Below are 63,952 nucleotides of genomic sequence, written 5' to 3'. Positions count from 1 at the left end.
ACATCAGCTCAAAATTGTGACATCATGCAGGACAGATTTCTTAGTATTAAGTGCAAAAAAAGGGATAAGGATGTGCTCTGACCACCATTTAGCTTATAGTGCAGTCTGGGTGCAAGCTGTTAATGTTTTTGGAAATTTGAGTTCAAAAGGGTAAAAGAAAAAGTTAAATCAGTTGTGAAAAAACAGCATTTATCACTAGTTAGCACAGTAATGCTATTCCACCAATGCTCAGTTATTGTATCATTATCATTAGCTTTTAAATAAGTGCTGCTCAGGGTTTCTAAATACATGTTTGTAATGTTTTAATGCTAGATATACCCAAATGAAAAACCTTGAGAAAAGACAGCAAATTGATGATATGAAAACATTGAGAAGAGACATCATAACCAGCATGGTCAACATAGAAGCTGATCTCTGATATACAGCTGTAAAATTAACATTTTTACTTTGAGAGTGCAGACAGATAATTATAAGTACAGATTATCAATAATTTTGTTTATTTGACTTTAAGGTAAAATGAGTTTCATGGTGTGTACAGTATCTGTATGACAATATTTTGAAAGGCACTGCAAATCATTGCTTATCAGCAAAGTTGTCAAAAATCTACACAATAATTTTAATATATTGTTCACAAGGAGTCCTCCTTGCTGATTTTCAACACCTCTATTGATAGGATTAAGGGAAAGTGATGGGAACAACTTGATCCTAACCTTTGGGGATCATCAGCTGTACAGATTTATTGCATAAAAACTGGACCAGGGCGTCACTGAACGGGCAGATGGGCCAAGACTTGAGGTCTTATAGCTCCAATTAACAAAAGTGAAGCTGTCCTCTGTCTGAAAACAGGGATCTATTAAGTAAACATCTGCCTGTGCCACTCCACAGATTGGATGCAAGGGATATCTGTGTCAATAGGATTAATGGAAACATTTTCAGCTGCCCTGTAAATAACTGTGACTTTCTGTGTATGAGAAGTAAGAGTAATAATGATGAAGAGAGTTCCTTTTTTCAGTGCTTTAATATTGAAATAGTTTGTTTGAAGATAGGGTCCAATTTAAAATGGGGGGTGCCATGCACAGACAGGCTAAGCAGCCCAAAGGAAGAATCAGATTATGTAATGCTCTCGGCCTGGCCTTTGCCCTGATCCTGCCCTGATCCCTCTCACATCCAGCATCGACCTTTATTGCACAAATCCACATTAATCTCTCTCTCTCCATCGCTCTCTGACTCAGTGCCAAGGTAGAAAGTCTGCCTAGCATCTTGCTGTCAAAGTGCACTTAATGAAAAACTACGCTTTTAACAATTTGCAATCGTCCAAAAACACTGATAGTCCTCACCCTCTGCTCTGTGTTTGTTTATGAGTGCAGCTTTTATTTCTTTAGTCCCAGTAATCCTACTGAGAAGTATAGCAGATCCACCTTCTGGTTGTTCCTGTCTGACAACCTGGCCTGTGAAAGTTAATACAGCCTGTCAGAGTCATCATGTTTTTTTCCTGTTCACATTAATCAGTGAATAAGTTTTATAACATTGCATATGCACATTACTACATACCAAAAAACTGATCTAAAATCTTTGCTTCTGGTTTATTTATTTAGTTATTTATTTATTTATTTTTGACAAATGAGCTGAATTCAAAATTGGCTCTACTGGTTGCAGGAACCTTTTCCATTTAAAACAGAATTTTGATCAGTAGTAACTTTTTGAAAAATTGACCATCATGAGACACATTTGGTCATTTTAGTGGATAACTCAGCCTGATAACCAAACAATGCTCGACTCAAGTAAGGTTGGTTGTTTTCCCAGCATAAGGGTTTGTAAAATCAGAAAGTAAAGTAGGACTACAATTAACTATGAATTTGTCCCTTTACTTTTGTGCTGGTGTGCTGCAGAGTATAAATTCTTTGAAGATATATTTTGCTGATATTGAATCAGTCACTCTTTTGGCAAAACCATAAGCACTTTTCACCTGTTAGACGACTTGCAAACACATTCTCACTCACTAAAACACATTTTGCACAGCTGGCAAAAGTTAAACACATTTGAAGCACAGGTGGCACAGCTTAAACACAACCACTCAAAACTGATCACACTTGTGTCTAATGATGTGAGGAAACCAATATAAGCCAGTTCAGAGAGCACTGGTTGTTGAAGGTTGTACAATGGACATAAATAATCTGAGAGGCAGAGGAAGAGTGCGAGTAAGAGGTGGTCGAGGAGGAAGGGGAGGGGAGCAAAATCAAGAAAGACAAAGAACAGTAACTTCTGATGAAATCCGAGCTACTGTGCTAGACCATGTTCTTCTCATTTATGTTTGATACTTTATTTTTACTGTATACAGGTGCTACATTCAAATAGTTTTTTTTTGCAAAATCCATTTAGTCTCCTGTGAACAATAAACATTATTTCTACAGCTTCGTGTCCTGAGCATTGTGTTTTCAGTTTTTTGATGCAGTGTGTAAGGACTGCTCAGTATTGTATTTCATTTTGACTGACTCAGGGTATGATCTGACAACATTGTTTGGTTTTGCAGGAAGAGTCAGAGGTTTGGTGAATGTAGTTTGAAAATTGGGTTTTGTGCTTATAGTGTTGAGAAAAGCGTGGTTTATGTCAAGAAATGTGTTTCAGCAAATGAGAAATACTGTAAAAAGTACATGATATAGTCTCACAGTTTGTGCCTGTGTCGTGTTCGTACGCCTGTATCGTATCCTGTAATCATCCTACAAGCCTTTGAAACCCTGGACTCTTCTGCAAGCTCCTGCACGGGTAAAGAAAAAAAAAAGTGTTAAAATAATTTAAATATTACAATGTATTGAATTGCTTTCCTTTTTTTCATTTCTGTTATATGTCCTTATTGTCCAACCTTTTAGTGATCTTGGCTTTACATACAGGACAGTTTGTGGTGTTCTGTTTGGTGTTGTCCAAAAGTTTCATAATACAAAATCTCAAATATATTTGTGTTTATTTTATTTTTACTGTAAACAGGTGCGAAATTCAAAGAGGATTTTTTTTTTTTTTTTTTTTGCAAAATTCATTTAGCCTCCTGTGAACAACAAACATTATTTCTACAGCTTCATGTCCTGAGCATTGTGTTTTTCAGATGTTTGATGTAGTGTGTAATGACTGCTCAGTATTGTTTTTAAAGGTGACATATTACGCTCTTTTTCATCAAAATATATTGTTCTAAGAGGTCCCCAAAACATGTCTTTAAAGTTTATACTAAAAAAAAAACACTTTGAAATCAGATTTTGGCATGCCTGAAAAACTCTCTTTTTCAGCCCTGCTCCGAACGGTCTGTTTTCTCTCTGACCACGCCCCCTCAGGAAGTGGATGTGGCCTCGGCCGTCCAGCACGTTGATCTAATGTTTACATGTTGGCTGAATATACACAGCTGCTCACAGACCCGCGTTACTTCAACCCTCTGAATCTGATCCAGAATCTGATCCTGACGGAGAGGCGCCTGCAGCAGGACCTTTCTGAACGATTGGTCACAGATTTTGTGTTTCTTGTTGTTTTATTTGTCAGTATGTCGACGTGTGTCTTGGTACACAGCTACGAACATGTAGCTATGTGGCTATGCTAACTAGCGCTAGCACTTATCAATGATAAATAAAAAACATCCACTAGATCTTCAAATCTGCAGACGTGGGGAGTAAAACCGACCTTTGCGGTTATTAAGACAGCCTACAACTAGCATGCCTCCCTCCTAAGCTCCTTGTTAGCACACGTGTGCAGGTAATGAAAACGGAGGAGGAGTTGAGTTGTATTTTATACAGTCTATGGGCTAAACAAGCTCCGAGCTCTGACTTTCGTTACAGACCGGATGGCGTTGTGACGTAAGAAAAACACTGAAAACTGAAACAGCTTGTTTCAGCACACATTTACAGAAAGGTGGAGAAATCAGAACAGGGGCAGAATGGATTTTTTTCATTTTCGGGGGGGTTTGTTGACCTGTCAGGGACACATATTTCAGGTAGAGAACCATTAGAAAGTCGATTTTGCATGATATGTCACCTTTAATTTTGATTGACTTGGGGTTTGATCTGACAACCTTGTTTGGTTTTGCAGGAAGAGTCAGAGGTTTGATGAATGTAGTTGTAAAATTGTTTTTTGTGCTTATAGTGTTGAGTAAAGCGTGGTGGATGTCAAGAAATGTGTTTTAGCAAATGAGAAATACTGTAAGTATAATAAAACCTCTCATAATGTGTCATACAAAAATGTGCTCCTGATGACGTGTCAACCGGTTTCAACCACTAACCAATCAAAGCGCTGCATCTGAAACGGAAGCCGGAGAGGGACATTCTGCAGCTTCCCCGGTGCAACGCAAACTCTGCAGGAGAAATGTGTTCAGCAACAACAGACCCCTAGAAGTCTGTCCGAAGTAAAAGGCAAGCGAAAGTGCGAACAACTCACTCATATTCAAGCTGATGTTGCGTTTTTAGGAGTTGCAGCGTCGTTTTATGTATTTAATGTCTGTTGCTAAATGTCAATAGCTAACTAGCCTTTTCTGTTGTTAGCAGCATGCCTCCACTGCCTGTCACAGCCATATATGACCATCTCAGATTAGGAGGCTTCAAATAATTTTACAACACATTTCTCTTATAAAACAGATTATTCGAATATATACTGATAAATAAATCTTGATTGTGTATCGCTGTGGAAGGTATTTGGCAATATTTGAAAAGTCCAAGTTTACATCTGTTGCTTTTTTTGTTACACGTGTATTTGCATTCAGTTGAAGAGATTGTCTGCCCATTTTTTTGAGTGATGTCAAGGAGTCTCGTTTTGTGAAATTTATCAGATTGAACCGAATAGAGTTACTAGACCGTCTTGAAGATCTCTTTGTATGCGCAGGCAGAAGTCGTCCTCTGATTGGTTGGTTTGCTTCAATAAGGTTGTCTTTTTAGGAGGAAGTGTAGCGACCCTCCACAGGGAATATATTGCTCTTTTTTTGATTGATATATTGTTGTCAAATTTAAAGAAACCATGTTATAATAGAGAAGTCATGCAATAAATGTTGTTGGATTGTTTGCTTTGTCCAAACAAACATCCTGAAATCCAAGTAATACAAATAATAACACATACAAATACCATTTAATGGTTGGTAAAAAGGGACAGACTTACAGACTTAATCTGCACTTGTTGTACTGATGTTAGAGAAATCTGATAGTTGCATGTCTTCAAAACAAGGCTGTCATAGTAAGGGTTATCTATTGTGTGCCACTTTAAAGATAAGAATTCACTGGTGTTCTTTTCTTGTGTCCACGCAGGGCCCCACTGATGTTGACTGCATGCAGAAACCTTTCTCGGACATTTTTTCCCCTCACATTTAAAAGGCTTTGTACCAGAGGAAGCAGGATCCACCAGGCTGCTTTCGCCTCCTCCTCTACATCCACAGCTCTATCCATCCCTTTGTCTGTCCCCTCAGTGACCCAGAGTCACAGCTTCTTGCAAACCAAGCCAATCTCAGCCTGCCTACACTCATCTGTCTGCTCCTCCTTCGTCCGCTGCCTCTCTCACTCTGCTCACAGTTCAGGTGTGATGGAGTTAAAAGAAGTTCTGCAGGTGATGGAGCAGCTCGCTCCTCTGTCTCTGGCTGAGTCCTGGGACAATGTAGGCCTGCTTGTAGAGCCTAGCAAACCTCGACCTGTAAAAACTATCCTGCTAACAAATGACCTCACAGATGCTGTCATGGAGGAGGCAGAGGCCATGAGCTGTGACCTCATTATCTCATATCACCCTCCGTTGTTTCGGCCAGTCAAGCGTCTGGCCCAGAAAGACTGGAAGCAGCGGTTAGCCATCCGAGCTGTGGAGGCGGGGATAGCCATCTTCTCCCCTCATACATCATGGGACAGTGTTAAAGGAGGCGTGAATGACTGGCTGGTTGGAGGGCTCGGTAAGACGTCAGTCTGAGTGGAAAATGTGTCACACATGTTTACAGTGCCTGCATATTTCAAGAAGGGTTAGATGAAAATGTTATGGCACGTGACACTGACCCACAGCTCCTCTTTCTTGACCAACTTGAATGTGCTTTTTTCCCATCTCTGCTGTGTCTTAGGTAGCGGACAGGTTTCAGTGCTGAGTCAGGCCCTAGGCGGGGCCTCCCACAGTCACAAACTGGAGTTCATGGTAAAAAGTGCAGAGGAAGTAAAGAATATCACTGAGGAACTGAAGGCATGTGACAGTGGAACAACGCTTCAGCATGCAGTCAACAGGTCCTGTTCTTTATACCGCTTGTCAATGAAATAACAAAAAGTACATTTAACTCATAACTGCAGACAGTTTTTGAAACAAACAAGTGTTCCTACAAACGTCCTGCTCAATGATGTCTTTCATTTCAGCAAAGCAGGAAATCAACTTTTAAGCACCCCAAATAGCCACAGATAATCCAACACAGTTAGATTTTAGTCCGGTAATGTAATGAAAGCTTTAAAAACTGTTGTACAAAATTTGAGCATCAATTTAACCAACAAAGAAAATGGTGTATACTTCTGTATTCCCAACGTCAATGTTCTTTATGGAGGCTTTTAAGCCACTCTCAGCTGGAGAATACAATTCACTCTGGGTGTGAACTTTCACACCTTTTGATATCAAAGCTTTCAAGCAAATGCCTGACAAACATAGAGCTTAATTACCACAACCTGGTGGTGCAGCTGTGACAAAGTGAAGGTTTAAAATCACAGACTCTGATTGATTACCAGTTTTTAGAAGGGTTGCAAATCTGAATGTTGACTTTGAGAACATTTTGAACAGAATAGAAACAACCTTTCAGTAAAATGAAACAGACAGTGGTAATGTAGAACTTGTTGTTGTCCTCAATTATGTGTTATGCGTAAGTGAATAATTGTTTATTTGCTTCAATGACAGGCCAGAGGGCAGTGGGATCCATGTCAGTGTAACCTGCTGTGACTCAGCGCTGACCCCCAGTGTTCAGACTCTGTTACGACACAACAGTCCAAGCCTGTCCCTCTGCATCTCAAAGTTGGAGAAGGTGAAACACAAACACCTCTATGTCAAATTGAGAACCTTGAAATATTAGGAAAATGCTTTGTTGTTGAGATGTTTACTGATTTTTAAGAATTGAAAAATGTGAGACCATTTGTGTTATTCTAGGTATGTACAGGGACCCAATCAGGGCACCGACTTATGCAGGGGTGGCGGCCTCTTACAACCATAGACTGTATAAATAATGGACATAGTATCCGTGACGTCACCCATCTGTTCCTGAGCGCTGTTTTGAAGCCAATCAATGGCGGAAGCCATATTGGAAATGCAGAACTCAACCAGGCAAAGTGTGACATAAGGGACAGAGTTTGAGCCTCCTAGCCAACAGTTATGTGTTCCCGTCCGGGAGTCAAGTCAGTCATGTCCTTATTTGGGCAAAAACCCGTAATCTTAATATCTTCTGAACCGTTGCGTTAGAAAGAATTCCCCCCGTACAGTGTGTGCCGATAGAGAGATTAGCTATGTAGAGCCAAGCCGTTTTTTGAACCAGGCTGTAAACATGTTTATTAATGCTGTGAAGATCGTCTTTTTTGAATTGGTGTCTATGTGGTTTCCGGTGTTTCTGCAGCCAGCCTCAAGCAGATTCTCGATGAGATGCAGTTTATAACACTTCCGCATGAGCTTCATAGTTTGAGACCGGAGGTTCCCGCTTGCTTACAACACAGTTAAAACTTAGTCCCGCCTCTGATAAGGCAAATAGCCAATCATAATTAAGGATTTTAGTTGTGTTGGTTTTCTTAAAAAATTATTATTTAAATCTCACAAACAGAAGTCAAAGATGGTTAGAGATATATAAACCAGGGGGTCCCAAACTTTCCAGCCTGCGACCCCCAAAATATAGGCGCCAAAGACTTGTGACCCCCACTGACCCTCAAAGTGATTTAACGTGGCTTCATTTAGCTGGTCTGTAGAAAGTTAGCTTAACTATATGTGGCTGTGTTTCCTGTACTGTTATGAATAAACCTACTGCTACTGATGCTTTTGATAACCAACTGTGGGTAATTTTGGTCCACTAACCTTAAACTTAGCAGTCTTCTGGCAAAAAGAAAGGCAGAAAACTCATTACATTTTCCATTTTCAAGGTTTTATTTCAAGTTCAGCTACACTTTTTGTAGATATTTTTTACTATAATGGGTAAAATGTACTATTTTAGATTAATGTTAAAAGAAAAAAACATTCTCGAAGACATCTCACAATCCCCAATTTGTATCTCGCGACCCCCCAGGGGTTCCCAACCCACACTTTGGGAACCCCTGATATAAACTGATAACTTCCCATCTTTCTCCCCCTACAGCCTCCTCTTCCAGGCCACGGCCAAGGGCGAATGAGCGTTTTGGATCAGCCCGTTTCGATGTCAACAGCCATCCAGAAAATGAAGTCCCACTTGGGTCTCAGTCACCTCCGCTTAGCCCTGGGGTGGGGGCAGACGCTTGGTAATGAACTCTCATGCAAGCAGCATACAATTTAACAAGTGGCGTACATTATCTACAATTTGTAGACACATAGTTGTCTACACAAATTGTATTTCTTGATAGCTGGCTGTGCAAAAAGGCAAAAATAAAATCACAAAGGCAAGAAATTATTGGTTAATGTCACTGTTGTATCTGTTATATGTCAATGTAATATATTTAAGATTACAAAAGAATAACCAAGGAGTTTGTGGTTATGACTGCTCATGGACAAAATAAGCAGTTTTAAGGTGTTACTTAAGGCGCAGGGAAATTGACACATGACATACTAAATAATCAGAAGAATTAGTACTTTAACAGAATAAGGTAAGAAATGTTAGTTACAGCCTTGAGTAAGTATTGTTCCTGTATTTTCAGAGTCATCTGTGCGTTCTGCGGCTGTGTGTGCTGGGTCTGGAGCTTCAGTGCTGAACGGAGTCAAAGCAGACCTTTACATCACAGGTAAACACTCTTATGTTTCATTCTATTTTCTTGCGCTTGTTGAACCTTAAGTTGAAATTATTTTGACCTCTGTTTAGGTGAGATGTCCCATCATGAAGTGCTGGACGCTGTGGCGAAGGGAACAAGTGTCATCCTCAGCGACCATAGTAACAGCGAGCGGGGATATCTGGTGGTGTTCAAGGAGAGGCTGTCTGTGCGTCTCCATGAGGGTGTGACGGTGGCAGTGTCCAAGGCTGACCGAGACCCTCTGGAGGTGGTCTGAATGATGTTGTACTAGTTTGTCTGTTGAGCCCTTTTCACACATGTAGCCCTGAATTTTTCAAGGTAGTTTCAGGACTTTAAGGCCCGGGATATTATTAGGATCTGGCTGTTCACACCTGCACCTTACAGCAGGAGATTTTCTGTGTCAGATGCACTCTCACAACTCAAAAGAGTCAGTCTGGTTAAGGTGAGGGGGGCTGTGTAGTGCATGCAGTAGAAGAAGAAGAAGAGGAGGGATCATTTCTGGACACACACAACAATGGAAAACAATATACTGGTAACTGAAGCAAGTTTACTTTAAAAAGTAGAAGAGGCAAAACTTTGCTTGATTTCAACAACGTTATCACCCCACCCGCTCTGCTCAACCTGAACTTTCACTGGTGTGCAGACTTTACTGTGAGGCTGGCAGGGGAAAAACTGATACAATTTCGAGAGAACTTCGTCTGTTTGGGATCACACATGCAGCCAACCCTGATGATGTCTAGAAATTTTCAGGAGTGTCGTGCATGTGGGGTGAAAGGGGCTGTGGAGGAACGTTCACTGCTTTAAATGGATTGAATTAAACTGACAACATACTGAGACAGTGTCTGCTTTGTGTTATTGTGAGACAGGAAATAATGTACCAGATGATTACATAGGGAACCTTATTTTCTAGGCTATGCAGTGACCACAAAACAGCAGCACAGCACTTTATTATTTGGGGTATTGACATACAGTGCTCTCCTAGATCACATTGTACTTTTTATCATCTATTTCTGTCAGGGTCATCCAAAACATTTGACTTGGCGTGTCGGATCAGCTAAAGTATTCTCATGTCAGAGTCAAAGATTAAGAATGTAATCTGTTTGTTTGTGTTCTGCATGCAGAGGGTTTGTGTATGCACGACACAGAGTATTTTAACTAATAATGAGAGACATCGAGTGCTCTTTTTGATTTTCAGTGTGCAGAAATGTTCCCCAAAGGGAACAGTCTGTGAGCAAAAGCAAATCTGTAATCCTTAAGAGATTAAAAGTCAGACCATATTTTGTTTTTCCATACAATTTCTAACAGTCAGAACATCAGCAACAATGTGAGAAAACAATGAACTGTTCTAGTTTTAAGTATTAAATCAAGTGTTTTTAAATTTCCTGTCCTTTAGACCTCCGTGAGAAAACAAGAGCGAATATCAAACCACTTAGCACATGCATGCCAAAGAGCAGGCCTATGCTAATACTTAGTGCTCTTTAAACAGCACACATTACCCGTCCCCTGCTCCAGCAAACAAAAACAAAAACACAACACAACTAATAACAATCCTCATCACAGGCTGTAACAGAGTCTGATGCGACACACCTGTCCCCCTTGTAAAAACATTAAGAGATGTCACACACATCTCGCTGCCCCCATCAAGGTAATGACCTCTTTCTCAGCATGCCGTTAACACCTCTGCTTCCTCTCAATCTACGCTCGCTTTTATCCCTCTCACAACACACACAACACACACACACACACACAAATGGAAGAGGAAAACAACAACTAGAACAACATATATGCTTGTAAAGAGTCTCCAGCTGTCAGACCTTGTTTTGGCTGGAACATTTTGAGCATGTTGATAAAGAAAGCAACTTTATTCTTGTTAATCCTCAGGTTGAATTTCTAAAATAGTTCATCCCCTCTTTTGATTTCAACTTTCAACTCGTGATGTAATGACGATCATCTGCTGGTTTGTCTACAAGCCCTAAAAAAAGTATCAGATTATGCTCATAGGAGGATTATTTTCTTATCATTTCAAGGAATCCAAGTTTAAGCAAGAACAGCAGAACGGAACATTTTTTGACAAAAACAGAAAGTTAACTGACACCAGTATTCTCTTAAGTCATCTCATATTTTTCTCTAATAAGAGTTATTTATCATACCTAGTCATGGAAACACACAAACTTAAGCAGGTGGGGTTACATCTGAGCTACTGTTCTCTACCTATCCACTACATTTTCAGAGAAAAATACTTTTTATGTATGCCTTTTTATAAATAATACACAGATGATTTATAAGACACAATAAAATGGTATTGCGGTAACTTCTAAAATAATTTGTCAGGTTTACCATGTTCAGCTGAAACTCTAAAAAATGCTACTTAAATGGTTATAATCATTTGTTAATACAGTGAATGTTAATTCACCACCAATACAAGAACACGTTTCTGCATGTACTGCCCCTCTGCAAGTAGTTTTGCTTTTAAAACTGAAATTTTCTTTGCAACTCCTTTCCATTGTGTGTGCTCACAATGTGGTGTTAATATTTTTAAAATTTGCACACACATACTGCTGCATAGAGGCCAGTAAGGCAAGGAAAGGCAACTTTACTTGTATAGCGCATTTCATACGAGGGCAACTCAATGTGCTTTACATTAAAACATTAAAAGCATTGGTAACATTCAGACAAGAATAAAAGAGCACAATTAAAATGACAAATATAATAAAACAGAAAAGAAAAGGAAAATTAGAAATATATTAAAAGTACATTACAATTTGCATTTAAAGTGAGTTAAAATAAGCCAAGATAGGAAGGCAGTGGCAAATAAGAAGGTCTTAATCTTTGATTTAGAAGAGGTGAGAGTTGGAGCGGACCTGCAGCTTTCAGGCAGTGTGTTCCAGATATGCGGTGCATAATGACTAAACGCTGCTTCACCATGTTTTGTTCTGACTCTAGGGACGGAAAGCAGAACAGATCATATAGTATATGAAAAACATGGGAGATGTTTCAAGAGAGGTCAAGAAGCAACAAGTGCATAATGTGTACGTCATCTGAAATAAGGGAGAAAAATAAAAAAATGTAAGAAGCTAACCCAAAATTAAGAACGGAAAAATAAAGAAGAAAATTTGCATTTGAATGTTGATCAGAGCTCATGCTGACCAACTGACTATTTGTAATCCCAGCAGAGGTTTGTCTGTGTAGTCTACATTCAGGATTTTATTGTATTTTAACTCAAAATCCTGTCTGATCACCAAACTTCTGTCACAAGGCAGCAGGATTTGGATTCATTCAATCAATTAAACTACATAAAAAAAACAGTCTCACTTCTCTTCTATCATTGCTGCACACAACCAACTGTAATACTGATATCTGAATTCACTTCTAAACCTCTAGACGCTCCTATTTTTTGTCCTGGCCAAATTGCAGCTTTGGACCAAACTGTCTTCCTCCTCCACCTTCATTTAAGGCCGACTCCCTGCTGAGAACCCTAACAGGCAGACTGCTGGGAGGAAGAAACATGTCATCAAGTCGTCAAACAGCCACAGGGGAGCTGACAGTAAAGCACTACATTTCTATGTGTGTGTTAAAGGGGTAGCAGAGTTATTCACTTGAATATGGAACGTGACATTCACTTACATCAGAAACACACACATGCAGACACTGTGCATCTGCACGTCGTACTAACGAATAAAACTCAGATCATTGTGTCATTTTAGATTTATTAGAACTCTTCATCAGATTTTTTCATGAACTAGTCCATACATTAAAATCAGTAAGTTTCAAGTAAAGAAATACTTCAAAAAATATAATCAAAGTATTCTTGTACCGTTCTGAACTCTTTGTTTAAATCTTAGCCCCACTAACAGCAAAATGTTGTACTTTTCCGTACATACTTATTAAGCCTGTATATAGTTTTGTGAGTAAAGCTGCAAAATAATTGTTGTAAAAATGTTTCTGAAATGGAGTAAAAAAAATAAAGCAAAAGCTCCATAAATTCAGAATACTAAGTAAGTAGAATAGAGTAGAGTAAAGGCATCTATTCTACCTCTACTGACACTGAAGAACCCAAATCATCTAACTTTTTTATGCTGACTCACTAAAGCTAACCCCAGACTTGTTGAATTCACTTAGAATCTGAGTGTTTGTGTTTGTGGAATGAGGACAGAAGGGAAGATGGGGGGCTCAGTTTTGGGAGACAGGAGCCATTTGGCCTCAAGTGTGAAGCTCCACACACCTATATAACAGAGCCAGTCAGTGCTGTGAGCATTTGAAGCAAAGGGCAGTGCAAGGATCGGGGCAGACTTAAGAGACAAGAAAGAGCTACACATTTTTTAGAAGAGGTCTCCAACACAGCAGAAGAGTGGTGATTCTGTGCAGGGGAACAGAGACAAAGATGCTGAGCGGAGCTGAAGAGTGAAGTGATAGTTTGAAGCAGGTGAAGAGGACGAGTGAAGAGACAAACGAGAACAAGGAAAATGCTTAGTGTGGAGATGTACCCCAGCTTGAGTCTGGGTCCTCAAAGAATTGGAGACTGCTATTACAGAGGTGAGAGGCAGTGTGTGTGCGCCTGTGTGTGTGTAAGAGATGATATTAATGGAGAAAGGTTTTTGAAGAAATTTAGATGTTCATCTAAATGTCAGTGTTGCAGTTTTTAAATACTTGCATCCATTGTTAACACTCCCTTAAAGAGCTTTTCATATTTCATTTTGGCTTCTTATGCTCAATTGTTAGCAGCAGAATCAGTTATTTTAGACAACATAGCATTGATAGGTTATTTGATTTGTACAACAACTTGAGTTGCAGTTAAAAGATACTCCTTTTCTGCTTCAGTTCAACCATCTAATCCTGTATTTTTCTGTTGCTCAGACCTGCAGCCTCCAGCCCATATGCCATTGTTTCCTGCGGCGTGTGACGTGGCAGCCAAGTCCCTGCCCCCTCGACTATTGCCCCCTCCCCCTGGACCCAACGAGCAGGCCACTAATGCCCCAAAAGAAGAGGTGAAGATGGAGCTGGAGAATGCGTCTCTATGGAAACAGTTCAGCTCAGTCGGCACGGAGATGATAATCACAAAAAAGGGCCGGTAAGAGAAAAGTGCAATGACCTTTGACCCCGCTCTGTCTTTATTGTAGCCACTTTTCTTTGTGCTTTATAAGGATGTAAAGTGTAGTTATAGTGGGATGAAAAACCTACTAAAAAGTGCACAGATTAAGGAAAACTAAGTGAATTCTTCATCTTTCCTTCAGACGGATGTTCCCTGGTTTGAGGTTAAAACTCTCAGGCCTGAACCCGTCTCTACGATACATCCTCCTCCTGGACATCATCCCTGCAGACAACTCCCGCTATCGTTTCCAAGGAGGCGGCTGGCAGGCTGTGGGCGGGGCAGAGGCGAGGCTACCAGACCGGGTTTTCATCCACCCGGACTCCCCTGCATCAGGTGCTCACTGGCAGGGCCGCACAATCTCCTTTCACTATGCCAAGCTAACCAACAACACACTGGACACACAGGGACATGTAAGGACTGCAAACTCTCTGACACAGCCACAAAATAACAAAAATGTTAACTTTTTTTTGTATTCCTTTTATTTTGGTGCATTCTGATTCAAAGTCTTTCATTTCATTTCTAGATTATCCTACACTCTCTGCATCGCTACCAGCCCAGAATTCATGTCATTGAAGCTAGAGATGTGCTGAGGTGGGGTGGAGGGCAACACTCCTTCATTTTCCCTGAGACCCAGTTTATCACAGTCACAGCCTACCAGAATAATAAGGTAGTAAAAGGTGCACTCATATATAAATAGAGAGGCTAATGGTACTATGCAAAAATGACTCCCAGTTGTTGTACTTAAAGAATGAACCATAAAATTGTTGTTCATTTTCAGATCACCGAGCTGAAAATCAACTCTAACCCATTTGCTAAAGGCTTTCGAGATGAAGGCATGAACAGCAAAAAGTAATACCTAATGAATGCATGCAGAATCACCCACATACAAATGCAACTCAACTCAGACAGTTGCGTGTTTGGAGGATCAAGAGTAACATGTTTTTTTTTCTTCTTGCAGACAAAGAGATGCAAGACAGAAGCGCAAAATATCAGACGTGTCAGAAACCTTGGATATCGGTGAGTCACATAAAAAAACTTTAATTTGGTCTTTTATTTTTACATAACAAATACTTCTCCTACTTCTCCTTATCTTAAAATATCTCTTTACTTCTCTTCTCTTTCAGTGAACTGTGATCCATGCAACTCCACTGAGCTTCTGCCACAGGCCATAACTGCCACAACCGCCTCCTCTGGCGCAGACCTGCAGGCTCTGGCTCTGGCCTCTCTGCCCCACCTACCTGATTCTTCCTGTGGGTTCAGATCAGAGGCCACATATCAGGAGGACCTAGTCCCTCAGCAGTCACTAGACCTCGGGCAGGCGTTCATGGCATCCCAGATGACAGATATCGGTCTCTCCATGGCTAACGGGATACAGGACGCAGCAGGAAATGAGATAGCAAATAGGATGATTGAAAGGTGGGTGCTCAAATTGAGAAGAATTTTATATTATCAACGGTTAATATTTTGATTGAGATCACTAATATATATCTTTGTTTTTCCCCTCCACAGATCAGACACTTTGGGTGAACCGGCATATACCTCTACTTTCCCAGCAGCTGAAGATAACTCCACATCTTTTGCCTCTACTCCTCTTCCCCCGCCATCCTCCTCCTTCTCCTCCCTCCCAGTGTCTGACTCTTCAAACACATCAGATCCTCATCCACCCATTCCTCTGATTGATTATCCCTCCATGCTTTCCTCCTCTTCCTCCCCCATTCTCTCCTCCTCCTCTTCCACCACTACTCCATTAATGCAGCAGACCTCTTTCACCTTCCCCACACCACCTCCATCTAATTCGTCCTCTCCACAGCCACTCCTGTCCTCCTCCTCTCCTGCCAACACCTATCACACCATCCCAGAGACAATCAGCCCACACACACCAACAGACATCACTTTTTCTGCCCCGTCAGGACTGCAAGAGCAGATACCAAGTCATCCAAATAATTCACCCAGTGATCAAAGCTCAGCAGCATTCATCTATCCAAGTATCCTCCCTGCAAATCCTGAAACTGCTCCACTTACTGCTCCGCCTCTCTCAAACCAAAACCACACATATCCTCCCACTCTGCCATGCTCCTTTCCCTCTCATGGCGCCCCCACATCTTTCGCCCTGCCCTCTGTCCCTCCACACATGCAGAATCTTTCATTTCAAAATGTAACCCCCGGCTCTGCTCACCCTGCCCTGCACCTCCCAAACCAAGCTCCCTCCCTTGCTCCCACATACCCTCCCACCTCTTTCACTCACCCAACATCCTCCCTTCCTCACCCATCATTCCAACCCTCCTCCTGCTTTGCTGTTCCTTCTTCTTTCCAACAGTCTGCAGCCTCTGCTCCCTCAGGCCATCCTCAAAACTATCACAATCCTCCTCCTTGCTCCTCCACTAGCTCATATCCTCCTCTTGAAATAGGTGCCATCCCTCAATTTAATCCTGCCCCCTACCGCCCTGATATGGTACTGCACCACCCGTCCCTTCTCCCTCAGCTGGATCCATCACATCATTCCAGCCTTCCCCCCTCCAACCCTCCCCAAGCCCTTTACTCTGCCTTTCCATCATACCCTCTTCGACTTTGTCAGGACCCTCACTCATCCCTCTCCATTCCATTTAGGCATCTGTACAGACAACACCAGCATGGCCACACCCATCCCCAGGGGGCATACCTGGACATGAGCACAAGACCTGTCTTCTAAAATGAATGAGGACTTTAATGAGGAAAAAATGTTTTAGTTTAATAGCGCTTTTAGGATTTTTTCATTACTGATGTGTAGCATTAGTTCCAGTAGCCAAGTGTACTGCCAATGTGTGTGTTTGTGTGTGCATGTCTTTCCAACAATTCAGCTGACTGGCTGACGTGAATAACAATCTGTTAATAGCTGTGGAGTTTTTTTTTCAGATGTCCATTCCAGTGTAAAAACAAAAAATAAACCAAAATCATGTTCTCTTGTCATTTGTGATTTCATGTTCTTTTTAAACTGGAAAATCCAACGTGCTAACTGTGTGCAACAGGCGTGGAGCTCTCTGTGTTTGCTAGCATCTTTGTGCTTCAATTAAATCACCACCAAATGTAATGATGTAGAAAAAAAATTACATTTTGGCTAATTCACATCTAGCTAAGAGTTAATGAGAAGATGGACACTACATATATTCTTCTATTCTAATTTAAAAGCCTATTCACTGCATGGTTCGCTTAGCTAAAGCTAGCCAAGCTCTGTCTATAAAAATTCAACATTCCTTGACCTGTACCTCTTTATCTCTTACCACAGCATTTGTGACAAATAAAGGCTATGGAAGACTTTTTCATAGTTTTTAATGGAGATAAGGTACAATTAGCTTTGCCAACTGTCCCATATTAGCTGGGACATCCGGTATATTGGACTAAATTGGTTTGTTTCATACAGGACCTCAATTGTCCCGTATATTGACTATTAACTCTTGTAAATACAGTAGACTGCACTCTACAGATCCTAGATCAGATAAAATGGCAGTGGCAGATCATGTGCCAATCACACTGCCTGTCATCCAATCACAGGCCCAGTTGTATACAGCCCAAATGTGCCAAGTCCTGCAAAAAAGTGTGGAGAGGATTTTCTCTCTGATGGTCATTAAATGGTCAGACTGAAGAAACAGATGCAGCACATAGCTGATCAAAAATGAACTTCAAATATCTGTAAAATGTGACTTGTCATGTAAGGACTTCTCTGGCTGTGCAAAAGGACAAAAGACTGCATGAGTCAGTCAAGAGCAGCAAAAAGTATCCATGGAAAAAATAAAATTTGTTGAGTCATGCTCCTCTTTTGCATTAAATTTTTCTTTTGCCTGTTTTTTGATGTAAAGAGCCAAACTGTGGTTTCTTTGAGGTTTATTCATATGAGGTTACATAATGATACAGTCAAGATTAAAGGGAAAATACACACTTTCTACATTTCCAGTTGAATCAGAATATGAATATACGCTGAATTCACACATCATGCTCACACCACCATTGCACCGTGCACCTGTCCGTTATCTAGTAGTGAGAAAGTTGGCAACCCTAGGTACAGCAATCCATAAATTTTGCTACCTGCGACTGTTGCATAGGGTAAGGTATGAAGCGGGCAGCTAGCAACATAGTCACAAGTGAGACATTATTGCTCTACAGACAGTCCTTAACACAACAGACTTGTGTGTCCCAGCTAGCAGCATTTCTGGTTATACCCAAGTAGTTGTATGCAACTGCTTCAATATGTTCTGTTCCCACAATCAAAAAACAGCTGTAGTTACTTTCCTGGCAGCAATCTTATATTTTTGTACTGCTGTTTTAGCTGCAAGGGATTATAAATGACATAGGAGGTGTTACACTGCGATGCTAAATGCTAAAGTCAAGCTTGCTGTGTGAAGAGTCTTGATGCTAACTAAGCTAATTGGCTGCTAGCTCTAGTTTCTAGTGAAAGGGTAGGTAAACTACTGTTATAGCCATAGACTGTATCAAATATGGACGTAGTATCCGTGACGTCACCCATCTGTTTCTGAAATGCTGTTTTGAGGCCAATCGTCAGCGGCAGCCATATTGCTGCTGTTAAAGTATCTGATAGGAAATAGGTGATTGACGTAAAACAAGTCAAGGAGAAACCTATGTTGTTCCAGACTCTCAAGGAAATTTAGATTGAGACCCCCTTCCTGTTTAGTGACTTGCATGGACAAGATTTGTGACTCTTAGGCCAGCAGAGCCAAGGAGAGTACAATAAATAACTACATGTTAAGATAAGTTTATTCTCTGTAGTAGGCTATGACACTGGCTCTCAGACCTATAAAGGGTCTTGGTCAACAGCCTTCTGGGAGTCAGCATATTTGCAGAGCTGTTCTCCCAAGCATTCCGGGTGCTTGTTCGATGGTATTGTTTTCTTGTGATAAACGTATTACTATGCAAGCAAGCCAGTGTCACGAAGATTCCTTCTGCATCTACACATCACCGGCGGTCAAGATACGACACTGTCAAGTGAGTGTAACCTAAAGATGCAGGCTTTAAGCCTCCTCGCCAACAGCTACAGTGTTCCCGCCTGTCAATCAAGTCAGCTGTGCCTCTCAATGGCAGACTCGTAATCTCAATATCTTCAAAATTGCCGCGTTAGAAAAAAATTCACCCCCCGTACAGTTTGAGCAGATCAAGAAATAAACTATTCAGAAAACTATTCATGTTTATTTCTGCCGTAAAGATCGGCTTTTTTTAATTGGTGTGTATGTGGTTTCCGGTACTTCTGGAGCCAGCATCAAGCAGATCCTCAATGAACTGCAGTTTTTAGCACTTCCGCATTGGACTCATATTCTTTAGACCGGAGGTTGCCGCTTGGTTATAACTCTTGATAAGACAGTGGTTGAGGCAATGTAAAAAAATTCTAACTTTTCTCAGGAATGGTCTCAATATGTAGGGGATGCATATTTAGTTGCCTAACTTTTTAAGATAATCACCCTACCTCCTATATGTTGCGCTATCTTTTCGTTTCTGCAAACAAAAAATAATCTTTAAGATTGAGCATCGTCTTAACATAGCTTAATACCCTGGCCTTCCTTTTTTTAATCTCCCCAATTCCTTGAATATCTTTAAAGCCCCCAAATAGTTGAGTGTACAAATGGCAGTATTGGTCAACTCTGGAAACAGCTATTTGTATTTTCACGCCTGGCTTGTCATCAGTGCCAGTGTAGCAAAGATTTGAGTTTCCTGCATGTAGTCATACATAACAGGTTGACGGCGGGCAGCAGTTAATCATTTTCCTTTCTTGTTGCTTTGCTTGGTCTTTTTGGGGAAACTATGTTTGAACTGAACCTCCCTCTGTATATAACTGACCTCTTTAAAGAGACACATTACGAGTCACAGCAGGTTTTATTCAAGTCACTTTATTGATTTGTTCATTTAACAGAGTTGATTCATCCTGAATAAACATTACTCTAATTGACAGAATAAGGCAACAGGTTTTTTTTCTGCTCAAATAAATTACAGAAATATTATTTTGAGCATGTTACTAATACTTGTTGTATCAAATTAATTGAACAAAGGTATATGGGACACTATTATTCCTAGGTTTTATGTGCAATATTTAGATGAGCTGCAAAGAAGCACATACCACCAGACAAACCAAACAAATAATGGGGGCGATTGATGATGAAATGGTGTTTGTATGTTCAAAAACAAAAGCTTGCCAAAAAACTTTAATATTTGTCATTACAACATCCCCAATGAGTCACAACCAGCTCAAACTAGGAAAATTCCTGTAGCAATAATTAAACATGGGTTTTAATACTTTTAAATGTCATTGACCACTTTTGACTACCATCCCCAACTTGGGACTTGAAATATTATTTACAGTCAAAGTGATTCCTCTGGCAAAAAACGGTAAAAAGCCCAACAAACAGGATAAGTGCTTTAATACATGACGATGTTATCTTTTGGTTGGTGTCAAACCGAGACGACACTTGTAGACTGATGCTAAGGGTCAACTTGGTGTTTACCCAGAATTCAAAGTAGTCACTTATTAACAAGTGAGTGAGTCAAAAGGATGAATTTCACTTGTTCTCTTGTAAACTTGAGTTGCACCTGCTCAGCTTTCCCATCATCTGAGTGTTTTCTGAATGTAACTTTTAGAGAGGCAGGTAAGATTTTTTCCTTGGCTTTTTTTCAATATTTGAACTCCAGTTTTATACACCCTTGTTACTTTTGGAGAAGCTTCACAAACCTAATTGAAATTCTCCAAACTCAAGTGTTTGGAGAACAGATCTTTAATTCTAAAAAGGTACAGCTTTTGTTCCTGTATTTAAGTGTTGTATTGTATGATGACTACAGTTGTTGCCACTTTGATGATTTTTCCTTGTGCAAATCTGAGAGCCCTGTTAAAGAGGGTCTGAGTTCATAGAGTTTCATTGCAAGCAACCGCAAACGACCCAAATTGAATGTATGAAAGCATTACTTTCAGAATATTCTTAATGTGCTAATCAGATGTATGACTAGTCATATTAACCCTCCTGTTGTGTTCGTTTCTCTGGAAAAGCACTAATGTTCCTGGGTCAATTCTACCCGGGGCATATTCAATTATCCAAAATTGTCAGAACCCAAAAAATCCCAACAAACATTTTTTTAAATTTAATTTTGAACTCCATTACTAACCATTTAAATCCAGATTTAGTCCACTGGTATTCATTAATTCTCACAGACCGTGGTTCAATGAGGATAACTCACTCGTTTATTATTGAAATTAATGTTAAAACTTTTTTAAATGTACATTGGAAAGCCCTAAATATAAATACAATAGTTTTTTATGACAAAGATTTTTGTTTATTTTATTTTACTTTTTAAATTGACTTATTTTTTATGAAGTGATGTTGATAAATTAATACGACACCTCTTCTTTCACATGCTGCCCAGATTGTTATGCTGCCTTTAGCTGGTTTGGAAGGCATATATTGCCTAAAATAGACTTTAAAAAGGGTCAATTTGACCCACAACATAACAAGAGGGTTAATTACCTTAAGTAATAACTGCTTGTTTATTAAATAAGCAGATTGGTTTGTATTTGTGTTTACATTATTACATTCATTAAGCTGATGCTTTTATTCAAAGACACATAAATAAGTGTGTCGAAATACTAGTTGATTTTTTGTATTAATAAATATGAATCTTTAAATAAATATGTTGGTCTTAGAGAAATCATTGTCTCTACATGGTTGTGGAGTAGAAGTGAAATAACAGAAAAGGGAAACACTCCAGTACAGCATTCGTACCTCTACCTCTGCTTGACTATAACACTTTTAATATTTGACAAACGGACGTTTTCTCCAGTTCTGCTTTTTAAAAGAAACTAGCTTCTTGGTTATGCAACTGGTCTTTCTGGTGAAAAATTGTAGCCAGAACCATTATACATTTTTCACTGCATCAACACCACTGACACCTTTTTTCTGCTCTACCAACAGAGTCTGACATGAGAGAATCATAGCTTTACATTTGTAACTATTTACAAAAGCACTCCTAAACATTGAGACTCCACCTGCAAGCTAAGTAGACATATTTCCAGAGACGATGCTGTGCTCTCGTTTACGTCCCTCTCTCCCTCGTCTTCTGCCGCTGAGGATGGCAACCACTGCGGCCTGTAGAACAGTAGTGGTGAAACAACCTGAACTCTCTGATACTCTGGCCTTTGAAGATCCCAAAGCCTTCAAGGTGAAGAGTTTTGGTGAGCTGCTTCGAGCCCTGGGTGTCTTCCAACTGTGCTCCATCCCAGTGCTAGTTAACAACTGTGGGAAGGTAAGATTGAATCTTTCCATGCTCAGTGTATAGGTGAATAAGAAAAATATAACAAGTGAACAAATGAATAAAAAGAAAAATCAAGGTCTTACTCTTCTTCATTACTCTTCTGTCTGGTTTACCGTCTTCCTTTCTTTTTTCAGCTCATGACGATGGCTCGCACCATCCTGGGGAGGAGGGGGTTCTCTCTGCTGCTGAGGCCCAGTGTGTATGCCCAGTTTGTGGCCGGGGAGAACGAGAGTGAAATCTCAGTGTCCATGGAGAAGATGAGCCTGCTGGGACAGAGGCCAATGCTAGCTGTACCCATCGAGGAGGATCTGGGGGAAAGCACTGGGTGAGAAAGTGTTATGGCTCAGAACCCTTCTAATAATTTTGTCTGAAGTCAGATCTTGACTTTTACTTTAAAATATGCATTTATGGGAAAAACTTTTTGGCTTCAAGCTGCAGAACACACCAAGTTTGAAAAAAGAAGACTCTAAAATACTCTTTGCAAAAGAACAACATGTTAATGCCCAAGGATATTTCACAAAACAAGAGCACCTCTCAGACAACCTGACAAAGCAAAAAAGATAAAAGATATTTCAAATTGAAATAAAAAAAAACCCAACAGAACCTGAGAATTCAAAGATTTAAAATGAAAGGAAATTCATGGAGTTACAGCAGAAAAAAAGGTGTACAGTACAAGAATTTAACAAGAATATATATAAAAAAGAAATGTCCATCAGAGAGGACAGCTTGGCCATAATTCTCCTGTCAGCCACCACCTCCACAGGGTCCAGGACTGAGCTGGAACTCCTTCACCAGTGTGTTCAGTCTTGCTCTCCTGTGTCCTGTCCGCCCACAGCAGGTGAAATCCCTCCAATGTGGCGTTCATGTCCGTTGTTAGCTCCTTTAGCATGATGCTACTCTACAGTGATATTATCCTGCATGTTTCCGAGTGAAAGACATTCAAGTCTAATTCTGCGTTCTTATCCTCACCAGAGAGAAGAGATATGATGACAACATGAAGGCCATGCTGGAATGTGTGCGAATGTCTCACACCAACGCCTGGAGCAAAGACCCCATGATGCAGCTGAAGATCACGGCCCTGCTTAGCCCAGAGTTGTGTGTAAGGCCACCATATATGTATATATCAACCATTGGTTTGCTAAATGCTAGATCAAGGCAAGGCAAGGCAAGTTTATTTATAAAGCACCATTCATACAAAGAGCAATTCAAAGTGCTTTACAGAGTTAAAAACAAAAACCAGAACAGTAACAATCAACAAAAACACACAGCAAACACTTCAAACATTAAAATTTGATATGCAGCCAGTTATGTTTGGTCTACTCTCTCTCTGTGTACTTATGTAACTTAACGTACATAGTAAATAGTGTTGGGTCTTATTATTTATATAAATTAGGAGGGATTATTCTAAATAATCAGAATCCTTCGCTGCTCTGAAGTCCGTAACTTGCAGAGTCTTACTGTCCCACCGGAAAAAGAATCACAACTGGTCTTTTCTTATGAAAAATGAACCTTTAATTATTCAATTCATTTCAGATCTTCTTCCCAAGGATTAAGACTCACACATTAAATCTTTTCTGTGTCGAAAAAAAGGCAACCTAATTAAAGTTAAAAGATAGTTTCTCTGACAGGATGAGATTCTATAGCAATATTTAACAAACACAGAAGCTAACAAGCCAGGATCTTTGAATGTAAACACAGAAATAATAAATAAATAAATAAATAATAATAATAATAATAATAGTACAATAAATACATAAATACAATAAAATAATAACAAAATGCAACTCATAAAAAGTACAACACAGACATTAAATTGTATCTCATTTACAAAGAGCTCAGCTGAAAGCTAGCAAACAGCTAGCAGCACCCACTTGTCACTCAAAGCTACCATGCCCCTAATTATACATTACTTTAAATCTCAATTTAATTGAAACTGGACTTTTTTCAGTTTAAACACCAGAGAAATTGTTACATGTTGAGAAATGTGTATCACACCATAACCGTGTTAAACTCTGCTTTAAAGTTTAATATTTTAATATAAGGCTTGATACAGGTAGACTAACTTTAGGAGCCTACCTCAAGTTAACACATGTGGAATTGCAGTTCTTTGAATTTTGGTGATGGCTTTATTTTTCAGCTCTTGTGGTTACTGTTGGAAGGAAATGTTGAGCGATGTAGGATTTTACTCTCCTTGCCCTCCTTAATTACACTTCCTCTGACATAAAAGCTGTAAATTACATGTCATTACATAAGAAATGTGAAAAATTAACTTGGATAGGAGGCTTTTACATACAGTATACTTCTGGACACACATGACATTTAGTTAGATATTGTATAAATGTTCCAAGATAGGGAAACATTCGTAACATTACCAGGGTTTTGAGGTTACATAATGACTGTGACGTTTTAGGTAGCTCAAAGTAGTTCAAGCACATGGGAAAAAAAAGATAAGAGCACATGCATTAGTGTTTGACATGTCAACAGTTTTTCCAGGCTGTTCTTAAAGGCCCAAAGGAACATTTCCCAGAGTCAACTCTCTCCTTTTATTCAGTGTCGGCTCTGTCTTTCTTAGCACTGATAACTCTGTGTTGTTTACATCAAGGTTAAACTCACAACCCTCATCGCACAACAACCGTATGACCTGAATCTGGTTGTTAGAGCCATGGATGGAGAGGTACAACAACAGTTTGATTAAAGATATGAAACAGAACATTTATTCATTTTGAGTGTTGATGGTTGTTTTAAATGACCTTTGACCTGTCCCCAAACTCCCTCTTTCAGCCAATCAAATTTCCTGGTTTAGATGAAAGTGAAGTTGCCCATTTCCTCTGTAGCCTGCGACGACTGAACCAAATAGCAGAGGTAATGGTGTGAAGCATGATGGGTATTTTATGATAGAAGCGAATCAAAGTATCTGGAAAACATTCATCATCACTATTATAAAGATTTGATGTTTTTTTTGTATTAGGCAAGTGTGAACAAAGTCAGAGTCCTTGTCGATGCAGAGTACACCTACATGAACCCCGCCCTCTCACTTGTCACCATGGCCATGATGAAGAAGTTTAACAAAGATGGCGTCTGGATTTGGAACACATATCAGTGTTACCTAAAGGTAAGTATTAGGAAAAAAAAGTCTAATGTTTTTACACTCCATACCAAAATAAATGTTTGATTTGATTTTGATTTGAAAGTGTTTATTTCGGACATGTCATAAAATAAATACAAATAAACAAAAAGACATACCCCAAAAAAAGAAAAATGCAAACATCACAAAAAAAACAAAAAACAAAGCTGTTTCATCACTAATATGAATTCTGCAACATGTCCGAAAAGGAGTGGGAAGAAGTAACACTTATTAAATCCCACCAAAATGACACCAAAAAGTTATTTTCTTCAAGGGAAGTTTGAGAAAAACTCTCCTGTGTGTCTGTGTCTTCCAGGAGTCACGGTCTCTCGTACTGGAAGCTCTACGTCTGTCCAAGGAGGAAGGTTTCTGTCTGGGAGTGAAGCTGGTGCGTGGTGCCTACATGGACAAAGAAAGGAAGCTGGCAGAGAAAGAGGGTAGTCATGACCCCGTCCACCAGTCATGGGAGGACACCAATGCCAGGTGGGTGGAAGGTAGGCAGGGCTTTTTGATCCCAACGTGGCAAATTAATTCCAGACAACAACAAATGCAGGGATACAATGAAAACAGTTCTGAGGTCAATCTTACCAACGAAACTGGATTTACCCTAAAGCCCTTTATGTGGATCAAATCTACCACTATATTAGTTTTGTTGTTGGATTAAAGTTGTTGCATATAATGGAAACACTCTCTGTTTGTATTAATGCAGCTATAACGGCTCACTGGATGTGATGTTGAAGGCAATTTCACAGAAACCTGAGCGCTACAGGATCATAGTGGCTACTCACAATGAGGAGTCAGTGAGAATAGCTGCCAAACGGTCAGTCTGGAAACAAAACTTTGTTAATGCACATTTAAAAATATGTACATGTTGTATATACTGTATATATATATATTTTCAATCTTAGTGACATCTTTTAATCTGGGCCTGCTGCCTTTGATGTTGCAAATATGTTATATATGTTATTGTCAGGATGGAAGAGTTGGAGATAGACAAAGATGGGGGCTCAGTTTGTTTCGGCCAGCTGTTGGGCATGTGTGATCACGTCTCCCTTACACTGGGTAAGTTGCACCTCAACTGGCATTCCTCCTTTTATTTATTTATGTATTTAAAAAAAAATCTGTTGTGAGGCTCAATGTCTAAACATTACATAACAATCATTCCCTATATTTATATTCACTCTAACTCAAATATATTTACAGTCGTTTTTCAATTTGTGCTTCATGTCTCTCTCCTGGTTCCTCCAGCAAAAGAGGGTTATGCTATTTACAAGTCAGTGCCGTACGGCTCAGTGGACGACACGCTGCCATACCTGGTACGACGGGCTCAGGAGAATCGCACAGTGCTGCAGGGAATACGCAAAGAGAGAGACTTACTGAGGAAAGAGTTCTACCGGAGACTGAGTCTTAGAGGAGGCAGCTAACAGGTTGTCGGCAGATGTAAGTGAGTCAGCTTGAACTCTGCTGCTGAACCAATAAACACTCAAATCCTAGTTCCCAAGTAGGAAGTATAATAAGGACACCCCATGTATGAAAGCCATGAAAGTTATTTTATGATCAGCCATCTTAAAGGCATTGAAATAAAACAAAGACATTATAAAGTTATAAAAACAATCAATCTAAAATAAAAGCAAGGTTAAAAATAAAACAGCAAAAACAGAAGGCTTAAATATAACTGTGCAGTGTTGTGTAATAAAGTAATACAAATAAGTAATTTGTTAAAGTAATCTAATGAAAGGCAGCTGCAAACAGGTGGGTCTTTAACCTAACTCTTCTGGGAGTTTGTCCCAGGTATTTGGAGCATAGAACTGCAGATCGGTCCCAGACAACCAGAGTGGTCTGGATGGTTCATACTATATGAGACAATCAGTTATGCATTTTGGACCCAAACCATTCACTGCTTTATAAACCAGCAGTAGTATTTTAAAATCCATTCTGTGACAGGCCTCAGACCTCAGAACTGGACAGATGTGATCTACTCTCTAGGTCTTAGTGAGGACTCAAGCAGCAGAGTTTGGAATCAGCTAAGGTTACCTGATTTCTGAGGGACACCTTGTAATCCTTGTAATGTGGTTTTTAAATTCAGGATTCTCAGTCCATCACTACACCCAGATTTCTGGCTTGGTTATTGGAGGAGATAACAATGTAATTTATCTAATGAAAACATATTTTTACCTGGAGATCACAGAATAGATACTGAGAACTTTCCCATACACAATGAAATGTCATACAGAAACTTGTGTGTAACTTGCATGGGTAAATGTGTTATTGAACAGAGAAAGTCCAACAATGTGTGATTCCTATAAGTTGTCAATGTTTATTTAGTTATAAAATGTAGGTTTGTTGTGAGTTCTTTTGAGAGAACTAGACTTCCATTTTTTATCTTGATGGTTTTAGACTAAAATGTTTAACCCTCCTGTTATGTTGCAGGTCAAATTGACACTTTTTAAAGTCTATTCTAGGCAATATATGCCTTCCAAACCAGCTACATGCAGCATAAAAATCTGGGCAGCATGTAAAATAAAATAAAAAAAAATCTGTCATATAAAACTATTGTATTTATATTTAGGGCTTTCCAATGTACATTAAAAAAAAGTTTTAACATTAATTTGAATGAGAAATGAGTGAGTTATCCTCATTGAACCATGATCCGTGAGAATTAAAGAACACCAATGGACCAAATCTGGATTTAAATGGTTAGTAATGGAGTTAAATGTTAAATAAAAAAAATGTGTATTGGGATTTTTTGGGGTTCTGACAATTTTGGATAATTGAATAAGCCCCAAGTCAAATTGACCCAGGAACATTATTGCTGATTCAGAGAAACGAACATAACAGGAGGGTTAAACACATACCCTTTGTTGCCAAATCCAACATTTATATTTAGCATATGAATACTTTCAAAGTACCTCATTGTTTTCTGTAAACCTCTTTTCCTCTTTATCTACTCACAGAAACAGACTTGTGTCATGGCTTTGACTACCTAAGGGTTTGAATTTTACCACAGTGGCCTGAAACAAATGTGTCATATCAGGCATGTTATCCTTTTTACTCTTAATACTATAACTTCATTTTTATACTGCTGAGGCTCTCAACTCCAAAAAGCATTTTTCTATATGCCTTTTTTGTTTGTTTAAAAGGCAGACTCACTCCAGTTTTTAATTTCTTAAAGAACACATGCTTCCTTTCATTTTATTTTATTTTTAGAAAAATATCCCCGTCATACTGTACTGAAGGATAAGGATTTCATCACCAGGATTAGTTTCTGGGATTGACATACTTTATAATCAGAAGCATATGGATAAATGAAGACCCGTATCAGTTTCATGTCATTTGTTTTCTGCATTTTCAAATGTGTGATAAATCAGAGCAGCCTATTTATGTATTAAATAAAGTATAATGAATATATATATTAAAGCTGCTGTGAGGAACTTTTTTGTATCGATTCTGGCGCCCCCTTGTGGACAAAGTGATACCTCTTATCTCTTGTCCTATACATGCAAAAGTAGTGTTTTCAACAAAAACCTCATCCTGTTGTCTTTTAACAGTCAACTTTATCAGGCAATGTGATTATTCTCCATGAAAACAGTCAAATAAAGGCTGTTTCTGAAGTGAGATCATCTGGTCTTACACCTACCCCCTCAGGGCGGTTTCAGGCATTAAAAATGTCAACAGAGAAGGTGTCAGTGTTGTTGCTGATGGCCTCATTTGCTATTGAAGGTCATAAAGAGGCATCGGTATCATTTTCAGTCTGTATCTCAGCCAGTTCAAAACTCCTCACAGGGCCTTTAAGTATCTTGAAAAAAGCTTGGGCTGACAGAAAACTTCCAATATGTTTATGCTACTTGAATCCAGTCAGTCTTTTAACTACATGCAGAAGGCAACTTAAAATTGCCTTGACTCACTGCAAATTGTGTAAAATCAAATAAAAACCTCTTAAAACTGTTATCAACGATAAGTTAAATGAAGGTTTCAAGGCAGCTGATGAATTAAACTAGATAAGCAACTATGTATGATTTTCACTGATCTAAATACAGAAAGGGCAAGGTTGGGTTCAAATCCGTTTTGTTCCAGATTTAATGTCATGTTGAATTTATATGAAAACAAATAAAGCGGTCACAAAGAAAAAATCAGAGCTGTTAACTATTGTTTATTGTATAAGTATATGCCAACAATACTTCACGTTTGTCTACTTGTTTCACTGCCACAAGCCATCCAAACAGCAAAAGCTATATATTCACAACTTCCCAAACTTTCAATACCTCTTTATGTTTATTCAAAGAAGAATATTACAATGCCATACTATATAGTCACAATGAGAATGGCTTGCTCTGCTGCAATTTCCAGCTGTTTCAGGATCAGCAGAAAGCGGTTTGCAGTCAAATGAAGTAGAATAGCCAAGTGTGGAGCACAGAAACATAAGTTATCATCGTTGTTGTTTTATTGAAGTTATGGAATGAAGACTAGTCTCGGGTAGTAAGAGGGAAATCCATGTTCCAAGCTCAGTAGTTGCTTTGGTTTTGATTTCTGTAGCCGCCTCTCTGGTAGCCCCCCTTATTCTGCTGGTAGCCTCCTTTTTGATCTGTGAACATGAAAATAGAAACCCTGGTTAGTTCAAAATCGATATACCTTTTACTGGATTATACAATTTTAATAGAAACCATTTTTAAAAACCTAAATCTATAAGTAAGATTCATTAGGCTAGCTTTTCTGCTGATCAACCTGTTACATACAAAAGAGTAGGGGGACTGTTTCTAATCAAAATCTACACCTGTAGCAAATGGACAGAAACAGTGTTCCTCCTTTCATGCTCTCTTATTTCATTTATGAGAACCATCTCTCTCATTTGAACAGATCAACATTAGCATCATACATTAAAGACCAGCAGACTGTTGCACCAGCTGTGCGTAAGTTGTGTCCTAAGTTAGGGTGTAAAGTCCACACTAAACCAAACATTGAAACTAGTTAGTTTTTAACTTGAGTGGTGTCATTGTTTGGTTGCACCATGGAGACGTAAGGTTCATCTTAACTAGTAGACCGTAACGTCCAAACTAACCAAAACATTGTTGCAGATATGACATTTACACTTCCAGAAGCCAATCAGAGGAAAGCAAATTATCAACTTTAACATATGTTAATACTCAGGAGGGCAAATCTTGGTCATCATATTTTTCCAAAGGATGTAATCTCTATCTTGGATATTGCGTTGCAGACATAATCTAACTGGGAGAACCCTCTGTATCTCCTCATCCTCCCACCTTTCAAAACGACATGCCATGGCAGCCGATATACTTTATTGAGGACTTTACACCTACTAGGAGCCAAGTGTAAGAATTAAGTTGTAACTTAGGCTCAAGTTGGAACTATCTCAGCTGATGCAATGCCCAAAACGTTAGTAGAGTGTAAACTCCATCCTAAATGAGAAATTGCGTTCAAACTAGGCTACGTTTGAACATACACCCAGTTGGTGCAACAGGCTGCTGATCTAAAAGGGCCATTATGTCATCATTTCAACACCACCACGTAGGGCTGCACGATAAATCGATTTAATCGATTAATTCGAGTTTTTGGTTTAAGGCGATTTAAAAAAAGGAAAATTTAGATTTTCTCAGTAACCTCCTCCACTGCCGCCGCCCTGGCCACCGTAGTTCGAGCGCCCCTCCCTGCCTGCAGAGAAATCAAACAGACACAAAACAACAATAAAATGGCTGCTAGCATGAGTGAAGAGTTTGTTTCTAAAAAGGGAAAGTCGGTCTTGTCAGTCGTCTGGAATTGGTTCGGTTTTGCGATGTCGGACCTCGAAGAGAGCACTGTCCGCTGCAAAGTTTGTTTAAAGTCTGTAGCATCTAAAGGCAGCATCAAAACCAACTTATTTCAGCACCTAAAACAGAGGCATGCAGCAGAAATGTGTCCTGCTACGAGATGTACCAGACCGCTACAGCCCACAAACACCTGCTAAAAATATTTAAGGAAAAAATAATTATTGTAGAAAAGACACTGTGCGTAAGTTGTGTCCTAAGTTAGGGTGTAAAGTCCACACTAAACCAAACGTTGAAACTAGTTAGTTTGTAACTTAAGTGGTGTCATTGTTTGGTTGCACCATGGAGACGTAAGGTTCATCTTAACTAGTAGACCGTAACGTCCAAACTAACCAAAACATTGTTGCAGATATGACGTTTACACTTCCAGAAGCCAATCAGAGGAAAGCACCAATTTTGATGCATTGTTATTGCAAACTAAAGTAAGGTGATAACTATAGCCTAAAGCCTTAATCTACGCTGTGTATAATAACAGTGACATCGAATGGTAAAATTATCAACTTTAACATATGTTAATACTCAGGAGGGCAAATCTTTGTCATCATATCTTTCCAAAGGATGTAATCTCTATCTTGGATATTGCGTTGCAGACATAATCTAACTGGGAGAACCCTCTGTATCTCCTCATCCTCCCACCTTTCAAAACGACATGCCATGGCAGCCGATATACTTTATTGAGGACTTTACACCTACTAGGAGCCAAGTGTAAGAATTAAGTTGTAACTTAGGCTCAAGTTGGAACTATCTCAGCTGGTGCAATGCCCAAAACGTTAGTAGAGTGTAAACTCCATCCTAAATGAGAAATAGCGTTCAAATTAGGCTACGTTTGAACATACACCCAGTTGGTGCAACAGGCTGCTGATCTAAAAGGGCCATTATGTCATCATTTCAACACCAACACGTAGGGCTGCACGATAAATCGATTTAATCGATTAATTCGAGTTTTTGGTTTAAGGCGATTTAAAAAAAGGAAAATTTAGATTTTCTCAGTAACCTCCTCCACTGCCGCCGCCCTGGCCACCGTAGTTCGAGCGCCCCTCCCTGCCTGCAGAGAAATCAAACAGACACAAAACAACAATAAAATGGCTGCTAGCATGAGTGAAGAGTTTGTTTCTAAAAAGGGAAAGTCGGTCTTGTCAGTCGTCTGGAATTGTTTCGGTTTTGCGATGTCGGACCTCGAAGAGAGCACTGTCCGCTGCAAAGTTTGTTTAAAGTCTGTAGCATCTAAAGGCAGCATCACAACCAACTTATTTCAGCACCTAAAACAGAGGCATGCAGCAGAAATGTGTCCTGCTACGAGATGTACCAGACCGCTACAGCCCACAAACACCTGCTAAAAATATTTAAGGAAAAAATAATTATTGTAGAAAAGACACTGTGCGTAAGTTGTGTCCTAAGTTAGGGTGTTAAGTCCACACTAAACCAAACGTTGAAACTAGTTAGTTTGTAACTTAAGTGGTGTCATTGTTTGGTTGCACCATGGAGACGTAAGGATCATCTTAACTAGTAGACCGTAACGTCCAAACTAACCAAAACATTGTTGCAGATATGACGTTTACACTTCCAGAAGCCAATCAGAGGAAAGCACCAATTTTGATGCATTGTTATTGCAAACTAAAGTAAGGTGATAACTACAGCCTAAAGCCTTAATCTACGCTGTGTATAATAACAGTGACATCGAATGGTAAAATTATCAACTTTAACATATGTTAATACTCAGGAGGGCAAATCTTTGTCATCATATTTTTCCAAAGGATGTAATCTCTATCTTGGATATTGCGTTGCAGACATAATCTAACTGGGAGAACCCTCTGTATCTCCTCATCCTCCAACCTTTCAAAACGACATGCCATGGCAGCCGATATACTTTGAGGACTTTACACCTACTAGGAGCCAAGTGTAAGAATTAAGTTGTAACCTAGGCTCAAGTTGGAACTATCTCAGCTGGTGCAATGCCCAAAACGTTAGTAGAGTGTAAACTCCATCCTAAATGAGAAATTGCGTTCAAACTAGGCTACGTTTGAGCATACACCCAGTTGGTGCAACAGGCTGCTGATCTAAAAGGGCCATTATGTCATCATTTCAACACCAACACGTAGGGCTGCACGATAAATCGATTTAAACGATTGATTCAAGTTTTTGGTTTAAGGTGATTTTAAAAAAAAAGGAAAATTTAGATTTTCTCAGTAACCTCCTCCGCCGCCGCCGCCGCCCTGGCCACCGTAGTTCGAGCGCCCCTCCCTGCCTGCAGAGAAATCAAACAGACACAAAACAACAATAAAATGGCTGCTAGCATGAGTGAAGAGTTTGTTTCTAAAAAGGGAAAGTCGGTCTTGTCAGTCGTCTGGAATTGGTTCAGTTTTGCGATGTCGGACCTCGAAGAGAGCACTGTCCGCTGCAAAGTTTGTTTAAAGTCTGTAGCATCTAAAGGCAGCATCACAACCAACTTATTTCAGCACCTAAAACAGAGGCATGCAGCAGAAATGTGTCCTGCCACGAGATGTACCAGACCGCTACAGCCCACAAACACCTGCTAAAAATATTTAAGGAAAAAATAATTATTGTAGAAAAGACACTGTGCGTAAGTTGTGTCCTAAGTTAGGGTGTAAAGTCCACACTAAACCAAACGTTGAAACTAGTTAGTTTGTAACTTAAGTGGTGTCATTGTTTGGTTACACCATGGAGACGTAAGGATCATCTTAACTAGTAGACCGTAACGTCCAAACTAACCAAAACATTGTTGCAGATATGACGTTTACACTTCCAGAAGCCAATCAGAGGAAAGCACCAATTTTGATGCATTGTTATTGCAAACTAAAGTAAGGTGATAACTACAGCCTAAAGCCTTAATCTACGCTGTGTATAATAACAGTGACATCGAATGGTAAAATTACCAACTACAACATATGTTAATACTCAGGAGGGCAAATCTTGGTCATCAATTTTTCCAAAGGATGTAATCTCTATCTTGGATATTGCGTTGCAGACATAATCTAACTGGGAGAACCATCTGTATCTCCTCATCCTCCCACCTTTCAAAACGACATGCCATGGCAGCCGATATACTTTATTGAGGACTTTACACCTACTAGGAGCCAAGTGTAAGAATTAAGTTGTAACTTAGGCTCAAGTTGGAACTATCTCAGCTGGTGCAATGCCCAAAACGTTAGTAGAGTGTAAACTCCATCCTAAATGAGAAATTGCGTTCAAACTAGGCTACGTTTGAACTTACACCCAGTTGGTGCAACAGGCTGCTGATCTAAAAGGGCCATTATGTCATCATTTCAACACCAACACGTAGGGCTGCACGATAAATCGATTTAAACGATTAATTCGAGTTTTTAGTTTAAGGTGATTTAAAACAAGGAAAATTTAGATTTTCTCAGTAACCTCCTCCGCCGCCGCCGCCCTGGCCACCGTAGTTCGAGCGCCCCTCCCTGCCTGCAGAGAAATCAAACAGACACAAAACAACAATAAAATGGCTGCTAGCATGAGTGAAGAGTTTGTTTCTAAAAAGGGAAAGTCGGTCTTGTCAGTCGTCTGGAATTGGTTCGGTTTTGCGATGTCGGACCTCGAAGAGAGCACTGTCCGCTGCAAAGTTTGTTTAAAGTCTGTAGCATCTAAAGGCAGCATCACAACCAACTTATTTCAGCACCTAAAACAGAGGCATGCAGCAGAGGTAATTTTATTTATTTTTTTTGAAGTAGTTTTGGTTCATGGTGCTTAATGTCACTGAAAGAAATGAGTATTTTCATGAGATGGAAAAATTAAGTCTCTTTAAGTTGTACTGTTGCTTTGTTTCAAGCTAGACATCTAGCTGAGAGTTATACTGCTTTTATTACTCTGGTAGTGTCTGACATTTTGTTACAGGCACATTTCTAGGCTTTTATTTGTTTTCAGAGGGCTCAAAATTATATTGTGTTTGAATTCAATGTTAGCGAAACTACATAATGCACTTTAAAAAAAAAGGTTACACTTTGCACTTTTTTTTAAATTTAGGCACAGTGTGTGGACATAGGACTATTTAGCAATGTCTTAACGGTCAGATTTTAGACTGAAACGCTTCCTTGCCCACCCCTTTTGTGAAACAACAGTGGACTTTAATGAAAATAAGTTCCTGTGATGCATGATAAGTATGATACTCCATTTGTGACGTTTTTACCATCAAAAAAGGTCTATCAGTACAATGAATATTGTTTCCCATTCCTACCAAGTCTGTTCTGTCACTAAGTACTGCACACTGTACCTTTAAGGGGGAATTCAGTTTGCCTTTGTCAAATCTTATTGATAAAGTTAAATCAAAACTTGTTGTTAGTCATTTGTAGTTTTCTTTTTTCAGGAGAAAAACACAAAATAGATTAAAATCGTAAATCAAGTTGTTGTTTTTTTAATCGGGGATTTTACTTCTAAGCCATATCGCCCAGCCCTACCACCACGTCTACCTGTGCTCCATTTTCACTTAGAATCTAGAATCTCTAGTGAGGAACACCTAAGCCTCTGGCCTCAAATGTGGTTGTACATCACTTCTTATGGCCTACTTATCTAACAAAATAAAAAACTTATCCCTAACTGAACTTTTTAATACATTACAAGTTAACTACTGATTAAATGTGTCCAAACTTAGTCAGCAAAAAAGTTAAAACAGCAAAGATTTCACAGCCCACATGTTGCAGGACGGCTGCTGGTGTGGGAAGGTCACCATGCGGTCACAATATTTTTGTATCCAAAGTGCAGAACGAGTATAGCCTCACATACCTCTATTGTAGGACTTGTTTTGTTGGTAGCCGCCTTTTTGATCTGTAATTACAAGAAATGTGTAGTCATCATTTTTATTGTTGTAAAACTCATTCACTTTTTAATAGCAAAGAGAGCAAAAGACATGTTGCAAGTATTGAAACAAAATGCAAAATGTTTTCTAAACTCACCCCGGTTGAAGTAGCCTCCATAGACGCCCTGTTTAAGGTCAAAGACGCGCTCATTATTCTCCACTAAGCTGCCCAGCTTCTCAGCCAGCTGCAGGGCCATGTTCTGCAGAGAGGTGGGCTCTGTGCGGTGCATCACCACCGTCTGTGTGGGCTGGTCAAGTGACGCCTGAGTGGAAAGGGAAACATTTAGAGCACTACAGTCAACCAAGCATATAAATAAAATGAATCTAAGTATGATGCAGCAGTCGCAGCTTAAGGTTTACTCTAAGGGAAGAAGGTGAAGGCGTCAAACCTACCATCAGCTCCTCATTGATGATCATCTTGCTGATAATGCTATGAACGGTGGCGATCTCCAACTCAAACATCTCAGACAATGTCTCCATGCTGCAGAAAAACAAATAATATGACATTACCATTTTCATGCATTTATAGTAGAAGTCCTGTGTAACACCTGAGCATTGACCTGTATCGGTTCTAAATGTGTGCAAACTGAGTATGCAGCTGGAAGCAAAAAAGGCACTTCAAAATAATGTTCAAGCAGGGACAGACATCAGACATCAGCACAGTACAATAAGCTTAATGTGAAGTCTACCTGATAGAGTCGTAAACACTGCTGTACGTGAACAGGTAAGTCCTCAGTGACTCCTCTTGGATCTTCCTGTACAAGGGGAAAACAATGAAGTACTGTAAATACTTACAATCAGATTTAATAATCATGGCCACAATGCAAATCAACACAGCCACTTGGTAGGATTGCTAACCATATTAATAATTGGACACTAATGCGTGTATGCTGACCTGACAAGCATCTCGCGCACTCGCTGCGTTTCGGGAAACAGGTCCCACACTTTACTGTTCATCTTCTCATTAATGATGAATGAGTGGCAGGTACGCCAGTCTCCCATCTTCATGGCTTTGCTGGCGGCCACCACGTGTTCCCTCATGCTCTCTGGGGGTCCTATAGCACAGACACAAAGTCACAGTTATCCCCTTTGTTTGACTTAACCTTATAATCATTCTAATACTAAGAGTTGTTGCTTACCCAGAAGAGGCTGTCTCTCTCCCACCCTGAGCTGGTGGTGGAACTGTTTGCTGATCATCCTGCGGCGGGCATCAAACTCATGTGCAGCCATGTAGGGAATTTCCAGCAGCATGGCGGACACGAGGTATACACACTCTAGCAGCTCCAGGTTGATGTGCATGTGGAAGGGCACCTGTGAGGGAGGGTAAAAACAATGTTATGATAGACTGGTGCTAAAATGTTCAGTGTTAGGAAGGCAACACATGTTGTGGGTCAGAGCATCCAAATGCAACAAGCATATCTGACAGTCAGGAAAAGCTCATATGTGGTCTAAGACTCTAAGAGTGGTTGTCTGTAGCATTCATATACTATATACTACTAAAATTTTCAGTATTTTTGAGATTTAGAAAAGCTTCTTAACTCCAGCAGATAATCAACAAGCAGTACAACCACAATCTTTCTATGTTTAACTTACTTGTCTTCTTTTCTCGATCTTCTCCTGCTCTGCGTTCCTCTCCTGCATGTTCCTCATGAGCAAACCTTGCCCCAAGAGCTCCTTAGCACGGCCAGACGACTGGATGTCCAGCAGGGCATTGTGGGCGTCTTTGATCATGCCCTGTCTAAAGGCGCAAATGCCAAGTTGCACCATGGTTCTGTTGTACAGGATCTAAAAACAAAAACAAAGGAGGAAATAAGGACATGGCATTTATTCGGGTTCACTGGTGTTTGGGTGTTATTCTTAGTGCCTGTCTGCTCACCTGTACGGGTGGATCAGCATGCTGGATGTTGTCCTGCAGGTGACTCATCAGCATCAGGTCACGAGCCTGGTACCAGCGAGAGTGCAGAGCGTGGTGGTAGATGTGGCAGAGGATGGCGCAGGTACGGATACGGTCAGTGCGATCCTTGGCGTAGATGAACTTACAGAGACGGTCCATGATGACAGCGCTGTCCTCTCCCTCGCTCTCCTCCTGGTCTTGCTCTGACTAAAAAACAGACAGACACAACCCAGCATATCACATACCAAGATTACACAAATACACTTTCTCACTTGTAGATACACTAACTCTTGAAACCATAGTGTTTGCCTTAATCAAACTAAAAAGATGTATTCTTCTCTGATATAGTTTACACTACTCCTCTGCCTGTCTCACCTTGGTCTCTCCCTGGAGGCCCAGGCTGCGTCTGTGGGCCTTGTAGTCGAACTTGTAGTAGGTGTGCATGATTCTGCGCAGGTAGATGCGACAGATCTCTTCCGTGCTGCCCTTGATCTCCAAGTAGTTGAGCAGCCGGTCGATGATGCCACAAACATGCCCCTCATCTTTCAGATTGTCCACATATTCTGGAGAGGGAGGAAACATAGTACAAGTTTTTAAAAGGCCTTAAAACGTCAAGCAACAAAGGTGTCTTTTAATCTGTGATTCAATTTCAAACTCAAAAAATCGAATACTTAATAATAATAATAACTGATACTTATATAGCGCCTTTCAAGAAACCCAAGGTCGCTTCACAGGGTCAAGTAGGGGGTCTGGGGGGTAGGTGGGGATACCTAACGGGGAAAGGCCTTGAGGAAAAGGTGCGTTTTGACTGCTTTCTTAAAAGTGTCAAGGGTTGGGGCGCTGCGGATGTCTGGAGGGAGAGAGTTCCACAGAGTGGGGGCTGCCACACTGAATGCTCTGTCCCAAAAGGTCCGCAGCTCAGTCCAGGGGATGGAGAGGAGACCCAGGTTTGAAGACCTTAGGTTCCGGAATGGAGTGTGTTGGTAGAGGAGGTCAGCCAGGTATTGGGGGGTGAGGGAATGCAGGAATTTGTAGGTTAGGAGGAGGAGCTTATAGGTGATGCGGTACTTTACAGGGAGCCAGTGGAGGTGAATGAGAGTGGGGGTGATGTGCTGCCAGGGCTTGGAGTGCGTGAGAACCCAGGCAGCCGAGTTCTGCACATATTGGAGCCTGTCCAGGGCATTGCTGGGTACCCCGAGCAGGACTCCATTGCAGTAATCAAGCCAGGAGGTAATTAAAATCAGGATGAGGGTCTGGGCAACTGAATCGGTGAGAGATGGAAGCAGCCGGGAGATGTTCTTGAGGTGATAGAAGGCTAAAAAGACTTTGTGACTGATTTGATGTGTGACCAGAAGGAGAGGGTGGAGTCAAGAATGACACCCAGGTTGTGAACGTAAGATATTACTTAGAATCAAAGAACTCACCTTGGGAATGGGGATCAGTGTTCTGCATGATCTTGGTGAACTCTTCATCCATCCTCTCTACCAAAGTCAAAATGCATCCACGAACTCTGAAGGGCTGAAAAAAAGCAATAAAAGCAATTAACATAATGTTAAATGCCAGCTTCTACCAGGAAACAACCACCAATGTGCAGTTTGTGCAGGAAGTAATCAACTGTTTAATGATACGAATAACAGAAAATGGGATACCTGGTCTGAAATTGCCAACATCTCACTGTCTTCTGCGATGTTCTCACCGATGAAGATGTTGTTGTTGTCAAAGAGGATGTCCAGCAACTCATCTATGCAGTCCAGACACTTCTTCCACATATCAGCCTATAGGGGAAAATTACATCAGAATTAAGTTCTTCAAAATAACAAAATCAAGTTTTTGAATTTCAGTGGTTAAAAGGAAGCAATCAACCCCAACATATCGTCCTTTTGTTTCAGATGTGGCTCAGAGGAAGGGACATTCCTGCACTCTACCTGGCAGTGCTCTAAATTTCAGCGGTTTTGGAAGTGAGTATGTGATGCTATCTCTAGCATTTATGATGAAATTCTTCCATTGGATCCAGAGATTTGTTTGCTGGGCAACTTTGCTAATTTTAATTTCAAAAGATAGCTATACTATCAAGCTCATACAAATCTTGCTGATCATTGCCAAAAAAATGCACTGCCTTAAAATGGAAATCAAATGTTGACATTCATGTCCGACTCTGGCTCTCTGAAATTAATAAATGGTTTCCGCTAGAGAAGATAACTTACAGCCTGAGTAAAACATTTGATAAGATATGGCAACCCTATCTGGACTACTTGGAAAACCTGCCATCTCACATGATGAACTACGCCACTGTATAACAAAATTGTATTGAGAATGTCTTGAATATCACCTTTGAGGCGAAGATTGATTTCTGTCTCTCGTCTATTTTTGTCCTTCTTTTTTTAATTATTATTTTGTTTTGTTTTCTATTGATTTTAATTGTTATTTTGGAACTACCCATTGTCTGTATTATTAACTATTCTCATACAGTAGGCTTCCTTCTCTTCTTTTATGTCCTTTGTATAAATTTGAAAAGCAAAAGAAAATATTAAAAAAGAAAAAAGGAAGCAATCTATTTTGGTGGATAAAATCATTGAATATGATCGTGTATAACATTACTGCTATAAGGAATATCAATACATCTATTATCCCATAAATACATATATGTTATATGTAGGGATGCACCGAAAAAAGGACTCGTCTCTCTGAACCAGATGAGGGGCATGCACCCTCGTTGTCTGATATGTTCAATGAGATCCTTGATTTTAGTAAGGTTAGTTCACAGTAAGAGCCATAAATGCAATGGTAGGGGAGACCGGGGACAGTTGTAACATTTTTGACATTTCTGTCTATAACTTTGAGCATGTGCAGAGTGAATCAGGTTATTCAAAGTCAAAGTCTTCTTTATTGTCAAATAAACGGCAGTATGCACCAGACATACTGAGGATTTGATATTACGCTTCTCTCTCAGACCCTAGCAACGACAACAACTGCCTGGTGGATAAAACTGTCCCTCAGTGTGCTGGTTCTAGCCCGGATACTGCGTAGTCTCCTTCCTGATGGCAACAAGCTGAAGAGGCTGTGAGACAGGTGGGAGGGGTCGCCTGCTATGCGCAGGGCTTTTCGGGTGAGGCGGGAAGAGTAAGTTCCTAACTTGTTTGGAGAAAGTGCAAGAGGTACAGCTGACCCGTGTTACAACTGTCCCTGGTCTCCCTACTAATAACTGGCATAATAATTTATTTCGGTGTTGGCCCAGAATTTTCCTTTCGGGGCATCCCTCGTTAATATGTGTTTTTATTTTTTTACCTACACTTTTAAAATGTTGTAGATCCAAAATACAACAGAAATGGTGGAATCAGGAAAAGCAAAAAGCTCTTACCTTCATGAACGCTGCCAGGTTAGGGTTGTAGTCGTACAAGGAGGCAATGATGTTAAACTTGATCTTGACCATGATACCTTGGCCTAAGTTGTTCTCAAGAGCGATGGCTGCCAGAGCGTGGAGCAGTTCAATCTGAGCAGCCCTGTTGGAGAGATGAAAAATACGAGTGGTTCAGATAAAGACTAAACATATCGAAGACATCGGGGACATGTCCCTGAAGTAATCTTACCTGTCAGTGCCCTTTTTGCCTCTAGCTTGCAGGATCTCATTCAGCTTCTTCACCACAACTGGAATATTGATCTCTGTGCCTTTGGCAAACATCTTGGGCTTCTCCTGAATGCCAAAAAAAGGAGGAAAAAAATCCAAACAATATCAGAATTTACCGATCCACTTCTTCTGATAGGTATTTTTCAAAGGCTGGCTGCCATTGCATGCTCTTCTACACAAACATCTTTGAAGGTTAGTCTTAAATCTCATTACTTCGGAGTGAACTGTATGATATTAAGACATAAATGAACCAGCTTGTGTCAGAATCAGCAATAGCCATTGCAGTAAATCTCAAAGGGCTTCCTTCCCACCTCTGTTCCTTACCTTGACCATTGGGGCGCCTCCCTTCACCTTCTCCCAGCCTCCCTCCTCTGCCTCTGCTCCTTCCTCCTCTGCTTCTTCCTCCAGCCGCTCTTTCTTTTTGGGCTTCCTTTTCTTCCCGAGCTTCTTTTCACTTGGCTTATCAGAGTCATGAGTCCTGAAGACAAACAAAGTGTGTCGATGCGAATTAATTTGCATGATTTGAATTGAAGGAATACTTCTTCTGTCCGAAAACAAAGAAACAAAAACAAGATGTAGAGAGAGGGAGACTCACTTCTTGAGGAAGGCCAAAGCCAGGGAAGCACTCTTCTCTTCTCCATCATCAGAGCTCTCACTGCCACTGTCAACAGTGTCAGAGCTCCAGCCATCATCATCATCGTCTTCACTAGAAGAGGACTCATCCTATTGGAGGGAGAAACATCAGCACATTAGCTTGGGCTTACTCTCACAAAGAAGTAAAAAAAGGTAGGCAAATAGGATGTTGGCCACTAACCCCGGAACCCTTCTTGAGGAACTTGCTGGCATCTGCAGCGGGCTCTAGCTTTTTCTTTAAGAAGGACTTGGATGAAACTCCATCTTCGCCTACCTCTCCATCACTTTCAGAGGACGAACCTGGTGAAAGAAAAGAAATCAGAGGATTCAGAGATGCTACTATGTATTTGTTTTTAGAATTATCTTACAAATTGCATGTGATCTTCATGCAATCAAATCAAATCTTTGCTTCTGAGCTTCGGCACAGCTCAGTTTTGTTTTTCTCCCCTTCTACTTATAATCAGTGGAACCACCACTGTACTTGTATATTTTAAAGACATCTTGTAATGTAATATGAAAACATGTAATAACATCAAGCTTACCAGAATCCCCTGGCTCCTTCTCCTCCTCTTCGTCCGCAGACTCTTGTGGATTCTAATAAAGGATTAAAAAAAAAACAGATGGCACAGATTTTTTTCCACCTGGTTTCTTTTTGAGCTGCTTTCTGTTAAAGCGTCATTATTCATTTTCATTTCTCTTAACAAGCACTTATTATGGGGAGAAGTTAAGCAGAGAACCACTGAGAGAAAGGTCCATTATTTACCTCCTTGTACGCAGCGATTTCTGTTTCATAATCCCTGTTGTACTTGCGAATCTTCTGACGTAGAGTACTGAGGGCTTTGGCGTTGTTTTTGTTCATCTTCTTCTTGCCCTCTTTATCCTCCCATAGCTGCAAAGATAAAAATTCAGATACATTTATTCTGGAGACAAAAAGCGTATGCTGGTACAAAAAGCATGCTGCACAGTATTAACCAAGCCCTACAAACTTAGTTGGGCTGCAGGCAAATGATTGTGAGTCGGACTCTACTGACCTGGTTCAGGTAGTCCTCCAGGTCGGCCAGAAGACGGATATAAAAAGAGGGAACACCCTCTTTGTCCACTATATTCTTGCTTTTGAGGAAGGCTCGACATAACTGCTCAAACTCTTCAAGACACTTTGCCATGTCACGAATCTTCATGGCATTGCGGATAGTTTTGATGAGGTTGGTCAACTCCTCAAACCTAAGATTTGAAAAAGAGTTTTCAATTACAAAACAGAACTGAAAGGTAAACAGAGAAATTGAAGATATGATGCTTAGAAGATAGCACACCAACCTCTTGTCTTTGGCACTACGAACCACTCTCTTAGTGTCCTCCTCATCGTCACTGATAAGCAGCGACCTGCGGAGTCAAAATGAATGAGTGAGATTCCAAAGAATAGTGAGATTTCAGTCATTTGGAGATTTATTTTTAATTTGCACTGACTGCTTGAAGGTCGTTCCGGGTGCTTTAGGGGTGATCTCATCGGCGGATGAGGACTCCTCTGACTCACTGTCAGACCCGGTGGCAAAGAAACGAGACATTGCTGAGGGGAGCTGTCAAGCTGCAATGACAAAATGACATGTGTGAACAACAATACAATACGGGGGTGAGCATCTGTATTAAAGTAAACATTCATTATGCTTATGTAGAAAACAATGCATTCAAGGCAAGTGTTTTAACTCTTTCATTCAACTACATAATTGTTCCTTAGAGCAGGGGTGTCAAACATGCGGCCCGCGGAATGACTTTGCAAAGTGAAAAAATTACAGAGAAGACATTAATTTTCAATAAAAGTAACTACTATTTTGGTTTTGTCCTCTGAGGTTCACATATAATCATAGTGCTGACAGAGAGCACCTGAACAGGGTTTATTTTCAGGGACTTTTTATCTCAAAGTGAGAAAATAGATGACTTTCTATTTGCATAATCCAGTTGAGATTCATAAGGACTTCTTTTTAGAGCACTATAAGATGATCCACTAACTACTAACACTAGCACTACATCCCTGCATACAACACTGTCCAGCAAGCACACTGTTCATGATGGAGCTGAGGGGTCCACAATAATCAACTTTACCTTTTTAATTATCATAATATCAGTTATTTTGCTGTCAACATTACACTCTGTGTCAGGTGAATGGGTAAACTGTGTGTTTGGTGTGTTCGCAGCAGGTTTCAGGGCTTAAAGAGTAAAATATTCAGCCCCACTATGAGACTCATCATGGCAAAAAATACAACAGCTGTTTTTGTAGAAAGATGGTTGATTAAATGTTAACATTTACAGAATGTACTTGTACTTTTTTGCACTAAAACAAAGGGAAAAAATAGAGTTGTTGTTATTTCTATGTTATTATGTTATGATTTTACTCGTCCGGCCCACTTCAGATCCACTCGGGCTGTATGTGGCCCCTGAACTGAGATGATTTTGACGCCCCTGAGTTAGAGGGACACAACTATTCACGTTAACATTGTGCAACAATTTACACATGCCAAAATTAAATGAGTGTTTGTCTACTTGTTGTCAATAAGCAGGTGATACAGACTGGTCCCGTTAGCAGCCTGTCTGTGTGAGAAACGCTATCTGATCTGAGCTAACACAACAAAGCTTGGACGAATTGGATTAAGAGAAACTGAATTAAACTGTCGGAACTACACGAGTCAAACAGATTCCTTCTATAGTTTCACAAACACAGTAAATATGAACGCTTTCTGTATCGTATGGTTGTTAGTTTTCCGCTTTCTTTCACATGACATAACGTGGCGCTCATGCTAAGCTAACCCTGGGCCTTCCCGCATGTGATCCGGTTTCTACACTGTACTAAGACAAGAACTGTTTCACAGTTTAACAAATATTAGAAGAGGCTCACCTATGTCCTTGTGAATCGTGTGCAGTGATGTGTCTGTCTGCTTTGACTCTTATAATCCAGTTTGGCTGTAAAGGGGGCCAAAAATAAAGGCGTGCGACAGGCTTGCCGGGCACTTGCGTCAGGAAAGGAAGTGAAGCGTCAATCGACGAATACAGAGATGATCCAGAGCCCAGAGCGACATGTTAGATCCGAGGCTCCTGGGTTAGGTTGCCACCTAGAGGATGGGGAGACTTTCTCAGAATCAGAATCAGAATCAGCTTTATTAACCAGGTATGCTTGAATGCACAAGGAATTTGACTTATGTAAACTGTGCTCTCTCTGTACAAGGCATAAGAATAAGACATACAAATAAAAATAAAAATATAATAACAATAACATCAGCTATAAATACAAAAGAACAACAAGTAGGCAAGTAGTTAGTCATATTAGCATGACTAATATGTACAGGCTAAAATAATATGATAATAGTGCAGTGGTGAGTAGCAGAGGTAGTTTTTATATTAAAAAAATAGCATTTAAAGCTGATGTGAGGAACTTTTGTTTTGTATTGATTCTGGCACCCCCTTGTGGACAAAGTAATACCTCTTATCTCTTGTCGTACACATGTAAATGTAGTGTTTTCAACAAAAACCTCATCCTGTTGTCTTTAAACAGTCACCTTTATCAGACAATGTGATTATTTTCCCTGAAAACAGTCAAATAAAGGCTGTTTCTGAAGTGAGATGTCCATCATCTGGTCTGACACCTACCCCCTCAGGGCGGTTTCAGGCATTAAAAATGACAACAAAGAAGGTGTCAGTGTTGTTGCTGATGGTCTTGTTTGCTATTGAAGGTCATAAAGAGGCATCTGTATCATTTTCATCAGTTTCTCAGCCAGTTCAAAACTCCTCACAGGGCCTTTAAATAGTAAAATAAATAGAAATATGGAATTCTGCTTGGAGATTTTTTGCCTTGTATATTTACATGTATATTTACAGATATTATATTTATTTACTTTCTCCAACTAAGAGCAGACTTGATAAGTGTGTGTGTGTGTGTGTGTGTGTGTGTGTGTGTGTGTGTGTGTGTGTGTGTGTGTGTGTGTGTGTGTACATGTGTCTGTAAGGCATGGTGGCCTGAAGGACACATTTTTTTTACAAAAGATGAAACTTTTAAAAAGTTGGAGACAAATTTACATTTTGGAAAACATTTTTACATTTTATAAAACAAAATTACATCAGCAAAACACTTTTACCAAGGCCAAAACAAATTTTCAGTTTAATAAAGCTAATTTACAAAATCAAAAAAACACTTTTACAAGCGGTGGCACAATTTTACAAATGACGGAATACTTTTACCATTTCTGAAACAAATTTACATTCATTTTTAATGGTAAGGGAATGTACCAAACACCGGAAGTGACCCGGAGCAAAAGGAGTAACAGTACCAAATGTCACTCCGTTTGGTTTCTCTCCATTCAAACAAACTAAGGCTGTTTCTGAAACAGCCTGTTACATACTACTTACTAATGTAGTAGGCAGTAGGTACTGCCTACTACATACTGCTTTTGAATTTAGTATGACTGTTCTGTTCGATCTGTGTTGCAGTACGCTGGGCCAGACGTCACTAGATTTCCGGTTTCGTAAAGTGGAAGTAAACAACAGACAAGCTGATAGAGAAACTGCTTCTTTAGCATCACTTATGATTTAAAAAGTTAGGAAGTGGTTTATATGGAATTCAATAACTTTCACAGCATCTCAAAATGGATTTCCCCCCGTCAAAAAAGAAGGAAAAAGAAAAAGGGAAAGGAGCGCTGTGCATTGTGGGAAACAGTACGTGAGGCAGACTGGTCCGATGCATTCTGAGAAATTTTCCCGAACCAGTAGACATCCGGGGAGTTTGGCATATTGCAGATTTTGCTCTTGTTCAATTACTCCTTACTAAATACTGAATTTTGGCCAAATCAGTACGTACTGCTAGTATAGTAGGCGGTTTCGGAAACAGCCTAACTGACCCCTCACTCGATCACTCCAGGATCATTTACGGTGTTTCGTACATTCCTTTTCCGTTAAAAATTAATGTAAATTTGTTTCAGGAACGGTAAAAGAGTTTCACCATTTATAAAATTGTCTCACCGCTTGTAAAAGTGTTTATGAAATTTGTTTTGGCCTTAGCAAATGTGTTTCGATTTTGTACATTTGTTTTCCAAAATGCAGATTTTTCTCCAACATTGTAAAAGTGTTTCATCTTTTGTAAATTTGTTTTGTCCTTCTGGGCCACCGCAGTAAGGCATGCATAAGATACACGTTTAATCAGGAGATAATTTATTTGATTGGATGTCTTTATTTCGAACATGTAAAAGTAAAATATAAAAAAACATATCTTCTTGCATTATACGAGTGCATTCCCACAAAACCAATCTACATTTCCTATCTTCATATTTACACCTACAATCAAAAGCAAACCCCTCATGATTCTCAACACTTGTCTTCTTCCTTGTAGCTCATAAAAATAATTTCTTTATACTTCTTCTTGAACTGGATTATGTTCTGACATTGCTGTAGCTCCATGTTGAGTCTCTTCCAAAGTTTTACTCCACAGATTGAAATACAAAAACGTATCCTTTTGGTCTGAACACTCACCATCATTAATCTTAACTTCCCTCTGAAGTTTTAACCCCCCTCTCTTTCAAGGAACCATCTTTGAATATTTCCTGGAAGTAGATTTTCCTTTGCCTTATACATATTTTGTACAGTTTTAAAATCTGCAAGTTCAAACAATTTCAATATTTTGGATTTGAGGAACAATTCATTCTTGTGTAGACGGAAATCAACATTGTGAACTATTCTGATGGCTCCTTTCTGTAGAACTGACAGTGGTCGCACTGAGCTTTTGTTTGGTGTTTCCCCAAACCTCAGTACTGTAACAGAGATATGGTGAAATAAGTGAGCAGTAGAGAATAAGTAGGGATTTATGATCAAAAATGTTCTTGGCTTTGGCGAGAATTGAAATGCTTAATAATAATAAAGTGCATATGAACCAAATTAATTTCCAAGACCATGCATATCATCACAAATATTTCTTTCAGTTATTATAGATAAATGCACACTTAAAACACGAGTTCAGGGAGCTGTGAAAAACATTTATGTAAACATCCTTTATTTTGTCACAATAACATTAAATATTTGTAAGATATGATACTCTGCATTAGACTATAGAGGCTGAAAACAAACATGGCAAGTTAAACACGACCACACCTTTAATATTCTGTTGCCTATACTTAGGCAATAGAATTTACACCAGATGTGACATTTTTTTAGGAGGATAATACATGTGACCTAATTTTTACCATGGTCAACAAAAGCCAGTACACCATAAAAAGATTCAAATTTGCACACAAAAGCAAATTATTATTAGATTTAAATACTTACGTGATGAGTAGATTTGTTATTAAGTACATTTATTGAATATAAATCATGCAGTGTGGAAAGGAAATTAAACAAAACATCTTGATCTCCATCAGCATTCTTCCTCTTTGCAGAACTTCTGCAGTTCTGGAGAATAAACAAGAAAGATTGCATGATGACACAAACACGCATTAAGAATATGAAAATAAATACATATTTACAAGACCAGACCAAAGAAACATTACAGTGTATAGGTAGGTGTGATATTTTAACAGAGGAGGAGTGACTAAATGTAACAGCTATGACAACATCTCCGTAATAGACTAGTTTCTTCATATACACATAAAAACCATGTTTGTTTCTGAGAACAATATCTCTATAGCTACAACTTTCCTGGACAAGGGACAAGGGACAGAGCAGATTCTACCAAATGCAACCGAAGCCAGGTTGACCTGGTTGACCTGTCACTAGTTGTGGGGTCAATGCAGTCACCTGTGGAGCTGTAAAAAGCACTGACAATTCTTCATTCTAACAATGTTGCAGCTTGTGATTTTTAGAACTCATTTACCATAAACCCATTTAAGTAAAGCAAGATTGATAAACCATACCTTCTTTCAGTCTCCTTATTTCTTCTGATTTCATTTTGAGTTGCTGTTCAAGTGCGAAACAATTGGCACAACCTGTAATAAAAGTTCAATCATTAAGTTACAAAAACCAAGATCAGTCAAACATTCCTTTATCTTCACCTTTAGTTAATCCTGGACTCAGCCCCTTGCTCTGTCTTAGAGATGTATAAACAAAGAAACAACCTTGTAGTGACTGAACAGAAGTTGTTGTCCCAGCAAGCAGTGGCATTGAGAAAATTTAACATTTAGGAAGTGATACTGGCCTTGACTGTTTAGGCTTGAATAAAGTTGTACATAATGAACATTTTGATTGATGGTAAGAACTACACATATGATGTTCGATCAGCTTTAATGTAAATGAGACAGATGACTGATTGTAGGGTCACAAACCTTTTGGTTTTATAACAAGGACTGACACACATAGGCTACATTCACACTGTAAGGCTTAATGCTCAATTCCGATTGTTTTGCTCAGATCCGATTTTTTGTTTGCCTGTTCACATTACCATCTATAATGTGACCTGTATCTGATTCCAGTGTGAACTGTTTGCGGCTCCGAACTGCCCCACATGCGCAACAGAACAGTAACAATGATGTCACATGTTGTCTTATGCTGTTTGTTGTTTTGATGTTAAAAGGAGGCTGACTCACTGCAAACAAAATCTACCTACGGGTACAAATAAAAGTAACCTTGAACCTTGAACATTGAGCTGTTTCACAAACATAAACATGGAGTAAGTCAGCATTTTTGCCTTTGTTACAAAGTTTTTGTGCAGTGGGAGCTGGAGAATGAATAACCAGGTGCGAAGGAGGTCAAGTATAAAGAAAAAGAGAGACAAATTGCTTGTTTCGGCTTTTTGTGGAGCTGTGGCCGCAAATACGATTGAAAGGTCTATGTGGATGTGGACACGGAGTCGGGAGTGGGGAGGTCTGCAACATTAATAGTTTCACAGAGACAGAGTTTATTCAAAACTTCCGGATGTTGAGGGCAACTTTCAATTACATCTGTTGGCTCTCCCCAAGACTCCTTCGGCAGGACACTCAATTGACTTGCTCCATCGTTGCTATCCTCCATTTTTGCAAGGCTAACGCCGCGCAGAATTGTGACGCGCGTTGCTATAAAGTGACCTGAAAGTATCAAATGCGCATCAAATCCGCCTTGGCCATTCACACTGAGGTTGCATTGAAAAAAAATCTGATCTGTATCTGATTCAGGACCACATATGGAAGTGGTCTAAATCGGACTTGGGCCAGATTTGAGTGTTCACACTGCCTCTATGAAATATGACCTGGTCACTTGACCCCCCAAAAAATCGGATTCGGGCCACTTTTGCCTGCAAGGGTGAATATAGCCATAGTTTCATACTTTTGAAAGAACTACTAGAGACTCATGCTTTCTGGTTTCCCTGCGCTCGTGAGAATTTGAGGAAATACACAATTTCTTGTTTTTGATATTTTTTTGGGTACTTAAACTTTAGAATAAAAAAAAAATTCCCTTGATTTGGATCAAAATTATTCAACATATTTAAGTGCAAATTGTCAGCTTACACATGGAGTCAACTGAAAGACTTAGATGCATCCAGAGACACATTGATAAAATACAAAAAATAAGTCTTTTGAGAGGTCAACTACAACTTTATATGAGATGTTTAAATTTAGCCCTGTGAATACCCAGCTGTGCATTCCCAGCTTACTGTTAGCTTGAAGTTTAGCTATCAGAGCACTGTGACTGGTTGTCGACTGTTTCAGGACTCTGGCTCTGCTGACTGCATCACAAGATGTTGAGGTCTCAGCAGTGCTATCTAGTGCTGCTGCATCTAAAGCTGTCATAAAGAGCATGTACCTAAGAAAGTAAGTATTCCATAAAATTCTCAAGAAATGAAAAAATACCCCAATGTGGCAGAAGAATCGTATGATACTATCTCGACCCACCTTCGTTATGAGTTTTAGCTGGTACAGCTCTCTGATTGGTTGTGGGCTGTTTCGGGTTTTTGGCTCTATTTGCAGCATCACAGGAGGATGTTGAAGCTTCAGCATTACTTGATGGTAATGGAGCGTCTGAAAGTATGAGGTAAAAGTGTGAGGCAGGTAATGCAAATACTGACCATGTAATAAAAGAGCACTACAAAAACCTGTTTGCTTCCAAAATCTCAACATTTACCCATTTTCCTCCTCTTTGCAACCACTTGTAAAGCTTCAGCTCTGCTCAAGGGGTGTTTCTTTGCTTGTGAAATCTTTGTCACTAGGTTGGAGGCTGTTGATTTGTAGGACAGAAAAGAAAACAAAGCGTTACGTTTAAATGATCAACCAAGCATGTTACACAAGAAAGAAACTCATATTCACATCAAAGACAGTACTGAACACATTTCCCTATTAAAGGGAACAAAAGCAAACTGAGTTCTTGCTTTTAGGCTTTTTCAAGATAAGTGCAAATTATGAATCTCATGATCTGTGTCATAATAATAAAAATATAAAGTAACTTGTAGAGTTTTTTCTGGGTCTGCCCAGTGTTGTTGAGGATCATAGGTCAAATTTGACTTCAGATAAAGCAGCGTATTGCACAAAATGTACTTTCCTCAAACCAGAACCAGTGCAGCATTTAAAATGAGAAGTGAGAGTCAGAACTTAATAAAACATTAACTCTCATTTGTATAAATCTTTCTAGGACAAGTATACATGTTGCCACTTAAATCAACATTTGCTTGACATTGTATCACATTTGTTAACATTAAACAAAAAACAATCTTCATCCTTATTGAGGCTGTATTTGCCATCTATTCCTTTTTGTTTGTTCACTCTTTTATAACCATGGCTTTAAAACAACAATGTACGTTAATACTAAAATAAACAGCCAAAGCACTGAGAGTTCGATCACGGTATGAGTACCTGTTTGTGCCCGCGGTTTGTCAGGGCTTGTAGAGGGCGCTTGTGTATTGCTTTTTGCTGACGGCGGCCTGAGACCCACTGTAGATCTCTGGATGCCTGACGGTAGGCCTCCTGACTGCGGCTTCCTCAAGCCAGTGTTGGGCTGCTTGGATTCTGGTGTCAGCACAGAGAGAAGTCATTGTGAATAGAAGATACTACATGGGCACAGATCACACTTTCAGGGAGCATTATGATTTCATGATACGATTCACATCATACGTGTGTTTCAAAAAGTGTGCTATTTTTGTTATATCTGTTGTTTTTGTATGCTGTCTAAGGAAAACACTTGCTATTAACTATGCAACGTATGCTACTAGCTTGAAAAGTGCTGTATAAACAAAATTATCTTTACGATTACTGCACAGAGCTAAAAGTAAGACTGTACTTAACCCTAGATCATTATCGCCTGGTGATTTTCACTCGAGCAAACATTTAAATGATTTTCATTATGTTGCGTTTGCATGTCATGGGTCCCTGGGTAGCTTCAGCGTCGTCTTTGACGTCTTTGAAGGCATGGGTGTTTCCCAACTCCAAAACCCGCTTTTTGCTACAGGCACGTGTTTGGGTGAATTTCACCCAGCAGTAGTGATTTTTTGTTTCTCTATCCTGCAGCTGTTTGTGTGTCAAGGAGACTGTGCCTTCACCAGGGAAGTCTCAAATGTCCCAGGAATGGGTGGACTGAACACCAAGTTTCCAGTCTCATCATTTTTTCTTTTAGGAATTTTTGGTCCCAAATTCCAAATTTTTCAGTAATTTTGGAGCATTTAGGGTTCCCACTCTTTTCCAGAGATCATTTTCCAGGACATTTCCTGGACATTTTCAGTGATGATCAAGCTGGTATGTCAGTCTAAATTTAGTTCCTAATTTAGTTCCTAAATAGTCTAATATGTTCCTCTCAGTGGAAGTCTACATTGAAAGACATGTAGTCTATGGCTATCAATTAAATCATCTCTTACATCCTTAAAAATTATGGCAAATTGATAATAGAATAATGCAACCACAGATGTACAGCACTTCACTTTATTAGTGCAACCAAGTAACAGTGATGGGCAACTCTCATCTCAGCTTTCTCTTTTCTCAAAAAATATAAAATGAGCTAAGAAAAAAACAAAAGAGCCTGCAAAGGAATCTGGAAGCTGCCTTACTGAAATAATTAAATAATAATAATAATAATCAGAGGATCAATGCATTAATGACCTAAATAGATCTGAATGACAAAAAATTGCCACAAATGTTTCTCAACTCAACTGAAACTCAAAATATACCTGCTTAATCATGATATTCATCCTGCTAAGGGGTCGATATAAAACAAAGCAAATGTCACGTTCTTTTATTTGAGTAACCGTAAACTCTGAAAAAAATCGCACCGGTGTAAAGACGCACTTTGTATTTGAAGATCTCTCAGAGATTTAAAAAAAATGTAAACTGTCTTCCTGCATGGCGATGTCTATTATGACCAGCGATGTCTACAACGTGGAGTTTCTGTGCAGCTGTGTCGCTCTTTTTGTTCCGTTTGTTTTCACTATCGGGATTTGGACTCCTACTAGCTAGAGCAGAGGTTCTCAAACTTTTTGGAGCCAGGGACCCCTTACAGGTGAGAAAAATGTCCAAGGCCCCCTCATAATTGTAACACAGATTAAGTACATTAGTGATGTGTCATGATCAAAAGCTGCGGCTCTGAGAGCCGATGCTTTGTAGTGAATCAGAAGAGCCGGGTCGCATCGAGAGAGAGCCGGCTCCCAGTTTTTTTCCTTTCGCTGCTTAGCTCTTACAGTGCTCAGCCCCAGCTCTGCTCACAGCAGTACTTTGTTTTGATTGGTCAGCATGGCGGCCATGCGGCCAATCACATGTGAGGATATAGGATACAGGTGATGGAGGGGAGGCTGTGTATCGTGGCTTCATCTGTTCCTTCAGAGAGAGTCTTCTTGAAGACTGGTTCTGGTTCGATTCTGGTTCAAGTCTGGTACGGTTCTGGTTCGGTTCTGTTACATTCCGGTATGGTTCTGGTTCGTTTCTGGTTCGGTTCGGTTCCGGTTCGGTTCTGGGTCAGTTCTGGTTCGGTTCTGGTTTGGTTCTGGTACGGTTCTGTTTCAGTTCAGTTCCGGTTCGGTTCTGGTTCAGTTCTGGTTCAGGTCTGGTTTGGTTCTGATCCGGTTCTGGTTCAAGTCTGGTTTGGTTCTGGTTCGGTTCTGGTACGGTTCTGTTTCGGTTCGGTTCCGGTTCGGTTCTGGTTCAGTTCTGGTATGGTTCTGGTTCGGGTCTGGTTCAGTTCTGATCCGGTTCGGTTCTGTTTCGGTTCGGTTTCGGTTCTGATCCGGTTCTGGTTCGATTCGGTTCTGTTCTGGTTCGGTTCTGGTTCGGTTCTGGTTCGGTTCTGGTTCGGTTCTGGTTGAGTTTGATTCTGGTTCTGTTTGCATGAGTTTGGTTCTGGTTCTGTATGCTTAAGTTTAGTTCTGGTTCTAAACCTAACCCTAATCCTAACCCTAACCCTAATCCTAACCCTAACCCTAACCCTAACCCTAATCCTAACCCTAACCCTAATCCTAACCCTAACCCTAACCCTAACCCTAACCCTAATCCTAACCCTAACCCTAATCCTAACCCTAATCCTAACCCTAACCCTAATCACAACCCTAACCCTAATCACAACCCTAACCCTAATCGAACCCTAACCCTAATCACAACCCTAACCCTAATCACAACCCTAACCCTAATCACAACCCTAACCCTAATCACAACCCTTACTGTAACCCTAACCACAACCCTAACCCTAATCACAACCCTAAACCTAATCACAACCCTAACCCTAATCCTAACCCTAATCCAAACCCTAACCCTAACCCTAATCACAACCCTAACCCTAACCCTAATAACAACCCTAACCCTAATCACAACCCTAACCCTAATCACAACCCTAACCCTAACCCTAATCACAACCCTAACCCTAATTGTAACCCTAATCACAACCCTAACCCTAATCACAACCCTAACCCTAATCACACACTAACCCTAATCACAACCCTAACCACAACCCTTACCCTAATCGTAACCCTAACCCTAATCGCAACCCTAACCCTAATCACAACCCTAACCACAACCTTAACCCTAATCACAACCCTAATCACAACCCTAATCCTAATCACAACCCTAACCCTAATCATAACCCTAATCACAACCCTAACCCTAATCACAACCCTAACCCTAATCACAACCCTAACCCTAATCGTAACCCTAATCACAACCCTAACCCTAATCGTAACCCTAATCACAACCCTAACCCTAATCATAACCTTAACCCTAATCATAACCCTAATCACAACCCTAACCCTAATCACAACCCTAACCCTAATCGTAACCCTAATCGTAACCCTAATCACAACCCTAACCCTAATCCCAACCCTAACCCTAATCAAAACCCCAATCACAACCCTAACCCTAATCAAAACCCCAATCACAACCCTAACCCTAATCGTAACCCTAACCCTAATCACAACCCTAACCCTAATCACAACCCTAACTCTAACCCTAATCACAACCCTAACCCTAATCGTAACCCTAATCACAACCCTAACCCTAATCGTAACCCTAATCACAACCCTAACCCTAATCGTAACCCTAATCGTAACCCTAATCACAACCCTAACCCTAATCGTAACCCTAATCGTAACCCTAATCACAACCCTAACCCTAATCCCAACCCTAACCCTAATCATAACCCTTTTCCTAACCCTAATCACAACCCTAACCCTAATCATAACCCTATTCCTAACCCTAATCACAACCCTAACCCTAATCACAACCCTAACCCTAATCCTAACCCTAATCCTAACCCTAACCCTAATCACAACCCTAATCAAAACCCCAATCACAACCCTAACCCTAATCGTAACCCTAATCGTAACCCTAATCACAACCCTAACCCTAATCACAACCCTAACCCTAATCAAAACCCTAACCCTAATCACAACCCTAACCCTAATCCCAACCCTAACCCTAATCACAACCCTAACTCTAATCATAACCCTAGGACCAGGGTGAGAATGTTTTTTAACAGAATAAGTACGTAAAAGGGTTTTCAACACAAACCATTAGTTTTTGCAAAATTAAGGTAAAATATACGGCTACAAAAGATCCTAAATTAAGAGCCGTTCGGGAGTCGAAAAAGCCGGCTCTTCTTTGGGGGCCGAGTCAAAAGAGCCGGCTCTCTGAAAAGAGCCCAACTTCCCATCACTAAAGCACATGCTTACTACCATTTGCACTCTTAGATGCCCTTGGAACTATTTGTATTGTAAAACGTATCAATGTAAATACTTCAGACCTGTACCATAGTGATAAACAGATAACACTAACACAATTTGAATCAAGTAAATACCACTTGTATACTTTAAAACAGAGGGTCATTTCATTCCTTGTGGACTCAACATGACAGCATTTATACTTTTCAAGTAATTGATCTTAAACGCTTTCAGAAAATTAACAGTAGCAAGACACACATATCCCTTTGAGTCACCAAATGGTATCATAACAATGGTGTATGCTGTTATGTAATGACACAGCACAGTTCTATAATTTATTAGAAATGTATTCAAATTATTTCACGAACCCCCACCCGATGGTTCGCAGACCCACAGGGGTCCCAGGACCCCACTTTGAGAACATCTGAGCTAGAGTACGGTAATTGAGCCAAATGTACCATAAAACATGAACAATATACCCCCGTTTTCTGTGAATGCATGATTATGAAGTGAAGGAGAAAAGATGTGAAAAAAGTTGTGCAGTGTCGCTGTCTTTTCCAGCACAGCGTGCACTCAACTTTCAATGAATGGGGATGTGTTTTGTTAATAGGGTCAGGTCAAACGCAGCCATGTTGTAATCATTTTGCAGGACTATATGTGATTTTCCAGGACATTTGACTTTTTCTCCCATTTTCCAGGTGTTTTCCAGTACTGGAAAACTGGTCAACTGTTTTCTAGGTTTTCCAGGTTTTCCAGGACGCGTGGGAACCCTGGCATTTTTAAAGGATCCCCCCATGGTAATTTTTGTTTTATTTTGTTAAACATGGTACAGTTTTAAAATAAAAGAACACTACTCTAATTTGTCATGTATTGTCATGTTTTGATATATTTTAATGACAAGTACTTTTTATTGGGTATATTATTTCGGGTAAAAAAGACCAATTAGGGCGTAAGTGATGGTGTTACTAATTTTAGCGATACTGTTCTCGGGTCAAAACAATAAGACATTTCATTTTTCTACAAGACACTTTTAACATTATCAAGTGCACTAATGCTTTTAATGACCATCCCATAGTACTAATAATTCAAGAACTCAGTTAAAATCTACTTTGTCCTTTGTAAAAGTAGTACAAGCTGCCCAACCTGTTGTTGTGGTCCGTAGGTTGTAGGAGCTTGATATTCCTGCAGGCTTAAAAAGGAGAGAACAAAGAATGCCATTACCACATTGACATTATTTCACTCAGTCAATGTTGGGTTTGAATCATCAGAAAATTAGATTTAATAGATAACCCTAAAAAGACTGCTTAGACAATTACAAAAACACCATTAACACTGAAACCATACCACTTTGGGGGCATCAGAAGTGGCAGTACATCTCAAAGCTTCAGTCTGGGTTCTTTGTCTTGTCATGGGAAGGCCCGAAGTTGGCGGCTCAAACTTTCCTGGAACTGTGGAGGCTGGTTTGTACTTCAGGAGGTGGAGCGCAGATTTCGATGAGGGCAGGAGGGATCTAGCAGCAGGTTTGGTCAGGAATGTTTTTCGGTCACAGATGACATTGGAGGGAATCTCTGTTGATCAATTAAACAAAAATGAAATTATTATTTTTTTCCACATGACATATTTAACATTATAGAGTTCACTAATGCTTTTAATGACCATCTCATATATTAAGCTTTTAAGAAGACATTTAAAATCTAATTGGTCTTTTGTAAAAGAATAGTACAAGCTACCACACCTGTAGTCGTAGCCTGTAAGTTGTAGGTGCTTGATGTTCCTGCAGGCTTAAACAGAAAAGAACAGAGAATGTCATTATTACATGCAGTCCATGTTTGGTTAGAATAATCAAAAAATGAGGTTTAAAAGATGACCCTAAAATAACTGCTTATATAATAACAAAAACAAATTAACACTGAAACCATACCACTATTGGGGCTTCAGCAGTGGCGGTAAATCTCAAAGCTTCAGTCTGGGTTCTTTGTCTCGTCATGGGAAGGCCTGAAGTCGGCGGCTCAAACTTTCCTGGAGCTGTGGAGGCTGGTTTGTACTTTAGGAGGTGGGATGCAGATTTCGATGAAGGTAGGAGGGATTTAGCAGCGGGTTTGGATAGGAAGGTTTTTCTGTCACCGATGATGTTTGAGGGAATCTCTGATGTTACCTGACCACCTGGTTTACAGGGAGTCTCCCCATACAGCTTCTTTGTTGCCCCAAAGATTTTGCCTGTGTCTCTTTCAGTACAGAGGTTGAACATTTTACAGTTAGGCATCGGTGTTGAGGTTATCAAAGAATCTGCTGCTAAATCCAAGGTGTCATCCAAGTTGAATGGGCTTGCTTTATTGGTCTCCAAATCTCTGCATTGATGGACAGAAGTGTCAGAAAGACCATCTGTATCCATGTCCATAGGTACACCTGATTGTGAGGAGTCCTTTGTCTCACACTGACCAGTTCCAGAAGCTTTCTCTACAGTTGGATCAGCTTCAAATGTGCCCTCAGGGATGTCAGCCATCTTGGCACTGTGGTCTGTACTAGCTGTCAAACCAGTTGGTTTAGACTCTTCAGAAAGCAGGACTTCAGAAGTGGTGTGTTTAGGGCTACGTGTGGTATCACAAACCTTAGAAGAAGCGGACAGGTCCACAGTGTTGTGATGGGAGTCAGTGGAGCCTGTTTCTGACAGCGTTATTGTGCCATTCTGCTGGGGAAGAGGTCTGGTATCAAAAGTGTGGTTTTGGAGGCAAAAGGTTGCAGCTACAGCTTCCCCTAATGTTGAATTACTGCTGGATTTTTGAAGTGAATCCCTATCAAAAGTGGCGTTCTGCACATTACACAAACCACCTGCCTTCACAGCCGAGGAGGTCATCTCAAGGTTTTCTTCATTTGTGTTCCCTGAGACTGACATCGCAAGATCTTGAGCCTCACTCTGTTCTTTAGGAATGTTGACATTGGACGGGGGAAGATCCAGAGTCTTATTATAAGGCGTTTGTGAGGTACTGCTTAAATTGCTTGAGGAACTCAGATTGGCAGGCTTGGCAACAGTAAATGTGTCGTTCAAGGGCCAAGCTTCTTTTGGGCTTTGGCTGGAACACTTTGAATCATGGCTCGTATGTGATTCTTCAGTATTAGAGACAACCATAGGATCACTGAGCACTTCAGAGGTGATTGTCTTTGAACTAGTGTCACACTGCATATCTGAGGTAGCGCTCCGAGCCGATGTGTCGCTAGAAGAATTCATGTCGCGTGTCACATTAGCAGGATTGGTTTCAAGGGTGTCCTCAGCTATTGTGTGAGTATTCCCTATGTTTTTTCCGCTTGGCTCCAAAGAGGACTGACTGTTTTGTGAAAGATTGCTCACAGAAATATCCTGAGTCAATTCCAAGGAAGCTTTTGTTATGTTTTGCTCTACACACTTTGACTGTGGACTAAAGGAACTGGTGTGTGTGGTGTTACCCTCCAGAGTCGTAGACAGTTCTTCAGTTTGAATATTGTCCATTGTGCCGGGCTCTGCCACAGGCTGTCCACTAAGCTCTGAGGAAGCCATATCAGTTTTTGGAGCATCGCCTGGTGGCATATCCTGTGTAATGTTCATGGAGGACTTTTCTGCTCCTGGTGATAACTCTGAATCCCGAGTAACATCCAGCAGAGTAATTTCTGGGAAGTATCTGTCATCAAGCCAACGCAGAGGAGCAAAAGCACTCTCAGGGGGATCATCCATGTTCATATTGGTTATCGGAGTGGTTGTGTTAAAACTGCTGGAGGCATTAAACTTCAAGGGCTGCAGATTGGTAGATGAGGAGCATACAGGCCTGGTTGTTACTGGCGTGGCGGGCACTCTGTCAGAAAGTGCCGAATCATTCTTGCTAACTTCCCTTGTGGAATCACAGGTGACATCAAGGAGAGTGATTTCGGGCAAGTATTCATCCTTCAGCCAGCACATAGGAGTCGAATCACCCAGTGATCTGCCAGGATGGCTACTGGAGGAATCTGAGCTGGGATGTTGGTTAGACCCTTTGTTTGATATTTTACTGTTCGTAGTGCTTGGTTTTATAAAATCTGGAGACTGTGATTTATTGCCAATATTTAAGTATTTTAAAATTGGTGTAAGAGCAGACGGGAGTCCAGAGAGTCGTGACTTTGCCTTGACTCCACCTTTGGTGCTTGTTGGTGCTGGGGTTGAAAAGGTGCAAATGTCAGAGAGATGCTGATTTTCTCCACATGGCTGTGTAGAGGAAGATTCCACCCCATCTCCTACTGGAACTTCGGGCTTTGACGTCTTGGCTTTTGCAGAGTCTCCAGGTGGGATATTTTCCCAGCCTTCCTCATCTTGGTGAGTTTCCTGAGTATTCAAGTTTTGCACCGTCTCATTGGTCATGCTGGACAACTTTTTTGTGGTTTTACTAAAGGGGTTTCTTGTTTTGAATGACATGGCACAAGTATCAGACCTCTTGGTACATCTTTTTTCTGTCTTCTCAGATGCCTCTTGCCTACAAACGGAGGATAAAACAATGAACAAATACAAAAAGAAAAACTATAATTGCACAATACAAGACCATATATGTGATATTGTAATCATGAAAGGTCATCCAATCAAAGAAAATATGATTCTAGCTTTTTGATTACCAATCGTTTCAGTTCATACTTCAAGCAGAAATGTCAAAGCTTTGCTGGTACCAGCTTCATAAACGTGAAGATTTACTGGTTTGTATGATAATTTAATTATGACAGTCTGTAAGCAAATTATGTTTAAGTTATGACATTTTATCATCAGGTTACTGAATACCAACAATAATCATTAGCTGAAAATGTTAGTGACATTTGAAGCACACACTATCATACATGAAAATATGAACATTTCTTTGTAGGTTAAAAACCTAGTCGCAAGAAAAACAGTATTGCCAGACAAATTACAACTAGGGGTGCAAAGGGGTGGAAAATTTCTGGAAATCTGCCGGTAAATTTCCTTGGGAAGTTAAGCTGGGTAATTTTGGAAATATTCCAAATTGGAAACTTTCTATTAAAATGATGGGGATTATTATGGGAATGTATGGGAACTAACTGGGAATTGAGGGTAACTTAAAGGAAAGGTATCATATCCAAGCATAAATATTTGTTTTGTTATAAGCAGACATCCAGTTGCTATTGGTCACTCCCAAAACCAGGCTTAAAACCAGAGGTGACCGAGCCTTTGTGGCGGCTGCTCCTCGGCTCTGGAACAACCTGCCCCAACATATCCGCTCTGCGGGATCAATCGAGATTTTTAAATCCTCTGTTGTTGTTGTTTTAAATGTGCTCTATAAATAAAGTTTGAGTTGAGTTGAATGATCAATCTAAAATAATACAATTTGTAAGTAGAACTGTATCAAGTGCTAAATAATTTATTGAACTATCAATTATTTAATTGAAGAAAAAAAATGAACAAAAATGCAATCCCAACAAAGTCCCATTCAAAATGCTAAATGAAAAGAGCCCCTCTCCCTCCCAAAAAGTCCTATTCAACTTGCAAATAAAAAAGTATCTTCCCTCAAGCTTCTCAAGCCTAGCCTCTGCAGGATTCTTGAAATCATGTGTGCATGTGATGAATGAATGCACAGTGCATGTCGGGGGCGCGGTGTCAATAGCCCTGCAGTAAGCAGTGTGCTGTGTGCATGTGACTGAGGAATAGCATAGATATTCCACTTTACTTTCGTGAAATCTGGTTGTTTTAGTCAGGATTAAGTTAAAATACATTTTCCCAAAATGTGTTTAAGTTCACTATTAAGAGCCAAGTTTCAATTCCTGGATTATTCCCGTTAATTCCCATGGAAAGTTTCCAACTTTGGAAATTCCCGGAATTTTGCAACCCTAATAACAACACAAATGTAACACTGGCTTCAAATGACTACCATCCAGATCCAGCCACATTAGTCATGTGTTGTAGCCTGAAGCTCTGACAAACCATGATCACCATGAAAAGATGATCATTCAGGGGATTTAGTCGACTGACTTTAGCAGTTCAGTGCGATCCTTCAGGCAAAATTAGTAAGATGAAATTCTTTTTTGACGGGTTTTGAATTGACAGAAAATTCTCTTCTGTCAATGATTCTGAAAGACTGAGAGAGTCTCCAAGAGGTGAAGTGAAGGTTAGCATAGCAACAGAGACAGACTTACCTACGGGACTTCAGGGTGAAGGTTTATATCCGGAGTACATACAAAATAGTTTTGACACTTGTGTTTCGAGTCAGCACATTCATCCACTAAGTTCTTTTAAATGTCAAAACATATTGAAAACTGCATAAAATCCATAAACGGTATAATACAGATGAAATCACAACCACTGGAGCGCCGCTCTGGTTCAAACTTCAGTGTGACGAGTGTAACTAAACCGCATTGGATGAATCCAACCAATCACAGGGCAAAGTTTCTTCTTCGTGTACTTTTGAGTATTTGATACTAATAAACTACAACAACACTGCCACCTGTCGTTTCTACTGATCATTTTCTAGATGTGTTCTTTTTTATTTACAGTCTATGTTTTTTACCCCTAAAAAAACACTGGTATTAGTATTAGTAATATTTTTTAAATAAAATACAAATCCCCAAATAGTTTAAAACATCTTTTACTAAGACAAAAAGTGTTGTACATGATCCTCATAATCCGACATACTTTATTTATCCCAGAGGCAAATTAATTTTACACAGTTGCTCTTACACACAGATTTTTCTTTACAGATTTTGAAGTGTTTTTGACTTTTAAAATTGTAAATGGCTCTGCACACTCTTATCTCACCGACCTGGTGGATCTATCGCTCTCAGGGGACTGGCCTTTTAAGTGTCCCTAGGGTCCAAAAAAAGACTATTGGTGAGCGGGCCTTTTCTTTCTGTGCACCCACTTTATGGAACAGTCTCCCTGTCGACATAAAGTCAGCATGTTCCATTGTTGTATTTAAAGCAAAGCTGAAGACCCACCTGTTTACTGCTGATGTTTCTTATGTTGTGTCTCTGTTTGTTATTTGTTTTTAAGCTTTGTAAAGCACTTTGATTGAAAGCGCTCTATAAATAGATTATTATTATTATTACACACAATGTAAGAGTAGAAGTATGTTAATAGAAATAGGAATTAAACTACAAATTAATCAGACAAATCAGCAAAATAATTAGAAGAAGTGCTGAGTATTTTAAAAATAAAGATGCACAAAGCTTAGTGTTGATAAATAAAAGATGTATGGAAAATGTAGATAATTTAGTTCTTTTTTTAAGTGAAGCACTTTGTTAATTCTCTATTCAGAATGTTTTATTGATTCATGGTATATTATTATTATTATTATTGGTGTTTTTTTTAGAAATATATTTATTAGGTTTTTTTTTAACAGTTTAAACAAAACATATACACTTGGCTCACATATATATTATGGTTAACATTCAAGTTAGGTTAATACAGGTGTCAGGCCCAGGATTCACAATGTACATTGCAGAGATGCAAAAGTAAAGGAATAAATAAATAAAAAATAATGCTAATAATAAAAAGTTGTGTCTATAGCACAAAGCCTCTTGTAAGAATAGTGGAAACATTTAGCCCAATATATACCAGGAAGGGTTCCCATGTTCTATGGAAAACATTGTCTCTGGAATGTAGTTTACATGTTAGGTAGTCCAGTGGGATATATTCAAGTATAACTCTCTGCCATTATACCTTAGAAGGGACCCTATCTGTAATCC

The 63,952-nt window shown here is 39.8% G+C and overlaps 5 protein-coding genes across 12 annotated transcripts; 3 read left to right on the top strand and 2 right to left on the bottom strand.

Moving 5' to 3' along the window:
- The first annotated feature begins 4,257 nt into the window (after positions 1-4,257).
- nif3l1 (NIF3 NGG1 interacting factor 3-like 1 (S. cerevisiae)) lies at positions 4,258-9,754 on the top strand. 2 transcript variants are annotated; one of them, XM_034707896.1, is made up of 7 exons: positions 4,258-4,385; positions 5,268-5,893; positions 6,056-6,212; positions 6,865-6,988; positions 8,297-8,435; positions 8,829-8,912; positions 8,990-9,754. In XM_034707896.1, exons 2-7 carry the CDS (start codon positions 5,278-5,280, stop codon positions 9,172-9,174), a joined length of 1,305 nt encoding a protein of 434 aa, XP_034563787.1. In that variant the 5' UTR covers positions 4,258-4,385; positions 5,268-5,277; the 3' UTR covers positions 9,175-9,754. The 2 variants fall into 2 exon arrangements, with proteins under 2 accessions (XP_034563787.1, XP_034563788.1); XM_034707897.1 differs by having other exon boundaries at positions 4,267-4,395.
- Positions 9,755-13,876: 4,122 nt separating this feature from the next.
- tbx6 (T-box transcription factor 6) lies at positions 13,877-16,953 on the top strand. The gene is made up of 7 exons (XM_034707867.1): positions 13,877-13,986; positions 14,150-14,417; positions 14,531-14,674; positions 14,786-14,856; positions 14,966-15,024; positions 15,132-15,423; positions 15,517-16,953. The coding sequence occupies exons 1-7, from the start codon at positions 13,910-13,912 to the stop codon at positions 16,694-16,696; spliced, it is 2,091 nt and encodes a 696-aa protein (XP_034563758.1). The 5' UTR covers positions 13,877-13,909; the 3' UTR covers positions 16,697-16,953.
- A 5,078-nt stretch (positions 16,954-22,031) lies between these two features.
- Positions 22,032-27,203, top strand: prodh2 (proline dehydrogenase 2). The gene is made up of 10 exons (XM_034707893.1): positions 22,032-22,275; positions 22,419-22,609; positions 23,257-23,383; positions 24,887-24,958; positions 25,066-25,146; positions 25,253-25,396; positions 25,725-25,891; positions 26,118-26,228; positions 26,382-26,470; positions 26,657-27,203. Exons 1-10 carry the CDS (start codon positions 22,051-22,053, stop codon positions 26,830-26,832), a joined length of 1,383 nt encoding a protein of 460 aa, XP_034563784.1. The 5' UTR covers positions 22,032-22,050; the 3' UTR covers positions 26,833-27,203.
- Positions 27,204-29,538: 2,335 nt separating this feature from the next.
- On the bottom strand, positions 29,539-45,246 carry eif3c (eukaryotic translation initiation factor 3, subunit C). 7 transcript variants are annotated; one of them, XM_034707852.1, is made up of 26 exons: positions 45,095-45,246; positions 43,672-43,789; positions 43,522-43,587; positions 43,239-43,428; positions 42,971-43,096; positions 42,750-42,801; positions 42,389-42,507; positions 42,170-42,297; positions 41,899-42,052; positions 41,537-41,640; positions 41,308-41,449; positions 39,599-39,724; positions 39,374-39,467; positions 38,325-38,512; positions 37,932-38,156; positions 37,649-37,840; positions 37,195-37,366; positions 36,951-37,110; positions 36,745-36,810; positions 36,449-36,536; positions 36,153-36,318; positions 35,983-36,024; positions 34,618-34,668; positions 32,222-32,272; positions 31,025-31,075; positions 29,539-29,990 (listed from the first exon to the last, which is right to left on the bottom strand). In XM_034707852.1, exons 2-26 carry the CDS (start codon positions 43,767-43,769, stop codon positions 29,911-29,913), a joined length of 2,931 nt encoding a protein of 976 aa, XP_034563743.1. In that variant the 5' UTR covers positions 43,770-43,789; positions 45,095-45,246; the 3' UTR covers positions 29,539-29,910. The 7 variants fall into 7 exon arrangements, with proteins under 7 accessions (XP_034563743.1, XP_034563745.1, XP_034563744.1 ...); XM_034707854.1 differs by lacking the exon at positions 31,025-31,075 and having other exon boundaries at positions 45,095-45,245; XM_034707853.1 differs by lacking the exon at positions 32,222-32,272 and having other exon boundaries at positions 45,095-45,245.
- Positions 45,247-48,210: 2,964 nt separating this feature from the next.
- Positions 48,211-62,624, bottom strand: LOC117830011 (mucin-17-like). Its single transcript, XM_034707890.1, has 10 exons — positions 62,405-62,624; positions 58,188-60,741; positions 58,002-58,047; positions 57,611-57,834; positions 57,410-57,455; positions 51,993-52,145; positions 51,268-51,360; positions 51,039-51,164; positions 49,089-49,160; positions 48,211-48,627 (listed from the first exon to the last, which is right to left on the bottom strand). Exons 2-10 carry the CDS (start codon positions 60,681-60,683, stop codon positions 48,593-48,595), a joined length of 3,291 nt encoding a protein of 1,096 aa, XP_034563781.1. The 5' UTR covers positions 60,684-60,741; positions 62,405-62,624; the 3' UTR covers positions 48,211-48,592.
- Between the last annotated feature and the right edge of the window lie 1,328 nt (positions 62,625-63,952).

The sequence above is a fragment of the Notolabrus celidotus genome, chromosome 18 (genome assembly GCF_009762535.1).
Source record: "Notolabrus celidotus isolate fNotCel1 chromosome 18, fNotCel1.pri, whole genome shotgun sequence".
Classification (NCBI taxonomy): domain Eukaryota; kingdom Metazoa; phylum Chordata; class Actinopteri; order Labriformes; family Labridae; genus Notolabrus; species Notolabrus celidotus.
The sequence above is the reverse complement of the archived record's forward strand: the minus strand, read 5'-3'. Positions and strand labels throughout refer to the sequence as shown.

Bases quoted from the DNA above. Each gene is read 5' to 3' on its own strand.
- eif3c (XM_034707852.1), bottom strand. From the start codon at position 43,769: ATGTCTCGTTTCTTTGCCACCGGGTCTGACAGTGAGTCAGAGGAGTCC. The intron at 43,097-43,238 runs GTCAGTAGAGTC...TTATCTTTGCAG, and splicing joins TGGAGGACTACCTGAACCAG to CTATGGGAGGATAAAGAGGG. The intron at 36,319-36,448 runs GTAGGTTTGACG...CTTTCCACTCAG, and splicing joins TCATCAATGAGGAGCTGATG to GCGTCACTTGACCAGCCCAC.
- nif3l1 (XM_034707896.1), top strand. From the start codon at position 5,278: ATGTTGACTGCATGCAGAAACCTTTCTCGGACATTTTTTCCCCTCACA. The intron at 6,213-6,864 runs GTCCTGTTCTTT...CTTCAATGACAG, and splicing joins CTTCAGCATGCAGTCAACAG to GCCAGAGGGCAGTGGGATCC. The intron at 8,913-8,989 runs GTAAACACTCTT...ACCTCTGTTTAG, and splicing joins AGCAGACCTTTACATCACAG to GTGAGATGTCCCATCATGAA.
- prodh2 (XM_034707893.1), top strand. From the start codon at position 22,051: ATGCTGTGCTCTCGTTTACGTCCCTCTCTCCCTCGTCTTCTGCCGCTG. The intron at 22,276-22,418 runs GTAAGATTGAAT...TTCTTTTTTCAG, and splicing joins TAGTTAACAACTGTGGGAAG to CTCATGACGATGGCTCGCAC. The intron at 24,959-25,065 runs GTACAACAACAG...TCCCTCTTTCAG, and splicing joins TTAGAGCCATGGATGGAGAG to CCAATCAAATTTCCTGGTTT.
- LOC117830011 (XM_034707890.1), bottom strand. From the start codon at position 60,683: ATGTCATTCAAAACAAGAAACCCCTTTAGTAAAACCACAAAAAAGTTG. The intron at 52,146-57,409 runs GTTGGGCAGCTT...TGCTGACACCAG, and splicing joins CCTACGGACCACAACAACAG to AATCCAAGCAGCCCAACACT. The intron at 51,361-51,992 runs GTACTCATACCG...ACAAATCAACAG, and splicing joins CAAACCGCGGGCACAAACAG to CCTCCAACCTAGTGACAAAG.
- tbx6 (XM_034707867.1), top strand. From the start codon at position 13,910: ATGGAGCTGGAGAATGCGTCTCTATGGAAACAGTTCAGCTCAGTCGGC. The intron at 14,857-14,965 runs GTAATACCTAAT...TTCTTCTTGCAG, and splicing joins GAAGGCATGAACAGCAAAAA to ACAAAGAGATGCAAGACAGA. The intron at 15,025-15,131 runs GTGAGTCACATA...CTTCTCTTTCAG, and splicing joins GTCAGAAACCTTGGATATCG to TGAACTGTGATCCATGCAAC.